The sequence below is a fragment of the Phragmites australis genome, chromosome 18 (genome assembly GCF_958298935.1).
Source record: "Phragmites australis chromosome 18, lpPhrAust1.1, whole genome shotgun sequence".
Taxonomy (NCBI): domain Eukaryota; kingdom Viridiplantae; phylum Streptophyta; class Magnoliopsida; order Poales; family Poaceae; genus Phragmites; species Phragmites australis.
In genome coordinates, this window is record NC_084938.1 from 1,721,296 (window position 1) to 1,789,368 (window position 68,073).

Here is a 68,073-nt window from a genome sequence, read left to right on the forward strand (position 1 = left end):
GGTAGAAAATGCCACAGGGTGAGCACTATGCAGATGCAGATAGCGACTGCATCTGCATGCATTTGCGTGTGCAACTTGCAGTGCTTGCCATTGCTTGTTCCTGCAGTGGGCAGAGCCGCAGAGGGGGAGCACACTCAGATCTTGCAGCAGCCCATCATGCAGGAGATTTGCAGCCACAGATGAGACCATGCAGTAACATCTAAACAGTAGTGGCAAGACTACAAGAATTCATGGTAAGCCACATTGTGCATTTGTGCATGCTATGTGAAATCTCAAAGATTCTCTCTCGTCACAAAACAGTGGGAACTGTTAAGGAATTCATGACTTGATCATTACTCACATCTGCAGGTACTTTGGCATATTGGTGACAACGGAAAATATATACAGCTATGATGATCTACTTGGATCTGCAAACAGTATGGTTCGGTGACTTGCTATGAGTTTCCGCTAGATACTTTTCTCTGAGCTGCTGAATCTTCAAGACTACCGCTTCTTCTCAAAAAACGGAACCAAGAAAGGAAGAAGAAAAAACTGTGTATGAGAAACTATTTCACCAATATTATGAGAACGAACTTCCATCAACAGTAAGGAACACAGATCTAGTTATGCAACATTTTGCTTGATCTCGTTTGTGATTTCCTGGAAAACCCGCAGACGGTTCTGTGGCCTCCATGATCCTGTGCTTCCTGCATTATTTTGCCTGCGATAAGTGGCCTCAGTGTGACTGGAATACGGAGAGTGTTCATTACCACCAAATGGCACATAACCATGGTCATATCCGTCACACTTTGATTTGCAGTCAAGAAAAAGCGCACGCTGAGATGCACTGCTTCTCCATGGTGCTTGCTTGGTTCCTGGAGATTTCTCATTGAGATGAGTTGTGTTAAGCCTTTGGGAAACTCTATTGCTGAATTCTTTTACCTTGTTCTGTCTCCATGTTGGAGCAGTCCTGGTAGGCTCCCAGTTCACGTTGTTATCCATGGACAGTTTGGAGTCACAGAGTCTCCATGAACCTGCTGAGAAACTTTGTAGATGACCACCCATGGCTGGTCTTTGGGGGGTGCTGCTTCCTTGAGAGGATGGTGTTCTATACTCCTGCTCACTTGCATGCTTGCTGCTTTCATTTTGCTCAGTAGTGCCCACACCAATGGTTGACTTGTCATCACCCAATTGCTGTTCATCCTCATCCACTGTGTCAGCCTGCGGTTTATCATCACCCAATTGTTCATCCTCATCCACCATGTCAGCCCATGTTTTTCTAATACCTTTGGTCAAGAGTTTCCCCTCTTGCACAGGATTCTCACTAGCATCTGGGTTTACATTGGAGTTTGGAGGGCATTCAGTTGGAATAGCAGTCTGAATTTGATCATGTATGCTGATTTTTGGTGCCTCTTTAACTAGCCGCTTTCGTAGTTTTTCAAGTATTGACTGAGGTGTAGCAGCATCATTGAACAGTCGAGAAAGATCTTGGTACTCCGTACAGTCTTTATTCCTCTCTCCACCTGCAGTAACCAAAATGTGTGGTTCTTCACGCTTCAACTGAGTTATGGGTGATGGAAGCCGTGAATTGCAATCCTCATGCTTCTCTGCATCTGCGGAAACTGAAATATGTGGTTCATTATATTTCAGTTGAGTCAAAGGAGTAGATAATGTTTGTGGTTGTGGATCTTCAAGCTTCTCCACATCAGCAGCAAGCAGAATCCATGATTCTTTGTATTTCATCTGAGTTATGGGAGAAGGGAGTGATTGCGACTCAAGTTCCCTAAGCATTTCAGTTGCCCGGGAAAGAGACTTCACATGACTTTCATCATCGCAGTTGAAAGGTATAGCTTGGAGAAGGTATTTAGCTTCAGTCAACTTTCCCGTCTTCATCAAGCAGATGGCTAAGTTACACTCCTTGTTGTAGTCAGCTTCTATAGCAAGAGCTTGCCTGTTCCAGGTCAGTAGAAGCGAGTTATTTTTTTCCGTTTTTGAGATACATGATAGATGCACGCACGTTTAGTATTGTGGAGGGTTTATAGGTCCATCCACAACAAGCCATTTGACAAAATCCTATTCATCTGAAATGAAAAAAAAATGAACTCAGAGTTTACCTGTAGAGCATTTCTGCTTCCTCATAATTCTCAGATTGCATATAGGCCCATGCAAGGTTCCCCAACAATCTTTACGATAAACAAGGGATTAAGAATGGTGTTTACAGTCAAATCTCAAATGGCAATATAAAAGATGTGAAGTACCTTGCTTTTTCATCCCTGAGAGAGAGATAGACTACTCTTCCATGAGATTTAGACAGTTTTGTTTTCCACCGGCCAGAAGCGAGCTCCTCATCAACAATTCTCAGCTTCATAGTCAGCATTTCAATCTGCTCTTCTGTCCTACCACATTTCTGGTTCAACATGAAAATTTATTGGGTTTCAGATAATTATACTGGTCACATCTTCGTCCAAAATTCATTTGATAATTGATTATTAGCAAATGACTCATTCGCATTGGACGGTGCACTTTTTAAAATGTGTTCCATATATACCTGTATAACCAGACCTAAAAACTAGGTGAAAGATTCAGCTTATAAAAGTGACTTTTTTTCTTCAAAGATCACAAAGATACCTTGTACAGGTCAAGAAGAATATTGTCAAGGGACTCCTGAGCTTCATAGGGACAACGATCACGGAAGGATCTTATTGCCTCAATGGCCTCTTCAGCCCGATTTGCTTGTTTCAGTACATTGGCCATATCCTTCAGTGCACTCTCAATTCGGTCACCACTGTTTATAGCCGCCCAGAACAATGGAACTGCCTTGTTTGGGTCCTTTTCAATTAACTGAAATGATAGAAACAAGATAATGAAACATAAACCTTGCATATTCAGCTTATGGTTGGTCCTATGTTCAGGAAGGCAAATACAATTTTATTCACAAGTCTGCAAGAGCTCACGAAATAAGGTATCTCTTTGTGAAAATGCAGGTAACATGTAAAAAGTATTTAGCATGTTATGTGTAGAAATAGCAAAACATCAGGGAAAAGGAGCATCCACAATTGAAGGTAAAAACAGATGCCAGAACACATAAAAATCTTGACCTAATAGTTTCAGTGCAAACTTTTGGTACAACAGATTTCTGGTAATAAGATGTCTTGACATGGAGAAGGACCAAAATTTTGGTTTCACTTGTTGATTTTCAGTTAATTTATCCTAACTTTATTCGTGCGGAGTAATTTCCTTCATCATTCGTTCTTTTGTTGCAGCTACCTGGTATCCTGATACAATGGAGGAGGATGTAAAACAACCAAACTATGCTTCAAAGCTACTACATCCGTCTTCCCCAATATGCTACTCTTGAGTTTGCACAGACACACAAGGCTGAGCCAGCTGCACACATGGCAGACCAAATACCATTACAATGCAGCTTACAGGGTAATTATTTGCTGATGAAGGGTTAAAAATGTTTACGGAATTTAGGTTAATACCACATATTTATCCACATTTACGCTAGAGAACTAGCTTTTAATGACATTTCGCATTGTTTGCAGAGGACCGTTGCAGTCTCAACAATTGAGCAGTGTTAGAGCAAATCTAACATTAATGGTAGCCATAATTTGGCAGGCAAGGTAAGGAAGCTAGAATTCATTGTTATCACTGGTAAACAGGGAGAACATGTTAAAGCAAATTTAATTTATTTTCAGATATTATGGTGTCTCGTATATCTCAAATTACACAATCAGAAGGAGAAGCAGAAGCGACCACACATGCATGTGTAAGATAAAAATCCCTTGCTACACACAGTTCTCTTCTTAAAAACAAGTTAGTCCTAGAAGGCTTGGTAGAACTAACATGTTAATGGACTGGGCGAGGCAAGATATTGATCAACGATCATTGTTCCTTGTTCATGAGAAGTGCCTAAACCATTTCATGGTAACAGTTCCCAGTTCCTTGTGTGAGCCGAAGATTACGATTTGCACTAATTGTTGATCTTGCTAGCCATATTTAGTCGCACAATGCTAAAATTCGGACCCTAAGCATGACCGAAATGGTTCCCAACGCATGCCGGCTATGAATTACCTGCGCCTGCTTCGCCCGCACGTACGGCGAATCCAGGGAAGGCGGCGGCCTTGGCGGCCGGGACAAGCACCCACCGGTCGACGGCGGCGTCACGCGAGCGCACCCGCCCCCGCTCGTCGGTGGCGTCACGCGCGTGCAGAAGCAGCCCGCGCTCACGGGCGGCGTGCCGTAGCCCGAGCTTGAGACGCCCGCGGGGGTGGAGGTGCCGGGGCTCCACCTCGGCGGCGCCCCTGCGCCCCTCGGTGACGTCCATGGTGGCAGCCGCCTCCCACCGCTCGGCATCGGTCGCGGGGTTCAACTTACGTCGAACACCTGGCGCGCAACGAGGCGAACACACGATTAGGCCCGGGATTTCCCGCGGGCGGCGGGACCAGTGCGCGCGTCGTCGGAGCGGGATGGGTCACCTCACCTCGGTCAGTCCGAAGGACGCGAAACCGTAGCCTTGCTTGCTCGTGTCGCGGCGGCCACGGCCCGCGAGTTCTCCCGGAGACGAAGCGCGCGCGGTGGGGCGGAGACGAGGCAACCAACGAACCAACCGTCTCCTCCCTTATATAGAGGCTGTTTGGTTGTGGAAATGGATCGAGATCCTCTAACTTCAGCAACATGAATTCAGAGGTATACAGTAAATTGAGTCGGTTGAATAGTATTTTGTGGTTGGTACTGTAGCATAGGTATGACAGCATTTTGTGGTCGGTTACTGTAGCATGGATACTATTTACTAATGCTGTAGCACAATTTTAAATATTGTAGCACTAAATCTGAACTGTTCATCTATAATCTAATAGCTTAAATCCACCTGAAGTCACTGACTTCACTCATATGTGAAGTCAGAGGATATCAATTTGTGACAAATGGGTATAGAGTCTCTATTCTATTTGATGTTAAAATTTAGTTGTCTTTAAAAAATTTAGCCAATCAAAATTTTTCTATAATGTTTCTAATCAAATTTTTATTGTTAAATCATTTGCTAAAATTTTTAACCGACTAAATTTGAATTTAATCTTAAACCAAATACCATTTTAATAATTAAAATTTAACACTACCTAATTTAGCCTAAAACAAACAGTCTCGTACGGCCCGCAACGGTGGAGGACGTTTGAAATTTCGAAGGGGCGCGAGGCGGTCGGCTCTTAGCGCTGACGTGGAGGAGCCGCGGGGCCCGCCTGCTCACGTGGACGTCGCGTCACGGATTCCTCGTTCGCCCGGGCGCACGAATGAATGACTTGGACGTAGTGAGTGCCGCTCATGCGTCTCTTGTGACAGAGCTTGTGTATCAACTGGAGGGGTTATTTCCGGTGTTATTTGCACCCGGACATATATATTGGAATCCAAGGATTCAAGTGTCTAACTCGGCGAAAAAAATTTGAACACATGAAGTATAATTTGGAATCTGATTTGAATTTAATATCTGGTTCGGTAAAAAAAATAGACATACGAATATATTTTGAAATCTCACTCAGATTCGAGGTGTCCAATTAAAAAAAATATGAGTGTCTAGGTAATACTGGTTATTTCAGTTGAGTTGTTATATGTTTTGTTAAAAAAAGGCTAATAGGAAATAAGTTCGCACCCAGAGGCACATCTAGTCGAGAACATCATCGAGATAGTGTTACCTAGATACAGATACGGATATTAAAATCTAACTCGAATTCGAATATCTGATTTGGCAAAGAAAATTTACACGAAATACAAATCACAATCTAATGTCCGAATCAAACTCGAACTCGCGATCTCCAATTCGACAAAAAAAAAAATGAAACACAAATATCCCGATAACAATGCTTTGAGATCGGCTCCATTACATGATAGAGCAAAACTTACCTACGAATAGTGTTTTACTAAAGGATTTACAAATTTGGTCGAGGTCGCATGACTCGGCCCCGCACCAGCACCGGTACATCTGCAGGATATTATCTTTTTTTTATTTTTTATATGATCTGGAGCAGAAATGTAGCACAAATGGCCCTGCAGGAAACAATTCGGGTGCTACAGTGTTTTGGGTCACTGTTCACGTACTGTACCATCTCCAGTCGAATTGGTTCCCAGTGCTACAGTAGCCGCTACAGTACTGCGAGGGAGAAAATAGAACTGCAAATCTGCGGAGTTATTGTAGCACGGAAACACGGTAGCAGTACTGTAGCAACGCTGTTCGCAGAGGCTGTCAGCTGGTCCGGAGGAAGAAACAGTGTTTTGTACTGTAGCAGTACTGTAGCAATATACTGTACCTGTACTGCTCACAGGCCTAATAGCGGGATCGAAAAGAGAAAAACAGAAGTAGAAGGTAGAAAATAGGGTAGCTGTTGGAAATGAAAAATAAGGGATGATGTAATAGTGATAGGGGATACTGTAATAGTGTTTTTGAGGAAGAAAATTTGAGATAGCTGCTGGAGATGACCTTAGGACGTATTCGGTTGTTTGCACGTGCGCCGGCTAACTCTGCGCCTGTTGCTTGGTTGCCCCGACCGGCGCTCTTGCTTACATCCATCCGTGCAAATGCATCTAGCGAGTTTGGCTCCGTGTGAATGCCGGAGGAAGTGGGCGTTTCCGCCGCGCTTCGGTGCAAATCTAGTTGTACTTGTGAATTTATTTATTTAACTCTTGATTTTATTTAGTACAAAAGTGGTTTAAAAGTTTTAAACGTTTTCATAAGTAAACTAGAACTCACTAACAACTCATTTTAATTAGTTTGATCTAAAAAATTTAAGTTAATATTTAATTTAAATTCTCTAAAAGTCATAAAAAATTCACTAATATTCTTATAATATGGTGTACTAATTTATAAAAATATTTACAACCCTAAGTTATTTGATAAAAAAAGTGAATTCTTTATAATACAACATATACTCATACGAACAATCAAACATAATCTATTCTTAACTAAGTTAAACATATACAACTAATCAAATAGACAGTATATCTCTCCAATCTAGCTTAACTCAGCCTGGATGAGATATGCAAGCAGATTGAAACCATTTGGGCAAGCTGGGGCTGCATAGGAATCTGCACAGATGTAGTACATGGTGACTGAACTGACCACCTGGGTGTGAAGAGAGAGAAAATTCAAACACTTGTGACATGAAGATGGTTTCAGAAGATATGAAAGGCCGTGGCATGAAGAATCTGAAAAACGCTTGTGGCATGAATGCATTCAAGTTCATGCCAGGCAGACCAGACTGCACATTGTGCTATTTACAAGGGAGCAGAGCATGAGCAGCAAAGAGAGAATAGAAGTCACAGCCTGTGATTTCTGGGGCAGAGAATTACAGCATAGAACACTTGTGAACATTCTCAGGTTTCACCATGCAGGCAGGGAACAGACAGTTTTATATGGGACAAAACAGGAGCTGCCTGATTGGAAGTTTTACACAGTATTACATAGAGCTAGTAAAAGCAAGATGAAAAACTTGTTACACATGATAGTTGGTGTTCATTCTTCATATCACCTGAACTAGAAACAAGATCAACGAGGGCGATGGCAGCTGCAATGATACCGTAAACCATTGCTTGTCTTGTACTACTTCTGGTTATAAATATAGGTCGTTTTAGCCTCCTCAACTATTCTCTAAATATAAATCATTCTCAAACTTCTATGTATTTTTTTCTCTTTTGTTCCTGTTTTGTCCTTGTTTAATAAATGCTACCACTCCCACAAATGAATGAGTTATCTTTTTCAATGCAGAATAAATGAAAAGCAACAAGTTCATTTGATCTACTTTCTTAATTTTTATGCACAAGTTTAAAATAACCTACATTTGAAATCAGAGGAAGTATAAGCTAGGGGTTTTCTCTTTTTACCCATCGATGTGCCAGGGAACGCATGAACCGAGGGGAATCCGAAACTCTTTGGCTTAAATCTGTTTACTTCGTGCGTGCTCCCTGATGCCATCTTGACAGAGCAATAATGTGCCGACAAGAAATGCCGTCCGGTTCAAACAATTTGCAAGATTTTTTTTCAATCGTTCTCGATGTATTGCAGCTAGCATGTCTAGTTCAAATTTCATCTGACCAACTTTGCAACATATGTTAAACCACACTCATCCCAATCAGCAATCAGTTCAACCTGATAGCTCAAATACTGGAGGAGTAAAACATTTCTTGACTGAAACTCAGTCCAACATTATTTTGGAGCCCAAATTCAGACACTAGCAATTTTCGCCAAGCTGACTCAAACTCTTCCCGAGTTTCAGAAGCGTACACACGTGACTTGAAAGCGTTTATCAACCCAGGGACAACTGGGACCAACAGCCGCGATGCAATTTCATTGGCACATTTCCTTCACCTTTGATTGGCTTGCTAACAATCGAGACCAAAATTGTCCCCTTTCGATGATCGATACTGATTGATTTCAGATGGTCATGGAGGCCAGATCGTGTCCGGAGGATGCGATTCGGCGATGAGACGAATAGTTGATGTCGGTTGCGCGAATTTAGCAGAATGAGATGTTCAAATGTCTGTTGAGCTCGTCATTCACAGGATACTAACATTGTTGTCTATTAGAGCTCCGCTCCAAAGGTGCGTCCTTTTTCCTCTCAATTCGACTAGGGCAAGCACACTTGTCCTTTTTATCTCTCAGGAGCACTGGAAGCCGCAAACTGATGTGGGCCATTCAGTGGCCATCTGGAGGGTCAATTTTCTGTCCACTTGAGGACGTTTAGTGGGTGGGATAAGAGTGGACGATAGATTACATCTATTTTTTTTGGGACGTTTGATCGAAAAATGGATAGACAAGGTCAGTCAGCTTTGAGGAATATTCTTCACCAATGCTGGATAGACTGAGCCACCTTGTCTAATTATGATAGTTAGTAAAAATGATTAGTGATAGCTAATTAATATTTATTATTGTGATATTATAGTTGATCAGTGTAATTGGGTTGATTAGTGTACTATTTGTGTGTCAATTAGACTACATTTAGTGATAATTAGCATATTTTGTTATTAATTAGTAATTACTACGATAAAATTAGTATTGATAAGTGTTAGTACACATTGATTAGTGTATTACTAATAATTATTATTATTTGAAATTAAGCGATATAATTTAGTTAATTATTCTCATCACATTCATCCATGTCCATCTGACAGCATCTCAGCGAGATCCGGCCATGGAGGGTGCAGCTATCGATGTGCTTGAAGTTGAGGGCATGGCGAGATTTGATGGGGGCATCTCAACGCCTCAACCGGAGGACCTTGTCAACGAAGTCAAGGTGGCGGTATGCCGGTGACAGCTCCGTCACGACCACTCTTTAGGGTGGAACGAGGCGGAGGCACGCATCGCTAGCGGTCAGGGTCAATGCAGGTGGCACGAGTGGAGGTGCGAAGGTGGGGGAAGGGAGGGGGACGAAGAGTGGTGGAGGTGGATGGCAGTGCGGGGCCAGGCGCCGCGGCCAACGAGCTCGAGCAAGCAGCAAGGAAGAAGAGCAGAGAAAGAAGAAGGCCAAGGGCATACATGTCTTTTCATGCTCAAAAGTGGCAAAGGAGCATGTTTTCTTCTCTCTCTCGTGACATTTGAGCAAGAGTATTGAGGAGGATGACATTTGGTCATGTGCCATACGGTAGGGTGGCAAAAACTTAAATACCTCGTTTCCAAGACATAGCCAAACAAAGCACGAATAGAAGGATTTCCAAAACATACATAATGTTTGCAGGGAAGGTTGTAACAATACCGTTGTTTACTTCAGTGGTGCCATTGGTGGCGCCTACTATGACGTAGTTGTTTGCTTGTTGTAGAAGATGTAGTTGTACATTGCGTGGTCGGTGTAGACGAAGTAGATGTACAAAACCGCACGCCAACAGACAGAGAAGAGCGTGAGCAGTCGCATGGAGAAGCACTCCCAAAAACCTTATTCGCCTTCTTCCGGTGCAGGATCTCAAAGGTGGGGTTCCAGAGGACTGCTCACCCTAATTCCAGTGCGAGCAAAAACAAGGATGTAGAAGTATATGTAGCAGCAACAAAATAGTGAAATGATGGAGAAAACTTGGAGGCTTAGGTGCTATTTGGTTGCTGCCCTAAGCAATATTTACCTGAGCCTGAGCATGCCAGGCTTCACAAAAATTGTGTTTGGTTGCTACCCTCATTCATTGCATGACTCAGGCGAGAGGCTCAGGCTCAGGTGCTCGAAAACGAGCTCCTGAGAACTCGCTACTCCCTCTAATGCATGCCTGAGTTGTCAAGCTTTGAGCTTCCTCGTGCTCCCACACTACAATAGGCGGCGTGAGGTGAGCTCAGCCACCAGCTCTGCCTCTTCCCTCCCGCTGCGCGACATCAAGAACTCGCTACCATCTCCCGCCTGAAAGTGCATCTAGCCCGTATGTGTGATTTTGGTAATTAATGACAATACCCATGGACTAACAATGGTGTTGAGTTTGTTAGTAGGTTGTTTCATAGGTGATGCATGGATGAGAGATATGCATGAGCTCTAAGTAAATAGGGAGATTGAAAATGCATCAAGATGAATGAGCTCTAGATGATGCTCGGGTAAGTTATGACAATGCCTATGGACTAACAATCATATTAATAATTGCTATTAGGTTATTTCATAGGAAATGTATAAATGATGAAGCATGGATTCTTTGAGAAATACCATGAGTTCAAATAATTGCATCAAAAACCATTGAGATTTTAGTGATGCTCATAAGAAGAAGAAAAAGCTCAATAAGATTAGCAATAAGTTTGAAGGCTAAGTTACTTGTGGAGATCAAGTAACTAAAGGTATGACTTGTCAATAGAGTTTTATAGACTAACCCGTATGCTATGTATTTAAGAATAAGTGGGGTTAGGTTCTATATGAAGATTGACAATATGCATGAAGGCTAATAAGTTACTTGTGGAGATCAAGTAACTTAAGGTATAAATGTTGTCATTTAGGTTTTATGGACTAACCCATGTACTTTGTGCCTGAGAGTGGGTTGGGGTTAGGATTCATAAGAAGGCATAAGTTGAATTGAAATCATATATGCCAAGAGTGAAGAACAAGAGTGGACTCCATATTTGATAAAATGAATTCCTTGAAGATGTCGAATACACAGTGGTTTTCTATGGCAAAACGGTGAAGAGCAAGCAAGACTCGGCTGCGATGGACCATCCGTGGTGAAGGGCAAGCAAATGGCTTGGCGCCGAAGGACTAAGGCGATGGTGAAGAGCGAGTAAAGGATTTGCGCCAATGGACCGTGCAAGGCCATGAGAAGCTATGAGTGATTCGCATCAATCACTTGAGAAATCAAGAATAGATGGAGTGAAGATTTTATGAAAGTTGGCAACCCTCAAAGGTTTGAAAGTAAGAAGCGGTACTTGAAAGTATTCAAAAGGCTCAAATTGATTCAAATGTGTTTTATCTTTGAAATTGAGTCTAGGTATGCCGCACTATTAAGAGGGATGCAACGTGAGCTAATTATCGTATCTCAGTGCTCAAGAGTTCCCAACCAAACCCAAGTGAGAGTTTGTTGTTAAAAGTCCGGAGCGGAAAGAGCGGAAGTGTCCAAAATGGGTTTTGGAGTGTTCCTAATTTGATCCTATGTGTTTTAGATTATGAATTCAGTTGGGATGTGTAGCCCTCTGAATAAGCTTTCTATAGAGTCCAAAATCGTCGAAATCGGACTCCGGGATCAAAAGTTATCGCCGTTTTTCGGAGGTCAACTGTGTTGTGGCCGGAGACTCCGGTGTAGGCCAGATCCTCCAGTACCTGGAAAGGCCGGAGACTCCGGTGAAGTCCGGATACTCCGGTACCTGGAGTGGTCGGAGACTCCGGGAAGTCTCCGGGGCTATTTTCTGTGTTAAGTACCGACCGGAGACTCCGGTGTAGGCCGGATACCGGTAAAAGTCCAGAAAAGTGCATAACGGCTAGTTCTAACACATTCTGTGACCGTTCTGACGTCGTTTTTGGAATTGAGACCGGATACTCCGGTGTTCACCGGATACTCCGGGGTAGGTGTGTCAGAACAGCAACGGCTAGTTCTTTTGAGTGGGCTATTTATACCCTACTCACCCCATCCTTTGGGGCTACTGCAAGGGCATGAAAAGAACATCCTCTAGAGCTAAAAGAACCTCTCCCACTCCATTCTAAGTGTGTGATTTGAGAAGAAAAGTGAGTTGGGTTGAGAGATTGAAAGATTGAGTGCAAGTGAGCTAAATCCATTCTTGAGCACTCGAGTTCATCGGCAAGAAGTTCGATTGCGTTTGTTACTCTTGGAGGTGAAGCCTCCTAGGCGGCGCCGAGGAGCACCCAAGGTTGTGGGTTGCCGCGGAAGTTTGTGAAGGGCTCGATTTCGCCTCCGCGAGGGAAGAAATCAAGAGTGGATCGAGGAAAGCGGTTGAAAGAGACCCGGCTCGTTGGAGCTTCCTCAACGAAGATGTAGAATTTACAGTGATGAATTCGAACTTTGGGAAACAAATCTTTGTGTATCCTCTCTTGTTTCCTTACTTTTAAGTTCTTGCTAAAATCTTTGTGTATATTGTTCGATCTACTTGTTTGTGTGTATTTGAGTGTATGTTCTCCGTGGATCTACTTGGAATCATCTCCAGAAACACACAACATCACTTGGTTTGAGCTAGAACTCTCCACCCATCATTTTTATTCAGTTTCGGGCTCAGTTCTGTACAGAATCCGGAGAATCCAGACTTCACCGGAGTATCCGGACCTGTACAACCCGGAGACTCCTATCTTCACCGGAGTATCCGGCGAACAGTAATTTCAGGCTTATGAACAGTGTTTTCAGACTTTTTCAATTTAAGTTTTATTGCATATCTTTTGCTAGAATTGAATAATTTTAGTCACCTTAGGATTGTAATTTTCACACTTATTTAGGGTGATTGTGCACTAGTTGAGCCTAGCATATTTAGGTTTTTCACTTGTGAAAAATCCGTTAATTTATATTCCGCTGTAAGTTTAGGCCAACGGTAAAAAGGGGACGAATTTTTGTAAAACACCTATTCACCCCCCCTCTAGGCGACATTATTATCCTTTCACCGCCCCCTCCACCAACATGGCCGAGGTGAGCTCGCGATCCATTCCACTCCATCGATCTGATCTCATACCGTATGGTCCTTTCTAGAACCAATGCCTTTGCCTGGCCCACGACGGTGACTGGGTAGAGCGGCCAATACCGCTGGTGGAGGAGACCTGTAAATCCGGCAGTTCTTGCTTTTTCCTCTTTTGAAACAGTAACCACAAATCCGTGAAATTTGCGACACAAACCAAGAATTGGATCAAACTGATCACACCACTATCTTATACATCTCCTAACGAATCCATTTTGGTGGTTGCTAACTGAAAGTGCATCTAGGCCCCTATGTGGGTTTTGGATAATTGATGACAAATGATTAATGAGTTTATTAAAGTTATGAACTTGTTTTAGTCCCATCAAAGAAGTTAAATGACGTTGGCGTCCCTCAAAAGAAAAAGAGAAGCGGTATGTAGTCACTCAATAGATTTAAATTGACTTTGTTTTCGAATTTAAGTATAGGTATGTTATACTATCAAGAGGGATGCATATAGATAGACTTGAAGATATCTCAGTGCTCAAAGTACCCATTTAGACCAAAGAAGAGAGACACAAATCACCTCACGAATACCAAGAAGTTCTAAGTCTTAGTCTATACCCGGAGTCTCCGGCTGACCCGAATACTCCGGATTACCCGGAGTCTCCGAGTTCAGCTCCGGCAGGAGGTGTTCAGTTAGAGCCTTGTGTTTTACCCAAAGTCTCTAGGTTGATCCGGATAATCTGGGATCTATCAGTCATCCAGATCCTCCGTATTGGGTTTTGGACATGGCTCTCGATTACGCGTTAAATTGTCAACCCATGTTGGGTTCCAGATAGGGCTCTCGGTTGAACCCGGATAATTCGGATCAGTAAAAAAACATTGTAATGCCTTTTTTTTAGAAGGTTAAATACCTCTCGTCCTCTCCATTTAAGTGCTACTGTTGTTGAACCAACTTGAGACAAACACATTCATAGCTATTCAATAACCCTCCTAACTCCTCTATTGCATCAAATCTTGCAAGGTTTTGAGAGTTGGGTTGAAAAAGTGAGACTGAGTACTAGTGAATATAAATCTATTGTTTGAGCACTTGAGTTCGTCATCAAGCCGTTGATTCGTGTTCACTGCTCTTGGAGCTCCTAGATGGCTAGACGTTACCTAGAGAACACCTAAGCTTGTGGAGTGCCTCAAAAAGTTTGTGAAGGTCACTCTCGCCTCCACAAGGGAAGAGGAAGCTTTGAGTAAATCCAAACTCGATTTTCATGGTCGCTTGGTGAGGATAAAGATTTAAAGAGACGCGGCTTTTGTGAGAACCTCAGGAGGCGTAGGATCGTTTGATCTGAACTTCGGGAAACAAATTCTTGTCTCCTTTACTTTCTTCTATTCTTTCTTATTCTAGTTGATCTTTTAGAAAAGTTATCCGATCTATATGTTTGCGAGTTTGTAGCTGTAAGTGGTTGATAAAATTATCCTTAAGCTTCCTTTGAAACATGTGGTAATCCTTAGATTTAACTAGACTTGCCTAGTTTTTCTTAGTTTTCGATTTTCTGTTCCATCCGGACTATCCGAGTTAAGCTAGGAACCTCCAGACCCCGAAGTCTCTAGATTAATCCGAAATATCTAGAATATATAATTCACTATGAAATTTTAATTTTCAAAAAATAACTATTCACCCGCTGGGCGTCATAACGTACATTTACTGACACCCCTTCTGCTAAGCCTTGCTGCCGGCGAGCTCCTCGATTTGGTTCGTTCGTGAGATGCTCGGAGGGATAAAGCACTTTTGTGGTCACGTGTTTCTCTTGAGAAAGCGTATTTTCAGGTGCATGTTTTCTTCCCAGGCAGAGAACAGTAGCCAAACAACTCTTTCTATATCATGCCTGATCAAGAAAGCCAGTCATGCCTGAGCATGCATCCTTTTTCCTGGGCAGCAACCAAACAACCCCTTAATTCCTTCATGCGTAGGACTCGTCCTTATATAGGCGCGAGTAGGAAATCTAAATTGCTTCATCTCCTTGTAACTAATGTCCCTTTAACTGTGTGAGAATTAAATGGGGTGACCCATTAATTCCAATAACCCCTTCATCTCCTGAAATTGAATCACTTTACCTCCTGATAACCGACGCATGGGCGTTGGGATTTTGGGGTGACCCATTAATTTCAACACATATTGTCTCTTCAAGCTAGCTTGGTGCAAGGACCATACAGTAGGCGAGGGTTTGGAAAATCACAATTAAGGCTCTTGAGGATGACTACAACATACCAAATGGCGGAGTTCATTATGGGTGTGATTGGTTGCTCTGTAAAGATTTTGTCCGTATAAATCATATATACAGGCTGAACGAAATCATATTTGTTGAAAAGAAAAGTATTTGATTGGTTATATATGTCTGGACAGGCTGAGCTAAGTTTCTGTTTGGTCGACTAAATCTGAGACCACATGAGTGGATGTAAGAGTTGAGACTGTGATTGATTATTTGAATGAAAATAATTTTATAACATTAACAAGTGGATCCACATGTATGAGCGGATGTGGGAGCTTGTATCCGTCAAGACAGGCTGAGTCAGGCTATGGGCGTACATTTGCATCCGTCGAACCAGATTGAAACAGCATATACGAGCAATCGAACACGTTTTCTTTTAGATTATATGCATTCATCATACCATGTTGCTCTCATAAGGGCAACTAATCAAACCCTATGTTATAGGGTCCGCTTGAGCAAGTTCAATTAACGGAGCAGCTTAACACCATCATCTAGAGATGGATATAACATGAATTTTATACTGCAAAGTCAGCATATCTAGCACAATTCCAGGGCTCTTACAATAGATTCAATGCTACCGCAATATGGAGAGTACATTCCGAGGGCAAGCACAAGTTCTTTGCATGACTACTGATTCAATCCAAACTATTAACGGGCTGACAAGCTCGTTTTGCGCAACTGGCCGTGCAATGCGGCCTGCCCCTTGTGTGATCAAGAACCGGAAACGACACTCCACCTTTGTCTACAATGCTACTACGCCAGTGAGGTTTGGGAGCGGGTGTGTGCCTGGACGAATGATGTAGTCGCAGTGCCGGCGGCCAAGACAGTGATGGAATGGTGGAATGCAGCCATGGAACCAATCCCAACAACGCAGCAAAGAACAGTTGCAGCGATCATGATGTATACAACATGTCGTATTTAGAAGGAGCGCAATAGGAGAGTCTTCGATAGCAAATCGCAAATGCCGCTGCAAGTTTTCAAGCAAGTTCAGAAGGACATTGCCCCGTGGAAGCTCGCATGTGAGCAGCCTATTGTATCTTTTCGATCGAGTTTATTCAGTTTTCTATGTAATACACCAAAATGTACATCTTTTGACCTTTCTTTTTCTTAAATAAAAGAGCAATGCTCCCGCTCATGGTTAAAAAAAAATTATAGAGAGAGCGCATAAAAATACAGACAACAACAAAAAGTCTAGAAATTTTAAACTCTTCTCTCGATGAGTCCGAGCTTCAAAACCCAAAGTGTTTGGTCGGCTTTTTCTATCCTTGGCAAAGAAGCCATTTTTCAGTCAGGCTAAACTGCATCACCCATCCTTTTCCATTTGGATGTGTACACTTGCTAACCATGGATTAGTTGGTTGTTAGAAGCTCATGAAGAGAGAGGGCCAAAGATGTTCCCAAACACACACGCCAAAACGTCTTTTTTCCGAATAGAAAAGATTCTCCTCTTCATCGGAGTTTGACTCACCTTCGATCTCGCGCACCCCGAGAAGAGAGGAAGGGAGATAGGGAGATATGGGCGGCTACGAGAACGGCGACTCGCCGGCGGGCGCGGCGGCGGAGGGCGGCGTGATCCTGGGCGTGGATGGCGGCGCCACCAACACTGTCTGCGTCTGCCTTCCGGCCGCAATGCCGCCGCCGGAGTCGCCCGGCGCAGTCCCCGTGCTCTCCCGCGCCGTCGCCGGCTGCTCCAACCGCAACTCCGTCGGAGGTAGCCGCGAAAGGAACGTCTGATTCGGGGCGTGCTTGATGCGTGCCTCGTGTTAAAAATTGGATCTTGGGAATTGATTAGTGGTCTCCCTGTCAATTTTTGGGGATTTCGGTGTCCTTGAATGCCACAAGTGATGCGGGGTTCTCGAGGTTTACAGGAAATACTGGATCTTGGACATTAGGGGAGAGTTCCAGGGAAATAGATGAACTGCTTGGATAATTCTGCTTGTGTGTGTTCAGTTTTTTTATGTGACCTCTTGTTCATGGATTTAAGAAGATTATGTCATTCTGTAGTACATCCTGTTATCATCTCAATTGGCTCCAACTTTTCAATCATTTGATGAAGTTACTGAAGAGATAATACCATTACTTGTGCTAAGCATATTGCCTGTAGAGTAGTTGTGTAATTTTTATTGACGGGGACGGCATTACTTTAAACTCATGTTGAGACCATCTTGCCTTAACTTCCTCTGTGATTTTAAACTAACAGCATGCCCATGTTTAACCAGAATGTATTCACAGATCATATATGTTTTGTAAGTTGCAAGACATTATATAATTGGATCGTGGGAATGTTTTTTGAGTGATACCAAATAAGTTTTCACTGTCATGGTATGTACGGGTAGAATATTGGTATAGTATGGGTAGGATAGTGTATGGCAGAAGTCTTTGCTTAAGACATACTAACCACTTTGTCCTTTATGTATCAGAAAGTGCAGCGTTGGAAACACTAGAGTTGGTCATGACAGAGGCTCTTGCGATGGCCAACACAGATTGTTCAGCTGTCCGTGCAGTTTGTTTAGCTGTATCCGGAGTTAACCATCCTTCAGATCAGCAGAGGATGCTGGAATGGATACGGTATAGTTCTCTCTCCATATTAATAAAAATATATTCCCCCAAAAGGAAACTTTTACATGGTCCATGACAACTACTTGATCTCATTTGATGCCTTCAGAATAGGCTGGTACAAATAGCAAAATACATAGTAAATCTCCATTTTCTTGTTCATTTGCACCACCCCAAATGCTACCAGGCAAAGAAGGAATTAGTCAAAATTCTTCTCTTTTACTGTTAAGTGAACCTTGTTTGATATCCAGAGATCTGTTCCCTGGCCATGCCAAGTTTTATGTTGAAAATGACGCGGTGGCAGCTCTGGCTAGTGGTACAATGGGAAAGCTACATGGTTGTGTGTTGATTGCGGGCACTGGAAGCATTGCTTACGGGGTCACGAAAGATGGAAAAGTAGCGAGAGCAGCTGGTGCCGGGCCTGTTTTGGGCGACTGGGGTAGGTAAGTTCCATTGTTTATGACAATAGGATACTTTAAGTAATCCTAAAGATAAATGCATTATTTAAAGTTGGAACACCATTCTTTGTTTAGGACTTCGGTTGTTAAAATAGATATAAGTTCTTTCAATTTCCCTGTGTACTTTTTCTTCAAAGTTCATATCTGATTTATACCAGATAATACATTAGTTATTTTGTAGAAATTATGAAGTTCTATCTAGTGGAGAAGCCATGGCCATTTTGAGCATGACATAATGGGCTGGGTGTTAACAGCCAGATAAAACATTTAGCCTGTCATGTGCATGATATGATGTTGTATCTTCTGAGAAGTGTGTGCCTATACTTTTTCACACTTCCAAAATCTTGAAATCCTTCGCTAATTGACGGGTGCAGTTTAAAAGATTTGTTCAGTGATTGTGAAACCTGTTATTGTGTGATTCCAATACTGTTTACCTGTGACAAAGGAAAATGTAGGTGACTATATGTGTACATTAATGCAGTGGATATGGCATTGCTGCACAGGCCTTGACAGCAGTAATAAAAGCACACGATGGTCGTGGACCACAGACTACTCTTACAGGAGAGATCCTGAAGAAGCTTGAACTTTCTTCACCAGATGAATTGATTGGGTAAGTTCTCTCACAAGAGCATCATCATTTGCATACAGGTTATATTTCAGTTGTGCATCCTGCAAACTAGAATGATAGCTTAATATGCTCAAAAAGATGCACTGTTGTTGCAGAACATAGATCATTTGTGTCGAAGTATGTCCAGTACTTTCTGTAACAACCATTGTATGGTACAATATGGTTCATCAATGTAAATATAAACCTGACCAGGCTTGCATTGTTTACACAGGCTTTTAGCGTTAGGCATGAATTCTTATCCTTTTTGGGTATAGCTAATGGCTCTTAATTTCTTTTCTCAATTCATCCTGTTGGTGCACCAAGCTTCTTGTATATGATATTCATATTTTTAAGCTCCTAGAAAGATGGTATTTCAGTATTTCATAAGAGAGTAATATCTACTGGAGCTTCCAAAAACATCATGAATAGTGTTCAGTGCTTCAGCTGATAAAACCACTTGACATGGAATCTTGTACTTACTTGTCACCCTTGTATCTGGCACAGGTGGACATACGCAGATCCATCTTGGGCTCGTATTGCAGCACTTGTACCTGTAGTGTTATCTTCAGCTGAAGATGGTGATGAAGTAGCTAACAAAATTTTGTATGATTCAGTGCAAGAATTAGCTGATACTGTTATAGCAGTTGTTCGGCGCCTTAGATTGTGCGGTGAAGGTAATGCTTATGTTGATCATGTAGCATTATTTGCCTTTAATTTTTCCACCAGCTCTATTTTGATTAAGCGAATGGAGAAATTGCATCTGCTACATAGCAGCACTGGTTGGTACTTGGTAGCCGGCTGGGACAAATTGGTCGGAAAGTAGGGAGTACAGTAACTAATTTCCTTCTCAATTGTTTTTTTCGTCCTTTCGGATATATTCCATACATTGATGATAAGGTTTCTTGAGTTTTCGAATAAAAACTAGACCAACTTGGGAGGAACTAGGTGGCTTTTTATTAAGAAGAAATATGCACCCAAATTTGTGTCGAAGAGGACTCGAACTTGGGTGGTCTAAGCGTACATCCACACCGTCAACCAACTGAGCTAGCTCAGTTCCTCATAAGGTTTCTTGAGTTTATATATTATTTCTCTGGGGTCAGGTAGTGAAGTCAAGTCCTTCCCATAAAAGGATGTGATTGTATCTTATTTAGTAAAACAAAGAATGAGCTGGTCTTTTCTCTGCCAAAGGTTCTTCCATCCCAGACTGGCCTTCTGCTGTTTTGCATGTCAGTTATCCTGTTGTAATGTATCATTTGAGGCTGAAGCATGCAGCAAGTGTTTGGTTTTGCTGTGATAAATGGGCATCAGACTTAACATGCTCTTGTGGGGTCCAGTTATGGTCCAAATATTAGATGTTGTGCTCTATTTCTTCTAAGGAGTATACTGGATCCAACCTGAGAATTCTGGCTTTGGTCCCAGATATTCTGCTTAGATTATGTTGCCATTTCCAAATGTGGTGCAGGACACAAGTCGATGTATTGATGTAACATTCTGAACAAAAGTATATGGGCAGGTCCGACCTGTTAACAGGATGCACCAGACATCACGTGCATTTCATTAGATATCTATATTGTTAAGTTGTTACTGATAGGAATAAAGCATTTTTGTATATTCCTGAAGGTGCTTCTTACTCTCTGCAGATGGAAAGGACCAGTTTCCACTTGTTTTAGTTGGAGGAGTCCTGGAAGGAAATAAAAAATGGAACATCAGCGGCGAGGTTGTAAATTCCATTTCCAAGGTCTTCCCTGGTGTCCATCCTATTCGACCTGAGGTTAGTATATGTATATCACTAGTATAACCTGTTGCGAAGTTTATTTCTGAATGCCGTTCTCTCAAGATTCAAACATTCTAAGGGTTTGTACTGTTTGGGATACTATCACTTCTGATCTTGGAAGTCATCAGCTTTTTTCTCAGTAATTTTAGACAATATTCTAAAAGGCATTCAGTGCTAGGCGGGCAGTGATGCCTTTCGTGTAATTGGGGCTAGGCAATCGTCTAGGAGGGTTTGGTGTTCGATTGGGCACCAAGTAGGAGGGTGGCACCTAGCGCCCAGGTGCCCCCTAGGCCCTAGTTGGCTAGGTGGGCGCATTTTAAACCACTGATTTTCGATGTTAAATTTCATCTGTAGGTAACATAGTTGGATTTAATTGTGCAAATGTTTTCATCGCACCAAAGAAGCTATGATCAATAGTTTTGGAAAACAGGGATAGTTCTGTTCCACTATTCAGAAATTGCGCCTCATGAAGCTAAAAAAAGTTTTGTCATGTAATTTCAGGTGGAACCAGCATTGGGTGCTGCCTTACTAGCCTGGAGCCATCATCGCAAAGGGTTGAAACTGGAAAATGGAAGTTGATTCCCAGCATGTGAGGATGTCAATTGTACATGAAGGAGTTGGCCAACCGAAGGATAAATTTGGTCTCAATGGCACATTCATCAGCATCAAGGCTGCTGTTGTGTAAATAATAAATCATGGATGGATGCAAAAGAATAATTCTCTGCATCATAAGGCAGACGAACATATAGTTCTGATGTAAGTAGGTAGCGTGTTGAAAGAATCGTTTGCTAGATTCTAACTCTTAGTGGCATGTATGTGTGCCGTTGCGTTTGGAGGCAAAAACATGCATCATTGTATCTTGGATGATTCATCTTCAAATGTGATTTTCTACTTGTTCAGTTTTCTTGGCCTCTATTAGTTGAAATGTTGATCTGGTGCAACCGAATTTCCAGCATTCGTTTGCTATGTATGATTATGACGAAGGGATGAGCTTGCACAAATTTGCTTCGAATTACTCTCTCTCTCTCTCTCTCTCCATCCATTTCCATTACAAAACGGTAATACAAGAGTTTTTCTGTCAGGCAGAAGATGCAGAGGATACTAAGAAAAAGGCAGCAGACAAGGGGGAGGGAGGCTTAACATGATCCTTGTTTCAGCGCAACCCAACTCGATACAAGTTAGCTGTAACTGATTACGATGGGTGTGTTTGGGTCCTGGACGAGGTTTGTAAAGCTATATCATATAAGCAGGTTAAGAAAAAATAATCTAAATAGAATCATATTTGTTGTAAAGAAGAGTGATTAGTCATATCTGTCTAGATATACTGAGCTAAGTTTCTACTCCTTCTAGTTGCAAATGTAAATTGTTTTAGCCTTCTCAATTATTCTCTAAATATAAGTCATTTTCGAACTTCTATGCATTTTTTTCTCTTTTGTTCCCATCTTGCCCTTGTTTAATAAATGCTACCACTCTCACAAATGAATGAGTTATCTTTTCCAATGCAGGATAAATAAAGAGCAACAAAACGACCTACATTTGCGATCAAAGGGAATATTTGTTTAACTGAATCTGAGACGGTACGAGCAGATATAAGAGTTAAGATTATGATTAATTACCCGTATAAAGATGATTTTATAGTACTGACAAATGAATCAGTCTGCATAAATGGATGTAAAATCTACATCCATCGAGTCAGGCTACAAATGAAGCTCGAATACTCTTAGACCAAAATAATACCGTATATAATACCATATAATTACACCTATCTAGTAACTTAGTTGTCCGTTCGTCCATGCGATGAGGATAAAATGAATTCTGAATAGACTACACTACAACTACAATCATTTCAATGAATTCTGAATAGCCATGCCCGCTTTATGCAACGCATGACTGAAATTCTACCTGGAATTCAGTTTCACAACAGCATATAAGCTTCGTTTGTCATGTCAAATTTCAAAAACTGTCAACAACGCATGGAGGAGAGCAAATCAAAATAAAACCACGTCTTGGAACACATAAATGGCCTATCAGTTTATCATCATAGGCGGTCGGTGTACTACGCGAACCCCATACATTTTCAGCCACCGTTCAAGAAGAAAAGAACACCTGAAAACTCTTCAAACATCCACTCCACTACCACAATTGGTCATCCAAGTAGGTCACTGTTACAACAGATGACAACGCATGGCATCAAAAGCCAAATACAAGAACTAAAAACTACAGTTGGGTCATTTACAAAGTGGTCAAACGCTACCAAGACTACTGCCTATAAAAGGGAGCAAGCCACTCTGCAAAACCTAGTCCTTGAATTGACAAAAGAAGCTAACATACACCTACAAAAGTTATCTTAAAGCGCTAGAAATTGATAAAAGAAGCTAACATACACCTACAGAAGTTATCTTAAAGCGCTAGAAGCACGCTGTCAAGCGGAGAATACCAAGGTTATGGTTAACATTGACCAGCTGATATCAACGGGCAGAAGCATTTTACTTTGCCATGCTAATACGTTTCTTAATCATGTTCAACGTCTCCATAACCTGCGAGGAAGGGGTAATAGTATTAGTAAAGAACAGAAAGATTATAACTCGTAACGGTACAATAGAACAATGCAAATTAGGTGGATTACTTGCTAGTGATTATGGCATATTGGCAATCAACATACCATGGTACACTGATAGACAAGGCATGCACATATCTCTTTCATACCACAAAGCAAATCAATATTAGAGAAACAACTTAACAAGAATTTCATTGAAATTTCTGTTATCTGTGTGACTGTGTTAGGTTACTTAGTTCAGATTTTTGTATTGAAAGATTTAGAAAAAATGATGTGGTAACGATGAAAAATTAAATCCAATGACAACATCCAAATTTTGCAACTAGCAGGTCAAACTAGATAGGATAATAACTGCCACCAGTTTGTTCAATAGAAATAGCCAACAGGTAGTTCCACTGGCCATCACGAAGCAGTTTCTGGCCAAGATATTAGATAAAATATATGTAGGAGAAACAGAAACAGAAAATAAAGGAATCATGAGTCATGACAAAGTATGCTACAACATAGAAACGAAACTTACGCCAGTATAGTGTTGCAGGACTGGAGAATAATGGTCAAGTGCAATATAGATTTTCGCAAGAAAATCTGTTAAGGCCTCAACCTCATCACCAAGTAAATCCACCTGCACACCAAATAAATTTAATTAATTGTGTTTTTTATGCTCCAATTATCCTTACCCTATAAAGTAGCTAAATTGAGAAACTGAACCTCATTCCATCACTTCTTCCCTGCTTTTAGGGAGATATCCAGGTTATAACTTTGTCGCAGTGTGCAGGTTAAGGTTTGAAAAAGGTGAAGCTAAATCATTACTAGTTACAATTCACAAATACATTACCTCGAGTTCAGCTTTCTGAAGATTAGAGCCTCTTGTCTCGGATATCTCTTTGTATCGCAATGCCTTCTTTCTCAAAAGATTGCCTTCTTTCGCAAGGTGCATACATTGTTCTTTTAACAAACAAAACCTGTAAAAGAAAGCCATACTACCCTTTTTATTCACAGAACAATAGATAAATAGGTATATGTATCAAGAACTACAGAGCGAATGTAAGATCAAATAGTATGGTAAGACTGATAAAGACAAAACTAATAACCACTAAATCAGCTCATCTAAAAAATAATTTAAGGACAAGAGCAAATGCAGGCACCTTGATTCACTGTGCTTAACTTTATTAGCAACTATAGTTTGTTGATCTGTAACGAATTTTTCAAAATCTCTCATAGATTCAACAGCATGTTTCATGCATTCTTTGAACTCATTGTCTTTGGAAACGGCAGATGTTAATGTCTTCTCCTTTTCTTCAATGACAGTATGTAGAACTTGATTTTGTTTCTCCAACTCCTTTAGAGAGTCTGAAATGGTTCTAAATCTATCATTCAACTCACTCAAAGTGACATCATTGTGTTGAACATGTTGCTGAGCATGCTCCAACCTGCCCATAATGATATCAAACTCCCTGCTCTTTTCAGATATGTACAAATCTTGCTTTCCCACTTTGTCTCTTAGGAAATCAAGTTCATGGCACAGTGAATCCACACGAGCTTCCATTGCCTCCAATCCAATCTGTGACACAAATTCCTCCTTTTGCCTCACTACTTCAATGAAGGAATCCACAACTAGATTCAGTTTGTCAATGTTCTGTTTCAGTAGAGATTCAGCTTCAGCACAGCCCTCTTCTTCATTGTTCTTTAACAACGAAGAATTAATGTTTGACACTGCTTCCGCAATAGCCTCTTTCTGAATGATTGAGCAAACTTCCTGCTTCATATTAAGCTCCGGCTCATAACCATGCAATCCTATTTTTCTTTCACTAACAAACTCTTTTACGACAATCTTTTCTATCTCTTCTCTAATGAAGGCTGCAATGTTGGCATCTTCAATATCAGCTTCAAGGCTTATAATATGCTTTGCATGATCTGACTCTACAGATGCACCACCTTGTAGCTGCCGGGTATCAGAATCTAATACATTGCTCTTGTCTTGTGGGCAAGGAAATGCATCTGACTTGATGCGAACGATAGTTCTTTTATTCTCCAAGAGGAGCACATCCAACTTCGAGACGACTTCACTAATCTTCTTCCTCATTTGCTCAAGTTCTTTGTTGTTTCGTAAATGCCAAGGGTTAGGTCCTTCATTCCTTAGGAGTTTGCGCTTTAGTTCGAATATCTCTTCGGTCTGCTGTTGCACAGTTGAATCATGCTGTATTTTCATCTGATTCATTGCTTTATTAAAATGGGCTATCACTTCATCCTTATCCATGTGCTTCAGAACTGCCGGGTCACTGAAAACTTCTTGGGAGGCTTTAGAACCATTTTCCTTTGCTATACCATCTCTGGAGGATTGTTCCTTGCCCCTCTGCTTACCCATATCTTCTGAACTTTCAGAGTTATGCTGTGATCCCGAAAGCCCCCATTCAGAATTCAAGAGTGACCTTGAAATGGAATCAAGCTGTTCGCGAAGATAATAGAATTCATCATATCTTTTGTCCCGCCCCTCAGGTAAACTTAAGCTGCTATTTTCTAGTTGCTGCAGCTTCTGGTTCAGCAATGATATCTCTGCATCCTTGACACAGATCTTCTGAGCCACATCTTGTTCTACATCACTCAGAATTCCCTTGATGACAGCACTAGTCACAACTCTTGAAACATGAAGCCCAGTATTTACTTCGTCCCAGAAAGAATCCATATCATCAAGGAACAGAACGTCTTCATTGGAAGAAGGCTCAATCTGAACTGCGGTACTTCCATTGGCATCATCAGGTGACACATCCGTGGTCTCTGCCATGTCTATCTGAGTGTGAGCTTGGAGTTACACCACTGTAAAAATGGAAATACACAAAATGGAATATCCCGATTATAATTAAGATCAGGTCGCTAGTTTTCTCAGCAAATTCATTAAACATTTATTCCTCGGCTGCATACTCACATGTATTAAATAAACCACATCTAATGGTCTTTGAGCAAAATCAGACAAAAAGCTTACAAATTTCTGGTATCAACTAAGAAAAATGCTCAGTTATTAATGGCATGGGGGGAACACCTGAGTAATGCTAACCATGATAGGGCCATGAACTAGGTCCAAAGACTAAGAGCAGGAAAAGGTCAGGTTCAGGTTAGCCAAGCTGAATTAGCCAATTAGGTGAACAAAACAAAATAAGCAACAAACCAACATAACCAAATCGAATACCAATCCCCAAGATTAAGTCCCAATGGAGGTATACACTAACCTATGATGCTCAAACCAATGGGAAGAGATGAAACAAGCCCGAAAAAATTATTAACCGCCACCATCACCAAGGACAGAGCTCTGAGCTCCATCCACTGAATTCATAGACAACAAACGGGCAGCAAAATAAACGGAAAATCCCGAAATTACAACCGTGGAAAGGAGGCAAGAAGATGTTGCGATGATGAATCATGCTGTACCTTTCCTTTCTTGCTTGCCGCAGTAACTGGCGCCGGTGGGACTGGGGAGAAAGCGAAAGTAGCCGCCTTTCTCCTACTGCTCCATCCTTTCTCCCCACCGCCGTTGCGTACTGCGTGCTGCGGTGGTGCTGGGCAGGGCAGCTGGACGCTGATAGTGCCTCCACGCGTTTGCAGCCCGGCCCATCATTTTGGACTGAATGCTCTGACAGCCCAAAAGCACTTCAAATTCGTTTGGCCCGACTGGTCACGCTCCGGCGCGAGCGCGCGGCCATTTTTTTATTTTTTTATTTCGAAAATAAAAATTTGTAAAACTAGAGGTGCGTTTCAAACAAATGCAAAATTAGACTATTGTTGCCCGTTGGAAGGGTGTCATACTTTTAACCGGGGATAGGATAAAAGAAAAAAAATGGTGCCCTTCCAACATATGTAGATTAAAAATAAAAAATATTACGTTATATTACTCTCAAAATTCAAAGTATTATTAAAATAGTCATAAAAATATATATTGTAGAGGATACTATGATCTAGCTCTGAAAAAATTTAAATATGATATATACAATAAAATTTATCTTTTTTTCTCATTGTAAAAGTAATTATTTAAGTTTTTTTTAAGAATAGATTATATATCCTCTGCAACATATTTAAAAAAAAATTATGACTATTTTAATAGTATTTTGAATTTTGAGAGTAATAGGACGTGATGTTTTTTATTTTATAACATGTCGCTTATTGGAAGTCTAAAAATTATTTTCGAAATATAAAAATAAAAAAGCTCACCACACGGCAATGAGACTATTTTTATTAATATATTTTAATTTTTCAATATTTATAAAAATGTATAATTATTTTAATATTACTTATCTAAACTATCGTTACTATAAAAGAACAATCACAAAATGTTACCTATCCAACCCAACAGGCGATACATTGCGTCGACCAGTATAACAACTCTATGATGTGACGTAATAATACCTTCCCCGTTAAAATAGCGACATCTCGACGATTCCGCGACATCTTGTACGTCTTGTCACGGCCTCCATCCAAACAAAAGCACTGCACTGAACGAGGAAAAAAAATAAAGGCAACGAAGGTTTGACCGGTCACAGTTGCTAGGAGTAGTATTAGCAGCTACTCTCACCCTACTGGATATCGATTATCACGCCGACGTAACTTCTTGTCAACCGTCCGTGAGCATGTGACACTTTCTGTCGCTCTCCCATATGTTTATGTTGCTCTTCTAACTGAAAATAATAAAGGTATTGTTTTTGGGTTGAACCACATCTTGATGTGTACGTTATATCGATTAGAGAATTTTTTTATTAAATAACATATTGATATAGATGTCATTATCAGTTAGAGCATTTAATTTCTAGTTATTATATTATGTTTTTTATAAGTTGTCACTCGTTAAATAGACAATATCTTACTATCGTTAGTCTAACAGGTGATAGTAGTTTAGATATACAATATTTTAAAATAGTTATGTATTTTTTTAATATTATATATATATATAATAAATGAAGGGTTTTTTTAAGGCCTTGCGTGGGGACGTCTAATACATCTTAGCCAAAAATCGGGCTGTGTTGTCATGCGCGGAGGCCTTGCGCAGGGCCCGTAGAGTCGTTTGTCACGTCGGGTGCCATGTGATTTAGTAGATTTGTTTTGTACTAATTAAATATTTTAAATTACCATAAATATTGCATATGATATTCGTTTTTAATTCTGTTTGCACAATTATATTTATGACATAAAAAACAACACAACGATATTCATATTGCATATGTTCTAAAGATATTTTTTATACAGCATAAATTGTTACACAATCTTTATATAAGTTACTATCATATATACAATATAAATTGTTACACTATTCCATTAGAAACTTGATTCTTCATGTAAGTTGATACTCATGTTCAACAGCAACAGTGCGCTCTCTTGTTCCCGTGCGTGACGCCCAGTTTGGACACGTGGCAACAGGAGGAGGAGGGGGTCGTGCGATCAATCTACGTGCGACCGGTCGCGGGATATCCCGTTCCGTTTTGTTAACTCTGGAAGTGGAAGACATCTTCCCCTCAAAAAATTTTTTTTTAATGTATTCCATGTTGATGTTCTGAATTCAATGAAACTTGTCATTAACCAAGTTGTTCCTTTTTTGTCAAAGTTTATGAATTTTTTTTGTTTCACTGTGAAGATGAGCAATCCGTGTCACGGATCACCTGAAATCATTTCAGATTTGTGATGAAACAAGGTTGCAAAATTTATTCAGCAGTGCCAAGAAAGACGTTATTTTAGTTGCCAAAGAAGGAACTCACATCCCAAAACTTCACAACCGGTACAAGTTCACATGAAAGCACCTACAGGTCAATGATCAACCACAGGAGAGACCTCGAAGAGAGGCAAAAAGCTGTGACCATTCAGTCTTTCAAGGGAATTACAAGCAGAGATGAACTGATCCGGGCCTGAAACTACAAGTTGCTGGGTAGTTGCATTGTTGCTAAGATTTCCCTCTTCAACTCCTCTCTTTTGATTTTGCCGGTGGTGGTCACTGGAAATGGTCTCCTCCACTGATAATATGACCTTGGTATCTTGAATCTGTTAAAGAGAAAATTGAGCACGATGCTTGTCATAGTCATATTCCACTAGTACCCTTTTTAAACGTAGATAATTCTTTGCCAGCAACCATGATCTCACTGATAAACTAAAATCTACTATCATATTGATTCAAATTTTTGGACCATGTGATATTTGCTTCTTGGTAGCATAGAAACGCATCAGCTTTTCTAGTTCAGGCCTAATCAGAAATGTCTGAGAATTTGACTCCGAAATGTTATGTTCTTGAAGAAGCATTTAAGAAGATCACCTGCTCAAATTTTTCAGCCTGCAATGGTCTTGAAGTATCTGAGCAGATACCTCTTTGCCTTCTCTTTGATGCTCATCCCTTGCATCAACCCACTTCCAGCCATCCCTGATGCTAACACAGGCAATAACTTTCTCCCCAAGACGACTATCCGGTACACCGATTACCACAACTTGAGCTACTCCCGGGTGCTGATAAAGCACCGACTCTACCTGAACAATGTCAGGTGTTATTGTATCAATCATTTTTATAATTAAAGATCGAAGAACACAACAAATTTGCACTAGCTATGGAATAATTACCTCTTCCGGGAAAACATTTTCACCTCCACTTTTGATGCGACCCTTCTGACGGCCCATGAGCCATAGATTACCAGCTTTGTCCATCCATCCAGTGTCGCCGGTGTCAAGCCACCCGTTCCGAACAGAATCCGATGAATCTACCTTGTTGTTCATCCAGTACCCAACCATCGTATGCAAGCCTCTCGTTAAGATGCTCCCAGTTGGTGAAGAACTATTGTTATTATCATTCATGCCAATGCGTATCTCGATGTGAGGTGCTGGTTTGCCAACACAAACGCCCCCACAATAGCTTCCTGGTTGGTTCTTGTGTTCTTGAAGTTTTGGTTTGTTGAGAGCCATGAATGTCAGAGATGAGCATGCCTCAGTCATCCCTGTTGAAAATAAGCTATAAAATTCAGTAGGTACCTTTCCAAAGTGTCTAACTCCGTAGGAATCGGTGAGAAGAGCATCGATAGAAACGTGAAAGAGTTAGCAACATGGTTTTAGTCTTTTAGAGTTCATATTAAGATAAACATTCATCTGTTCAGTAATGTTCCAGTTGTCAGAGATTTTATTGTTCATGAGTATTAAATTGCTCCTCATTATAAGCAATTCTACACAAATCGCAAGTAGGGGAAGTGGAATACAGTGGTAACCGGTAAGAACATATACCATAAGCTGAGAAAATAGCAGCATGAGGAAATAACTGAGAAGCTCCAGTTATCAGGTCATCTGACAATCCGCCGCCACCATTGAGAATCTTAGTCACTGTAATCCCACAGTCTGATATCTTCGCTTTTCTGATTGAGAATACACCTAAAGTTATTTAGTCACAGAAAAATTGTGCATTCCTAAACTTTACTCTAGCACTACCGCGTACCCAGCATAAGACAGTAGATCAGCCATGATCGCAGGAACAGTAATGAAAGAAGTCACTCCATGTTCCCGGATAGCGTCAAAAGCTGATTTGGCATCAAATTTCGGCATCAGAACATGGCAACCTCCTGCCATCAGGATGGCCATGCATGAGGATATCCCTCCGATATGGCACAGAGGGGCTGTATGCAGGTAGACCTGCAGACCAACAAAGGCATTTCAGTTCATACAACTTCTGTTTCTTCTGAAATAAATGAATGAAATTCTATCTACATGACATAAAACTTCCTTTCGTAATTTATCGAAGTTATCAATTACATCTACAAGCCAATGCTATTTTCAGGGGAAAGATGTAGCAGTACTTGGATCCTGAAAGCATACATCATCCTCACCGTAGCCAACAATGGCGATTTTCGCAAGGGACTGTATGATCAAAGATGTATGGCTTATTGCTACACCCTTTGGTCGTCCAGTAGTCCCTGAATCAAAATAGCTTATGGTATCAATTATCAACCCAAGTTTCAGAATATGCATAAAAGGTGCGGGGTAGACTCTGAACTGCAAATAATTGAGCACATATTGAAGTGAAAAATCAGCATACATTTTGGAGGAGGGCTCATTTACCAGATGTGAAGCACATTAAAGCAACATCCCTTGGAGCCGACACGGGCTCTATAGCTGTAGTTCCTCTCACACTCCTCCTGATGTGATCAACAGATACAACTGAAATAGTTGAACACAGAACATTTATAAATCCTAGATGCTGCATTATCTCTGTTAAACTTCATGCTGATCATTCAAACTGAAGCAGGTCTCAGCTCCAGCCAAATCTTACAATTTGCAGCATGGCCGGTACTGCAAGGGCCCCCCAGGATGAGGTAGAGACTAATGGATGAGAAATTCTTGCTCCCCACCAGCTGACGTGCCCACGAGCTGTAACTGTCGTCGAAGATGAACACCGATGGTTGCACGAGCTCCAGCGCCTGTGTTGCCTCGTCAAAGCTCTGGCTCATAAGAAAGATAACATCTTACATTCTTGCGAATCACAACATACACAGGAAACTATGAGCTACTGAAACTGAAAGTGTTGAGTTCCACTGAAACCGACGTGAAAGCGAGAATTGCCAGAGCAAATGATTGAAATTTGAAACCATGGTCTCGCATGGAAGTTTTGAAACCATATATATATATATATTTAGGTCTTATTACGTTCTTGGAAAAAAAATTGATTTTCAGGTCTTGTTGATTCTTCAATCCGAGGTAAGAGGAATCATACCCAACGGTAGTTGAGAGGGGCGACGATTGCTCCGACGTATGTGATGGCCAGGAACAGCTCTATGTACTCAATGCTGCAGATCAGAAAGGACTCCATGGTTTATTTTTTTCGAAAAAAAAAATAAGGAGCCAAAGATGCATCTGACTATGGCCATTTTAATGGAAGAAAGCAGATATTTTTTGTTGTTGTGAGGTGTTGTCATGCTGTTTGGCTTAAAGGGAGCAAGAAATGGAGGAGAGAAAAAAAAATGGACGGAGGCCAGAGCAGACAGACAGGGGAGGCAGGCAGGAGAAGCCAAGAACGAGCCGTGCTCCTACCGCTCCAGCTCCGCACGTACCTGTTGAAGGCGACGACGGCGGCGACGTCGCCCGGACGGACCCCGCGCTCCGCGAGCCCGGCGGCCAGCCTCCGCACCCCGTCAACGAGTTCCGCGCCGGACAGCCGGCGACGGCCGGACAGGGCGACGGTGGCGGTGCCGCGGCAGGCGAGGATCCTGCCGAGGCAGTGCGCGATGTGGCCCTGGCAGCACCGTGCCATCGCCGACGGCGTCTCCCTCCCTCGACCGCACGCAAGCGCCTGGGGCCTAGTATGAAATTCCGACGCGGCTTTCGAGGGCGGCAAGAAGAGTGAAGCTGGCTCGAGACGGCATCGGATAGGACGCAATCCGGGTAAAAGGGATTTGGCTCCCTCAGATAAGATAACAAAATTTCTATTGCTTTGCTGTTTCGCTACTTACTACGCAGAGCGTATAATTTGGCACCAGTTGAGACAGTTGGCGTATAATTCGATTTGTATCATGGAATTACGCGCAATACAAGGTGAATCATCGCCGAAGTCAAATTCAAAATTTAATGCACATAAATAAATATTTAATTTAACCTCGAAATCAGTTCGGACAAACAACTATCATGTCAATAAAATGATGTAAAAAATATCTGACAATATGATTGTCCTCAAATTTTAACAGTACCAACTAAGCAACAATGCGAAGCTATTATCAAAAGAATCAAGTCAATTAGATTTCTAATTACAAATTATGAATTTGGATAGATCAAACCAAAACAAATCGAGATAATCAAAAGATCCATTAAAAATCAACACAAACAACGAAAATAGAAAGCACGAAGAAGGAATGGAATCAACTCATCAATTTACAAAATTTCATCTTCATTACATGGATGAGCTCACAATATATATACATCTCCAAAGCATCACTACAAAATTCTCCACGGAATCCTAACCCTGGATGAGTTTCACCCATTTTTCTAAAAGAAAAACTCATGTTCGGTCCCTCTCAATCTCCTGTGTTGCCTTCGTCGGTTCTGTCGCGCCTCACACAACTACACAAGGCCGGCCGCACACACCCGCCTGCCTGGGCCGAGCTCCTCCCTGGGCCGCTCGCCCGCCTGGCCGTGCGACTCCACGCGCCAGCACGCGACTAGGTCTTGACCGCACGTCTGCCACCGTGGGCCACCGAGCGCCGTCTGGCCCGACCACTCTGATCTGAGCCACGCTACCACCAGCGCCCATCTCCCCAAAACAAATTTTAATACTTTTTTATATTTTCAAAACTACGCATCTATTTAAAAATTATAAGAAATAGGTTATCGTCGTCTGTTTATCGGGCGAGAATAAGATGTTGCCTGATGAACGAGGAGACCTTGTGGGTCTTGATACTCAGAGAATGTCTCGCTCATTCAGCGGACAAGAACTTCATATCACCTACTGAACGGACGACATCATTATATCGTTCATTCACCAGGTGATGTGTTTGTAAATTAATTCAATTTCTGCCATAACAGATATGGTTTGGCAAAAAATATTTGTTGTGTAAATAGTTGTCCAAACAGTTTCACAGAGTGGTTCATTTTTCTTTAATTTATCCTTAATTTTGGTTCGTTGTAATTTTGCCGATATTTTCTTATTTAGTTGATGTAAAATTGCGTGAGAATTTTTTTAGTGAAGTAATGTTGGAAAGATACAAAATTAAATTTGTTGAACAATAGTAGTCATGAAGTACAATTATGATATAATCTGACACATATGTTACATATGTTGATCAACATTATATAGGACATGGAGTTTTTCGTCGCTACACGAAAGAAACCCTAACTATAAAGAGATAATGACAACAAACGTTGACATATACATTATTATGTCTAAAGACTAACCTAATTGGGTATCACTGCTAAACCTAACATACCTTTAAGAAATAAAAATAGTCTGGGTTACAATGGATGTTCCACCAAGTGCACCTAAAATATTTGGCCTTCATGAAGATATCAGGGTCTACCGTCTTAGTGTGATGGGCACTCTCCCGCTTCATTTCTATCTCAGCTTCGCGTGCTTCGGCCGCGACACACTCCTTCACTGTTTTCTTCATGTGCTCCTTCTCTTAACGATTCAGTCGTAGTTCCTTCAGTTGTTGCTCATATTCCCAGTATTCGTAAATTTGCCTCCTCCACCGCATGCTTATGGTGAGCCGTACTGCCAAATGGCTGGGTTGGCTGCGTTGCCGACATACGTGCTGCGGTTGTCGGGTTCAGTATGCCGGTGCATGTCTTCTCACACGAGGTGCTGCACGTGTATGCTGAGCCTGGTCTTTAGACGCATGAGTAGCCACCATCTGTGAAGTGTGTTTGTGTTGAGATATCAGTGTGTATTGTTAGTTATAGAATATTATTAAAAAAAATAGAAGAGAATATAGATGTGTTGTTAGAGCGGTGGAGCAATATGAAAAATAAATCTTTATAGATAGTAATCCATACGAATTTATAGAGAATAAAATACAAATATACTCTTAACACGTAATAAATACATCACAAGAGACATCTGTCTTGTTTCACACATCTGTAGCAATAGTTGTCCTTGAAGATTGTATGGATGTATCACTCCTCTCCTCATTACCAGAAATCCTAGGTGGCAACAGTTGTCCTCGATGCTCGTATGGCTGTATCACTATTAGCCCAATGTCAGAGATATAGGCTCTGCAGTTGATGTAAAACCCAATGTCAGATAAAGCATTTTCAGTGTTAGCTGCAGTAAAATGGTACTCCCTCCTCTAAAAAAAGATGGTACTCCCTCTAGACTCAAATATAAGCCCATTTAATCTTCCTTCTATTGCACCAAATATAAGTTCATGAACACCTTTGATGCACATATTTGCTTCATTCTTTCATGCCTGCCACTACTTAAATACATCCTAATCATTGCAATAAGCTTGCTACAGTCTTAACTCTAAGAGTAAATTTCACAAAATTACATATACTTTGATAAAATTATCATAAAAATACAAATTTAAATAATAGTTTTACAAAACTACATATTTAGTGTTATTTTATTATAAAGCTATATATTTAAGCAATAATTTCACAAAACTATAGATTTAATACCAATTTTATCGTAAAACTACAGATTTTAGAGGAGTTGTTACTATTCCCATTACCATGATGACCGGACCCCGCTTACAGTCTCACAGCAGCTGGCAGCTCATGAAACGGATCGTCCAGGAGTTAATATGACTATAAGCAGAGCTCATTCGTCAGGTTAATACGATAGAATCTATAGTTTTACGATAAAATTAATATTAAATTTATAGTTTTATGAAATTATTGTTTAGATTTATAATTTTGTAATTTATGATAATTTTACGAAAGTATATAATTTCATGAGCTGACAAACTACTGTAAGACTGCGAGAGAGGTCGGTCATCATGGTAACGAGGCTAAAAATAGCTCATCTAAAATCTGTAATTTTACAATAAAATTGATACTAAATCTGTAGCTTTGTGAAATTATTACTTAAATATATAGTTTTACAATAATTTTGCTAAAAATCTAAAGTTTTTTATAAAATTAATACTAAATTTGTAATTTTGTGAAACTATTATTTAAATCTATAGTTTTACAATAAATTTATCAAAATATTTGTAATTTTGCGAAAATTACTTAAACTCTAACCATAACTGACGGGCAATAATATTGAGGACGGAGAAGCATATACAACATGTTAAGTATACCTCAACATCATCTACACGCATAGAACTTGGCGCAGGACATATTTGAAATATGGATATTTTAAAACCTGTTAACTCCATCAGGAATCTGGGAAAAGGAAAGACTCCGGCATTCAAAACAAAGCTGCTTCCTAAATCGTGTAACCGTATTGCCCTTAAATCACCCATCCGTTTGATGTGTGAAGGCAGAGTTTAAAATTATTCACCAGGCAACAACAAAAGTTCCGAGGCAGGAAACAAGCAACGTCGTGCGTTCCTATGCAACACCACAATATTGGATAGCATGAACAGCAAAGACCGACCAGGCGAAAAAGGGGCCGATCCTCCAATGATTTTGCGCTCAAGAGCTTCCACAGCAAAAAAAAACAGACATGCAGAGATAACACAAGTGCTTAACATAACGATAACATTGTCGATTACACACTAAGGCCAGCATAGTTGTTGTCTAGCAAAAAAAAAAAATTGATAAGCTAAATAAGGTAAAAGTACGGTGTCCATGAAGTAAAGCCAAAACTTGCAGCTTGACGATACAAAGCTCGCCTAGTCGAACAGGCTGAAGCCCAAGTCATCATCGGACTCGTCAGCAGGCTCTTCCTTCTCCTCTTCCTTGGGGGCGGCAGCAGAGGCAGCGCTAGAGTCTGCAGCAGCAACCGGGGCAGCAACTGCAAACTTGCTGGGGTCCTGGCAGCGCAACAGCCACAAAGACATGTGAGAAACTTGACGAGCAACCCAGAAACAAGATTTTCTGAAACACCATAGGTTCACTTTGCACAAGTATACATCAAATATAATGCTACAGAATTCAAGGCTAATCCTAATTGTGACGGGCAAAACAGGTAATGGCTAATATAGATGGATAACCTACAATTAGCCATTTTCATACTAGTGTTTCTATGTGCAAGACAAAACAAAGATGGCATGTTGCAGTTCAGTAACACGACATACTTCTCTTCTTGAAAACCAGAAAGCACAACAGAACTATGCACAGGTTCTAGTTTCTCACACAATTTGAATAGGAAAAGTATAAAACAGAAACAAGAGGATTACCTTCAGGTACTCCTTGATCTTGTCAGCATGCGGGTACGAGTAATCCGTCTCCACAGCAACAGCAAGCACGTTCTTGTACCCATTGATGAACATGTGGGGCGCAGCAGCAAGGGTTGGGTATGAAAGCGCAAGGGAAAGAGAGGCGACCATAGAAACACCAGTGGCAAACTTCTCAACCAGGTCTTCCTCAGTCAGGTCGAGCACCTCAGGGCTGAAGACCGACCCACCGTCATAGACATTGGTGATCACAAGACCGTACGAGAACGGGCGGATACCCAACTTGGCAAGCAGGGCGGACTCGGATGAGCCCACCTTGTCACCCTTCTTAATCAGCTCCACAGGGGTGATAATTTCCACAGTACCCTTGTTAATCTTGGTGGGGATGTTAAGCACCTGATGCAAGATAGCGGGTGTGAGAAGTTGTGATTTTGTGCTTAACTGTTACAGAGATGTATTGTCATCCAATACTCACCTGGAAGAAAGAGGTCTGGGAGGGATCCAGGCCAGTGTTACCAGGGGAGACAACGACATCAATAGGGGCGACCAGCCCAACACGAGCAGGAGCCCCAACCTGTTTTATGGCAAGAACATAATCAGAATCGTTCGATATTACAAGAGTAGTGTCCTAGATAAAATACAGATGTTCAAAATAAGCTGTCTGAACAACAATACAGAATAGAATATAGAAAAAAACTACAGCTACATGGAAGTGTTGCAGTTCCTATACTTGAACTGAATATCTTCAAACTTGAAATGAAATAATTAACAACATACAACAAAACTAGGTAAGGAATTACTTCAATACATGAACTAGAATCTGACTAAAGACATGCTCCTACTTGAAATTCAATAAGAAAGAGGTGACAATTCAATATGAATCTAGACCTATCTAGGCATTGATTCACAAACACTATTGCATTAGCAACAACAATTGTATACAGCTTACAAAACAAATGGCTTTTGAGTAACAAAGATTAGCATCTTACAACTAACAAGTTTCAGGATATTATTGTGAATCTAGATCCCCAAAATAATATCCTTACAGCACAAAAACAGAAACAAGCATCCAGCAAAATTCAACACAGGAATCATAGAGCCCAATAGCTCTTTTCACGATTCCCTCACAAACAATAATATAATATGCAATCGTGTAACTTAGTTACAGGCAGACACAGAAGGAATTATAAACATCATAACGTTAAACTATGTGCAGATCATGAAAATAGAAGCTAGCATGCCTTTACTTCAAATTTAATTGCAAATCCCAATGTTACAGCCTGATAGCACGATGTGAATTTAGACAAACCGTGTGGCATTGTTCTACAAGCATTGCACACAAGCGACAGGAATTGCATACAGAACAATCAAATTTTATGCAGTTTCAGTACCATCCAAACCAAATTCATAACAACACAATTCACAATCTACCAAAAAATAGCTGCATTGACAAGTAACCAAGAGATGCAGAATTACAATATACCTTGTACTTGGCGACCTCCTCGCGGACCTCCTTGAGGTCACCCTTGGTGAAGATGAGTCCAACGTTACCCTACAAATCCACAGCACCCAAATAATCACTCGACGGGAACACTAACGACAATACAGCGAGATCAGATTGGCCGAGGGTCCTACCACGAGGAGCGGCATGAGCTCGTAGAAGTCCTTGTTGCCCGTCTTCTCGGCGTGCACCTTGATGCAGCGCCTGATGAGCGTGTTCTTCCCCATGAGCACGACGGAGTCGCCGCGGAGGCCCCTGCGGATCTCCTGGAGCTGCTTGGAGCCGACGTTGTCGGCGACGGCGATGAGCACCTTGGTGTACTCGTCCAGCAGCTGGCACAGCTTGCGGTCGTACGCCTGCTTCTTCTCCGCCTTGGTCCGCTTGATCGCCATTGCTGACAAAAACCCTAGCTAGCTAGAAGGAGCGGAGATCTGTGCGCGGGTGGAGGCGAGGATAAGGAGGAGGACGAGGACCAGGCCCTGGCGGAGGAGTCGCAAGGCGAGGCGGACGGCTGGCGGCGGCGGCGTCGCTTTAACCTAGGGCTTGGAGGGAGCAGGGGCGAGGCTTATATAGAGAAGCCGGGGTGTGAGGGTTTCTACGGAGATGGGCCTGTTGGGTTTCTCGTGGAAATGGTCCTGTTTGGGCTTTTCTTCATTTCTTTCCTCCTCAGCAATGGGCTTTTTTCCCTCTTCTTTTTTTCAGAAAATCAGGATCGCTTACGGAACTCTTCTTTTTTTTTAGTTTACTACTCGTGCGTTATAATACTACTACTACAACAACAACAACAAAGCCTTTCAGTCCCAGACAAGTTAGAGTAGGCTAGAGATGAAACCTATAAGATCTTGTAAGTCTAGTCATGACTCTGGCACTTGGATAGCTAACTTCCACGCACCCCTGTCCATGGCTAGTTCTTTGGTGATATTCCAGTCTTTCAGATCCCTCTTTACAGACTCTTCCCATGTCAAGTTTAGTCTACCTCGACCTTTCTTAACATTATCTACACGCTTTATTCTTCCGCTATGTACAGGCGCTTCTGAGGGCCTGCGTTGTATATGCCTAAACCATCTCAAACGATGTTGGATAAGCTTCTCTTCAATTGGTGCTACACCAACTCTATCACGTATGTCATCATTCCGAACCCGATCCTTTCTTGTGTGGCCACACATCCATCTCAGCATGCGCATCTCTGCTACACTCAACCGTTGGACATGTCGCCTTTTAGTTGGCCAACATTCTGCGCCATACAACATCGCAGGTCTAATTGCCGTCCTATAGAACCTGACTTTTAGCTTCTGTGGTACTCTCTTGTCGCAGAGGACGCCGGAAGCTTGGCGCCACTTCATCCATCCGGCTTTGATTCGATGGCTCACATCTTCATCGATTTCACCATCCTTCTGCAGCATCGACCCCAAATATCGAAAGGTATCCTTCTGAGGTATCACCTGCCCGTCAAGGCAAACCTCATCCTCCTCGTGCCTAGTAGTACTAAAATCGCACCTCATGTACTCAGTTTTAGTTCTACTAAGCCTAAAACCCTTTCGACTCCAAGGTCTGTCTCCACAGCTCCAACTTTCCATTTACCCCCGTCCGACTATCGTCGACTAGCACCACATCGTCTGCAAAGAGCATACACCATGGGATATCACCTTGTATATCCCTTGTGACCTCATCCATCACCAAAGCAAAAAGATAAGGGCTCAAAGCTGACCCTTGGTGTAGTCCTATTCTAATTGGAAAATCATTGGTGTCACCATCGCTTGTCCGAACACTTGTCACAACATTATCGTACATATTCTTGATAAGGGTAATATACTTTGTTGGGACTTTGTGCTTCTCTAAGGTCCACCACATAACATTCCGCGGTATCTTATCGTAGGCCTTCTCTAAGTCAATGAACACCATATGCAAGTCCTTCTTTTGCTCCCTGTATCTCTCCATAAGTTGTCGTACCAAGAAGATAGCTTCCATGGTCGACCTCCCAGGCATGAAACCAAACTGATTTTTGGTCACGCTTGTCATTCTTCGTAAGCGGTGTTCAATGACTTTCTTCCATAGCTTCATCGTATGGCTCATCAGCATAATCCCACGGTAATTAGTACAACTTTGAACATCCCCCTTATTCTTGAAGATTGGTACTAATATACTCCGCCTCCATTCTTCGGGCATCTTGTTTGCCCAAAAAATGAGGTTGAAAAACTTAGTTAGCTATACAATTACTATGTCTCCAAGGCATCTCCACACCTCAATAGGGATACCATCAGGGCCCATTGCCTTGCCTCCTTTTATCCTTTTTAAAGCCTCCTTGACCTTAAACTCCTGAATCCTTCGTACAAAACGCCTGTTGACATCATCAAAGGAGTCGTCCAGCTCAATGAAAGAGCTTTCACCTCCTCCATTGAACAGCTGGTGCGTTATAATAAATATACAAATATTACACACAGTAATAATAAATATAAACTCGAGATATAGAGATATGAATATGCTATAGAAACGCTACCGAACGAATACAGTAGGAGCGATATCGTAGTTTGATTTCAGATAGGATTAAAAAAAAGAGATAGTCCGCTAATTTTCCTTTTAATTTTTTATTTATTTTTATTAATAAAATATGTCTCATATCCATAGCCAGTAATAAGACGAGAAGATTGAAAGACGATGATGGATAATAAAAGTGAGTAAATTATTTAAATTTTAGATGGGAAGAGGGTAAGAATAGAGACAGAACACTTGCTGCGAATTGATAAGAGCCTATGCCAATTCAAGTAGCCTATGTCTTATGGCTGCACCTTGTGAAATGCAGGCCTGGAATCACAAGATTACCAATCCATTTCAGAGAGTCCGAAAGATGTTAATAACTCAGTAAGACTGCATTATCACTCGACAAATGTCAAAAACTTATAACCAGATCGATATTGAGTTCCTCCTGGGTGGATGTATGCAAAAACATCTAGCAAAGTTGACAGACACATCATCGAAACATTATACCGAGTTGCTGATCGGAGAGAGTCTAGGACTTGGGCTGATCATCTATGACAGGTTTTTCTTGCGCCGTCTGAGCTTCAGCTGCGGCGTGTCGCCACTGCCACTGCCAGCCTTCACCACGGCCAGCTTGTCCTCGCTCGCCGCCGCCTCCGTCATTGTCATTGTCGTGGCCGGAGCAGCCTCCTTGGTGCTGCAAATTTGCGGCCTCACGGCGAGGGGGAAGGGGAACCTGCTCTTGCCGGCACTCCGGCTGCGGCCCAGCCGCTCGATGTCCTCCCTCATGGCGGAGCACTCCTTCTCCAGCTCGGCCACCCGCTGCTTCATGCTGTCCATGCCTTCCCGCAGCGTCTGGTTCTCCCTGGCGCCCAGGGGCCAGCCGGCAGCACGGTGGTGCTCGCCGGAGATGGGCAGGCCGAGCTGCCTGGAGCCGCCCTCGAGGGGCTCAGACACCATGAGGCATTCGGCGATGGAGCTCCGCAACTGAAGTTGCTCGAAGAAGAGCACCTGCACGATGACACGGAGCGGGAGCCGCTCGTTCTGGGCCGCGTGGGTGCAGGCCTCCAGGGAGAGCTTCTGGCAGTCCATCACTCGGCAGAGCTCTTCCTTCTCTGATTCCGACAGGTGAGGATGCGTCTACGTACAAAATCAAAGTGAATTATGAACAATTAAACATCAACGAGATCAAATTGACGCAAGAAGATGACACATCAAAATATTACTAATTATATATAGCTAGCTTGACAGCTTCATCGATGCAGATGGAAAACTAGTAGCAGTCAACATGAATGCAAGTATCAGCAATACAAAGCGCTAAGCAATTTTTAGATACATGCAAGCTAAAGCAATGTCCTAGGTACAACGAAAAATGCAATGACAATATCATAATATGACTGGTGATAACATAATAGTTATATATAGTCGATCAATGGGACACACAACAGTATGAGTAAGCACCATCTTGGATTCTTGGTGCCACAAAGCTAATAGATTAATTGAACCTATACAATTAGTTCGACAGAGAAGGGCTTCCGGAACTGTGGAGAGTGAGAACAGCTATCCACCAAATTCTTTTAAAAGCAATGATACTAATATTGAAGGATATGAAAGAACTGAGAAACACATATACATACAGTACATGGATTGAAAACAATAATTAACACGCTTTGTTTCCTCAAGAATGTGAGAATGTTCACATACAAGAGTATTACTGTGTTCACGAAAAGAAAGAGCAGAAATAAAATAGTATACCTTGAGATATATGTCAATAGCACGATAAAGTCCGTCATCTATTGGACGGGCATAATCTGGTATAGCAGCAGCCAAAGACCGGAACTTTGGCAGCTTCAAGTACGCGTCTGGTGCAACTTCAGCTAGGTAACCATCAATCAACTTAGAAACCACAGTAATCGGCATTAAAGATGGTGAAGCTAACATTTGCCCATCTTCACCAAGGCCAGGGGAAGTCCCACCAGTTTCTTGATCCATTGCCAGAAAATGGTCAACAATCCTCTGGACACAGTCCACATCATAGAGTGTTTCTACAGACACAGAGATGTTTGGTATCAAAAGATCCTCCAGAGTGGCCTTGTCAAGCTGCATACCTATCCGCCTCTCCAAGTTGGATACACATGAGGAGCTAGCTTTCAGGATGATTGCTGTGCGCAGAAGGCCAAACAGTAGCTTGCAAGATGTGACGCCCCTTTGAAAAGGTAGCAGTCTATCAATCTCCTCAAGAAGATACTTCTGTTCCTCTTCAGAAGGGATGGCTGTTAAAGTTGTCATTGAAAGACAGTTGCTGACATCACTGATGCTTTTACGCCGATTCAAACCAGGCAAACGCCTTTTGGCATAATGGTTAAGGGATCCAACGATAATGTCCTGACTGATGCCCCGATATTCCATGGCTGAAATGAGCTTTTTGTATAACGGAAGGCTTAAAGATGAGACATCATCGTACCACCAATCTGGGCTGCTATTTCTTGGCCTTGCTCCTGTGCTAATACCATTCCACAAGAGGCTTCCTCCAGGACTCTGCATGGGACCTCCATACTGGGCTACTGGCCAGCCAAATAAATCCGGATCACTACATGATTTAGTTGCAATCGAGTCGACACACCTCTTTACAATTTGCAATCTTTCAGCAATATCAAGGACGTCGTCACAAGTTTGAAGGGCCTTGATCGTGTCTTTCCAGCTCCTGAAGACTGTTTGGGTAAGGAAGTTCTCTGTCTGAGGAATCAAATTCCCCTCGGCCATCTCTTCTGTCATTTTGAGATAATCAGCAGCACAACGAAGGTGTACAACATTGGAGGAAGTCATTTCAAACTTTACACCATAGCAGAACTTAGCAGCTAGTTCAAAAGCCTTGGCTCCCCCAGGAATATCAGATAGATCAATGACACAACTATCTTCTCCCTTATCGATTTTCTCTCTGATACGCCTCTCCAAAAGACCACTCTTTGATAATAGAGGAAACTGCACATATAAGTATGAATTGCATGTTAGTTCGTTTACAGATATGTACGTCTCCTTTTTCCTCTCCAAAGCACAGTAAGTATATTTGGTACCAGAGTTAGCCCCCCAATTCAAAGAAAAGAGTAAACCAGTTGCATAATACCAACGCAAAATGGTGGGAAACAGAGGAACTTGTATGAATCATTCTTGTGAAAACTTTACCATGTGGAGATGGAACGACTGCTCCCCAACTACCACAGTTATATCACTGGGAAGACCAGACGTGCAATACCTGCATAATGAACATACCTATTATCAGTAAGCTTCTCCTTTCAACAACTCAATTTCTAGTAAAAGAACTTCAGATTTTACCAAGATTAGTCGGCTATTTTAGAGAGAGAGAGAGAGAGAGAGAGAGAGAGAGAGAGAGAGAGGGAGAAAAGAACTTCGGATTTTACCAATAGAGGGCTAAAAACATCTAAAAATATGGTTGATCAATTTTTATACATCAGTACAAATATTCTGTTCTAAGTAAGAGATTTGTCCACCGAAAGATAGTCCTTAAAGGCTTAGGCCTTGCACTAGCTACTACAAAAAGTTATCTCAAGTAGCAGACTTGCAGTAGTGTATTTACATACTGCAGGACCAGTATCTGGCACAGAGTGCTCACTATAACTGTGGTGAGAATGCAGCTCGCTAAGGAATAAATTTGGTCATTTAGTGATCACCATGTGTGCCATTAAAAGTATGAACATATACGAGCCCCAAAAGTCAAGGAAAATAATAATGCACATGAAAGGGGACATCTCTGTAAATACTAAATCTAGGACAAGATTTCTCCACTGTACACATCTGATATACCCAGCAATGCCTTCACCCTAATAACTTCCAAAGCAGTACTACAAAATGTAGGCCTCCACAAATAGGTCAAGTTGTGCATAATATAATGCATCGAAATGACAATCTTAGCGTATGTATACTAACAGGCAAAATATAGTACATTAACAGGCTGTCTTTTGCAGATTGGTAGCAAGGCCGTCCAGAAAGGTGTATCAGCTAAAAACAAACTAAAAAGTCGCAGCCTTATAGCTGGCTCCCATTTCTTGATTAGATCCCTCCATCCATCAGAAATTGGTTAGCATATTATAATCAGAGCCCCAGATGAAGCCAACAACAAGAGGTTTGGAAGTGGATGCACCGTTGCTTCTGTATGCATGCATGGCACCTTCCATTATGCCTAATAGCATATATTATAGTAGTCTATGGGGTGGTACTATAATAATTGCATCAACAAGTAAGTCAATTAAGCATAACACAAATTAGAAGGTGAGCCAACTTTTAGAGGGTAGAACTGCCTAAAAATGCATAATTGTGCAGATTAGGCGTGACAAGGCAACATGGTGGGTAAAGCGTGGAGCTGTGCGTACCATTCTTGTCCTTGCTTCCTGAACACATCAGCTCTCGATCCCAGCTTCAGGCAGGCCATCTCGGAGCAGCTGCTTCCAAGGCCAAGGACGATTGAGAGAACACTACATCAATGAGCCGTTCGGTTCCTTCAGATCAAAGGCTGGAAGATTCCAGCTTTTCTGCACGCGCTTGAACCAAACCCTCAAGAAACTTCTTCTTTTTTGAAGAAAAAAACACAACTTTCCCCCACAAAAAGAGACTCAATCCAGTCGAGAGGCCTTGGAGGAGTGAAGAACAGGGATCATCAGAAGGCGACGCTGAAGATCCGCCAGATTACACGGAATAGCCACACGAAGTTGCACATCTACAGGCAAGAGCTCCTGATCCACAAAAACCACTGAAAACTTCGGAAATTTGCACGCAAAAAAGAAACCTTTCGGAAGGGAACGAGAGGGGGAGTAAAACTAGTACCTGAACCCCAGGGATTTCTTCAGACCATCTCCGTCCCAAGAACCCCGTCCCCTTACAAGCCCTCGCCGCCGGCGTTAATTCACCCGCCAAGATCCAAACTTTACGCGGGAAACCAAGAACCCGGCGGCCCCTAAACCCCACTCAGAGTAAGGAGAAGAAGGAAGCCCCTGGAGCCAAGAAGAACCCGTGATGGATGCTGTGGGTGAGGAGAAGAGAATTAGGGGAGGGAGAGCGAGGCCTTCCTTTTGCTTAGGAAGAGGAGAGGATCCCGGATGGGTACTATGAATGGAATGTTCTGGCAGGAGGAGCATCCAAGAACATTCTCTGCTATGGCCGTGGTGTGGTATGGACTTCACGGTTTTCTATGGGGAGAAAGGACAGGGGAGGGGGATGGAATGGAATGGAATGGAAGGAGGGAGGGAGCAGGCGAAGAGGGTGGATCCGCCTGACCCTGAGAGGAATGGGAACAGCGGCAGAGAGGGGCAGGTCAGGTGCGGGTGGGCCCGGTGCCAGCAGGCCCAGTCCACTTTGTCTCTGTCCTCTCTCTTTATTTTGGATTCTCTCCTCTGCGCCTCTTCATCCATTGACAGCCGGACAGCCGGAGAAGATGAAAGCCTTGTTTGGTTTAGGCTTGTCACGTATAAGGTTACTCTGCACCTCTTAATCACGAAGGAATTTTTATTTCTTTCAGTATTTTAATGATTTTTTTCGTTATGAAGGAATTTTTAAGGTTATTTTTTTAGTACGAGATTCTATCTTTTTTTACTTCGTAATTTTTCTCAAAGTAAAATTATTGGAGATAAAAAAAATAAAGAGAATGGAAACGGAGAAACGAATCAGAAAAGAAACGAAATAAATGGAGTATAGTTTGAGATGGTCTAAGGTCATACATTTTATATTTTTAGGTAATGGTTCGATAGATTGTTATAATTATGGTAAGTAACATTTTGGTAGTCCTTTGATTTACATGTTATATATTTAGTTTTTTTACTAGTTTTTTTTACTAATTTTAGTATATTTGTGGTTAAGAATTTATTAATAATGTTTTTATGGCAAGTCACGCTTGACTGAAACATGATAAACTTATGTGTGAACTAAACAGGCGAAGAAGAGACTTGGAGTGATCAGTTGTTGCCTGGTGTTTTGCTGCAGGTATTTCTTGTGGGCCAGCGATTAGGTCTAGATGTCCTCCGCTTTTACAAGTCAACTTGATTCTAAACTTGAAATGTTTGGAATGCACGAGTTTATTGGGATTTTGCAGGAATTTCATAGGAACCGTTCGGTTCCTGTACCAGCCAGGAAATTTCCCTGCATCTTAAGGCCGTTGGAATTAAGGGAAATTGCAGGTTTTCTAAGGACGAAATCCGGTAGAAAAAACAAGGTCTTTCGGATATAATGGAGGAACAGTTTCGCAAAAAAAAAAAAAGGATCTGTTTCATATAGCTTCAGCACTATAAATTTTAAATATAGGATTTTCTAACTCTAAGAATTTACAGAGCTAAAGCTAGGTACATATAGAGGTGAAAACATAGATAATAAATCACGTCTCGTTTTGATCCGTTTCTTATAAATTTCTAGCCGTTTTTAGAATTTCGGGACTTATGCGGAAATGGAACTAGAGTGGTTTTGTTGTTTCTCTAACCGTATTGTTGGTATCCTGTTTTTAATTAGGAATTTTTTATTTTTATAATTGAGATCAAACTTCATATATCACGATGTAGCTTACATGTCAAACCTGACCGATCAGCCCAAACATCACTCGTATTTCAAACCTCACTCAGACCCCCGTGCCCTAGTCTTAGACGGTTGCTGACCTACCGCTGTTGTTCAAGCTCTTGCGTCTGCATCGTCTCTAACTCTAGTCTTTGTGTGACTGTATGTTATGTCGATTACTCAAGTTATGGCATAGTGGCTATTTTTCAGTAGAGACTTATGTCATTACATGATCTATGTATATATGTTATGAATTATTTTTATTAGTGTAAATTAATTATGTATCGTGTCGATGTTTAAAGTTATGGTTCTACAGGTTGTTGGTGTTATCGGTTTGAATTATCAATTTCCGATAGATATCAATGTGTTTTTTTTCAGATTGGTTCGTTTTCAATATCCCAACAGTCCCGAGTCCGTACCTGTTTTCGATTCCATTTTCAAGAGAAAATATAAAAATAAAAAAGTTTGAGAGTTTTTTCGATCGTTTTCATCTTTTTTTCATCCTTAGTATACGAGGTTGTTTAAGTGAGCTATTTTATTTTTATTTTAAATTAAAACTATAGTTTTAACTTATTTTATTTCAACTTGCAACCTCAGAATCCGAAGTAAATCTCTGTGTTGGAGTCTCGCTAAACGAGGCCATAATGGAGGAGCCGGGTTTCATGGGAAGTGCCACTGTAATCATCATAGGAGGTGCCGAGGTGGAGTTACAGTACTTGATACTGATTAAGCTACTGTTACTCGCTGAGTGCACTGATTGATTCGTACCAGTAGCCTTTTGACGCAAAAAGATCTCGACAGGGGCGTGTCGTCGTGTCACTGTGCGCTGCGCCCGAGCCGAGCCGCGCATGATTTGATCAGCTCCCATGCCATGGCATGCAGCCGACAAGTGCCTTTCGCCCTTTCGTTGCCTTGCCTTGTGTCTGAAGGCAAGAAGCTAGAGATTTTACGGTACTAGCCATGCAGTCGCCACCTCGCCGGTGGGTCCGTCGGCGGCCGGAGGTCCAGAGCGACTAGATTGTGACCCCTCCCTCCCCTCTGCCTCGGGCGGTGGTGCCCTCGAGGCCGGCGCGCGACGGACAGATTCCGTTCGGCGCTTCAGCCGGCGGCGGCGACGTGGAGCCCACACCGGCCGGCGAACCGACCTCCTGTGCCACCGCGAAGCTCTCTCTTTTTTTTTCCCGGCGAGCCAGCGGACCTATCGCCGGAGAGACAGTTGTTTATGGGCTCCGGAGAAGAAAATTTTATAAAATCTGATTTTTTAGATAAACATGTTTCTGGTATGATATGTATTTCTTATTCTTTCTTCTCCTAGCTGTCGAATCAATAAAAAAACTATATAAATTAGGATCTCGCAAGAATCTTTTACGTAGTCACGCATGGAGTCGTCGAGTTGACCTCAGGCCGGCCGGCGTCGCAACTCGCATGGCGTCCCGCGCCAGGGCAGCTGCCTGCGGAGTCCTGACCGATGGGTCGTGGAACCTTTCACGTCGGCACGTTGCCAAAACTCGACGTGCAGTGACCTTTTTTCTTAACTATTTGTTTGGGACATTGAGAATGTGGGATGACCATCATCACAACCCATCTAAAACTACAATACATTTCCATCGTTCAACCCAATGCAGGTGCTTAGCGAAACAAAACTGCTTTCCCTTGCCACACAGGACATCAGGTTACTTTTTTTTTTTAACTTCATCTGATCCAAATAAAAGTCCATTAGAATATTAACATAGTTTCCAATATGATACTTTTGCTAGTAATTTTTATAAAGATATATCATTTCAAATAATAAGAGTTATATATTACAAAATTACTTTTCATGATAAATCTAGTTACATGAGACGTATGTTGTCAATATATATGATGTTTCAACTATTGATGGTTAAAATGATAAATGTTTAACTTAGGATAAACCAAAATACACTTGTATTTAGGATCAGAGGTAGTAGTATCCTACAAACACATAGCCACATAAAAGACTACGGGTTGCTCTGGATGTTGGTCATTAACCTACAATCTAGTATGTCTTATGTTTGGCATATCAAGCATTAACTTGATGTTGTAGCAAAAACCGCTTGCTCAATGTATTACTACCTCTATTTTTGAATAGATGTTATTTTAAAATATGTGTAATTAAAAATTTAAAACCTTAACTATTAATAAACACAAAATGATTAGGATTCGACCTATGCAAATGATATGAGTGGATCCGCACAAAAAACGTTTTCATCTGATCATATATTTAACAAATTTAATTCACTAAGAAATAAATTATAAAAAAATATCAAATATGTGTATTAAAAACCGTGTCAATATCCTGAACAACTAGTAAAAAAAAGCAAAAGGTAATATAATCTCTCTTTTTTTTTGTTTTGAAAATTATGGTCATGAACTTCGGAGTCACGACTAACATTGGCAAATATGTTGCGTTAATTGCTGTTGTGACATGTCATGCAGGGCACCAAAAACCTCCTTTCGACTAAGGCTCTGTTAGAATTGGGTAGGATGAATTTAATTGGACCACGATCCAAATCGAAAGCCAAACTAAATTGCTCCCTAATTCAATTTATGTGTTTGTTTGTCAACAGAATTTTGAGATGGAAATACATGTCATCTCCTCTTCCTCTCTGCTACACACATCTTCTTTTCTTGGCAACCTTGCTCCAAGCCTCGCACTCCCCAACAACCCCCATGCCGTATGCCTTGCCACGATGTCCCAACTCCCTTGCCATGGAGCTCGCCGGGCATGGAGCCCATTGCATCTTCTCCACGGCACTCGTGGATCTCGCCAACCATGGAGCTCGGAGCCATGTAGTAGCGTTGGGACGGTGACCGTGGAGCTTGATGGTGGTGGCAGCCGCCGCCAACCATGGAGCTTGGTACCGTGAAGCCCTGGGACAACGGCTGTGGAGCTCAACGACGTCATCGGGCTGCCATGGATCCGTCGCCCATGGAGCCCAGCTCCGATGATCGTGGAGCCCGTGAACTGTGGTAGCCTCGCTATGATTCGAACCTTAGCCGGTCCAAATTGTGAGGCTCCCATCTTAGTTGATACCATGTCGCGGAAATCAATCTCCGATCACAAACTGAATTGACAAAACACAATCCTAATTCCTCAATTCCTGATTCAATGTTCTGAGAACCGAATGGGAAAAAAAAAATCCTGAGACTGGTCTCATGCATTTTGGATCTGAACCAGATACATAGCATGACAGGTAAATATCACCATAAAACTTATGGTAGAGGCAAAGTAAATCATACTATATTTGGTTATAAATACTTATCACTTTGGTCAAGATTCAATCAAATTTTTAAATTTTTTACTATTAATAATTTTCAAAATATTTAGTTTGTAAACATAACAATCATAGGTGTATGTTTGTTATATTTTTATTAGATATTATAATCATATTTTAATATAAAATAATGGTTATAGTTGCATATCAAAGATCATGAAAAATTAAAAACGACAAATATTTATAACTAGGAGAGTACATGATGAAATAAATAAAAAAATAAATTATTACATATCACGCTTAAAATACATGAGGCCTAAAGATTTATATGAAGAGATTATTAGGCTATCTTCAGCAGGATTGCTTTCTACTGCTACAGTGTCATAAAACCCTGTAGCCCCAACATTTGCCGATTGGGGAGGCCAGTTTCGCTCTTCAGCAGGAACTGTATCAGGCAATACAGTGAAGTGGAGAGAGAAACACGTCCTCCAAATTTGCAGTCTCTTTCTCGTCCCTTTAACATTATTAGATGATGACTATGGACTCGAAAGAAAGATGAGAGAAATGAAATATAGAAGATATGATAGTTATTGGAAATAAAAAAATAAAATATGTTGTAATAATATTAGTGAATGCTATAATAGTATTATAATAAATAAATTTTTAAAGTATATGTTGGACATGTGCTTAGGCTAGTCCTAACGGCTTCCCTTCGGGGACTAAAATTTCGTCGTGAAGGAATTTTCGTTTCCTTCAGCACTCCAATGGTATCCTTTTACGACGGAATTCCTAGGTTATTCTCTTTAGCACGGGATTATCTCTCCTTTCTCTTCACAATTTCTCTCGAAAAAAGCTGTTAGAGATAAGAAAAAATAAAGAAAATAAGAATAGGAATGGAAATCATAAAAAGAAAAAAACGAAGAGAATATGGTTAGAGATGGTATGGAAAAAGATGGTTCCAAACTTGACCAATTAAATTACTCATTCCTGGCCCCACCTCCGTTCCACTTCCATTTCCTCCTCCGCCCCGCCAGGCCGTACGCCCCCCGCACGCGCACGGCGCATCCAGCACCCCGACCCCCACGCCGCCGTGCGCCAGATCCGCCCCACTACTCCTCCCCCGCCCCCGCCCCGCTCTGTCGTCATCGGAGAGGGGCTGAGGGGGGCCTCCGAGGGCAATGGCGCGCCGGGTGCGGCCGTCGCACCTGGTGCTGGCGGCAGGGGCGGCCTACCTCCTCCTCATCTCCCTCAAGTTCCGCCGGGTCCTCGACCTCGCCGCCGCCGACCTCGCCGACCCCGCCGCCTTCTCCTCCCCCTCCTCCTCCGACCACCTGCCCCCCTCCAACACCACCGCCACCGCCTCCCCGTTCCCCGTCCAGCCCTTCTGGCACCGCTACGACCGCGTCTCCCTCCCCGACCTCGCCGCGCGCAACCGCTCCGCGCTCGACCGCATGGCCGACGACGCCTGGGCGCTCGGCCTCACCGCCTGGGAGGAGGCCGCCGCCTTCACGGGGGACCCCTGGGAGCTCGCCGCCTCCGCGTCCCACGCGTCCCGCGCCTCCACTGACAAGTGCCCCTCGGCCATCTCCATGCGCGCGCGCGGCCGGGTCGTCTTCCTGCCCTGCGGCCTCGCAGCGGGCTCCTCCGTCACCGTCGTCGGCACGCCCAGGGCCGCGCACAAGGAGTACGTGCCGCAGCTCGCGCGGATGCGGCAGGGGGACGGTACCGTGTTCGTCTCGCAGTTCATGGTCGAGCTGCAGGGGCTGCGCGCAGTGGATGGCGAGGACCCGCCCAGGATACTGCACCTTAACCCGAGGCTCAAGGGGGACTGGAGCCAGCACCCCATCATTGAGCACAATACCTGCTACAGGATGCAGTGGAGCGCCGCGCAGCGCTGTGATGGTTCGCCACCGGAGGACAACGAGGATAAAGGTATGATTTGCTGTTATTTTTGTTAGTATTCATCAACTCTAGATGGGATCTTCAAATGTTATTGGTAATGTGGTTTGAATAATAGCATCTCTGCTGGTGACTGGATACAACTCTAAGGAAAATGAGATAACTTGCATTACCATTTTAGGATTAGCGGCATCACCAGCCCAATGCCATGCTTCTGTTAGAAACTTAAGCATGCAAAAACTACTATTGAAACATCACAACAGTTTCTAACTCACAGAACATGTAGTGTTTATTTGGAAATTTTGAGTCACAGTTTTATTACCATTGTGGCATTGTTCTTTTCCTGCAGTACATTCCCAGTAATATGAGGATGAGATGACGCTGTTATAATTTGAGTATTTGACTGTTGTTTGGTGTTTGTTTCTTTTGAAAAATTTATGTCTCAATTAACTGTTATTGAGACCTGCATTCATGGCTAATTGGCTACTATGAAAGGTCGCGTTGCATATAGGGTTAACAGCAAATTAGCAATAGGATATTCATATCCGCACAATTTTTACCTCACGTTCCTATTAGTTGTTCCTCAACCAACTGTTGTTATCACTGCCTTTTTCTTCAAACTGTTTAACTATATGAAGATTGATTCAAATTTCAAACTGTCATCATTTATTCACTTTGAAGCATTAACATCTCCTTTCCCTGACGAGAGAAAAACTGCAAAAATGTTAGCTTTCTGTGGTTCAGTAACACTATGTTCTTTCGCCCTCAGGCTAACATTTTTGGCTAAAACCTACAATTTCATATTTTTCGACAGTCGATGGGTTCCCCAAATGTGAGAAATGGATACGTAATGATATTGTTGACACAAAGGAGTCCAAGACAACTTCGTGGTTGAAGAGGTTCATAGGGCGTGCAAAGAAACCTGCAATGACATGGCCATTCCCCTTTGTAGAGGAGAGGCTATTTGTTTTGACTATACAAGCTGGAGTTGAAGGTTTCCACATTTATGTTGGTGGTCGACATGTGACATCTTTTCCTTATCGACCAGTATGTTCTTTAGACATGTTCATCTGCTGTTCTTTTTTCTGTTAGATATTTAAATAAACACTTAGGGGTACCAGGTGTTCATTTTCAGGGGTTCACTCTTGAAGATGCAACAGGATTGTTTGTTAAGGGCGATGTAGATGTACATTCAGTTTATGGCACTGCTCTTCCTATGTCTCATCCTAGCTTTTCTCTTCAACAAGTCCTTGAGATGTCAGAAAAGTGGAGGTCTCAGCCACTACCAAAACATCATGTTTCCCTTTTCATTGGGATACTGTCTGCATCAAATCATTTCGCCGAGCGCATGGCTGTGAGGAAAACATGGATGCAGACTCCAGAGATCAGGTCTTCTGAAGCAGTAGCTCGATTCTTTGTTGCACTGGTAAGCAAATTATCCATCCGAATAGATGATATTTGCAGTTAAACTTAAGTCCTTCCGTGATAACAGAAGGGACAAAACTTCAAGATGTCTATATTTGTGCTTAAGTATGTAAGCCTCTCATTGGGACATTGCAATTGATTATAATTAGTCTGGGCTGAAAAAGCTATACAACTAACACAGTGTAGGGGCCTTGTTATTTATGTGACTGGTTCTGCCTGAGGTCTTGTTTTGAATGGCAGTTCTGAAAAAACGTACTTCAATGTCAAAAAGCACATTCGGAAAAGTATTTGGAAGAAAAAGACTTGGTTTTCCATTGTACAGTCTTATTATTCGTCAAGCAAACTAACTATTAACATTTGGCACCGAATTCCCTCTTTTCTAATAAAATTATCATGTGCTCCAAGCCTCCAATAATGGGAGATATTGGTGTCATTATAAGAGAAATTGCAAATGCGCTTTAGGAAATAAATGCTAGCTGCTTATTCATGAGAAACTCTGGTTGCAGAATTCAAGGAAAGAGGTCAATGTAATGCTGAAGAAAGAAGCGGAATACTTTGGAGACATTGTCATTTTGCCATTTATAGATCGCTATGAGCTGGTAGTTCTTAAGACAATCGCTATTTGCGAGTATGGGGTGAGTCACTCTTGCTGTTATCATATTTTTGCTCTTGTGCTTATTGCATTTGTATTGTTTGTCAATGTCAACTAAAGTGAACTTGTGATGGCTTGTGATCTATTTCTATCAGTACATATCTGTGTGCCCAGTAATGGGCTTATTGCTGTTAAGAGTTAACTGTCTGTTTGAGAGGATGGACTTATGCCTGTTTGGTGTCAGCAAAAACTTCTTGTGAACCCGTCTTGTACCTTTTCTTTTGCCCAGGAAGCTTAAGCATGAGCACCTCTTCATGCACTTGTTTGTGGTTCTTTTGATAAGTCACTTCTAGGACAAGTTAAGCCCTCCAAAATAGGCTTAAGGACTATGGAGTTCATTAAAGTCATGATACCAATAATAAGCACTGTGTCAACTAATCATGAACCTGATGTCTGTTACTCTTACCACCTTGCAGGTCGAGAACTTGACTGCTGCAAACATCATGAAATGCGATGATGATACATTTGTGAGGGTAGATGTGGTTCTCAGACACATCAAGTTGAACATTGGTGGCAAACCATTATACATGGGGAACCTTAACCTATTGCATAGACCACTGAGAACTGGAAAATGGGCAGTTACAGATGAGGTAATGTCCTCATTTTTGTTCCTGTTACCTACCAATAATTACTGCAGGAGTGGCCGCACAAACTAATGAAACTCAATTTCCGATTTTTATCAATCTAGTGTCCGCACAATTCCTTGAATTTTAGTCTTTATTATATTGCTTATTTGAATCTTCCTTTTTTCCCTAACTGAGGGAAATAATCATCCAAGTTTTGAACTGTGATTTCCTACATGTTTAAACGTTGAACTCACTCTAGGCTATGGTTCAAACTTCAAACCCAGAATGACTTTTCTTATTAAGTTAATCTTTTCATCGTGCAAGTTGCAGCCCATTTGTTTGTCCTTATACCTACCAATAATTACTGCAGGAGTGGCCTGAAGATATCTATCCGCCTTATGCAAACGGACCAGGTTATGTAATTTCTGGTGACATAGCAAAATTCATCGTGTCTCAGCATGCCAACCAGAGTTTAAGAGTGAGTTTTGTGTTGATGCCTGCTACAGATTATTTTTTACATAAACGTTTTATTCTGATGTACCAATCGACCCATTTTTTGGGTGATGCCTTGCAGCTATTCAAGATGGAAGATGTAAGTATGGGTCTGTGGGTTGAAAAATTCAATTCAACGAAACCTGTCCAGTATTCTCACAGCTGGAAGTTCTGCCAGTACGGTTGCCTGGAGAACTACTACACTGCCCATTATCAGTCACCCAGGCAGATGCTGTGCTTGTGGGATAAGTTGATCCGCGGTCGAGCATCCTGCTGTAACTACAGATAGCGAAGCGAAAGATCACTCGATGTTGGCATCCCTCCCTCACATCCCAGCCGGTTAGTTTGGTTGGCTGGTGTTAATCCTTTTTTACATGAATCATGGGATGGATGGCGTAGGTGTTGTTGCTCCTCCATTGTAGCTCAGTTTGAGTTCGCATGGCTGTGAGGTTGGAACTTGAAGATTAGGAAGTTCCAACCCGTTTGGTTTAGTGCATTTACCTGATTTGCATTGGTCATCTTGTGGCATTGGCATCCGTCCTGATTCTTGTAATTGATCCCAATTTTGATGTGGTAGGTCAGATTAGAATGTTCAGATGTACTCCCTCCATTCAAGAATGTAAGACATATTTTGTTTCGAAAAAGTCAATCTTAAGGTTATAAGTTCTGACCGTCAATTAGTCCAATTATATGTACGTTTAATATGCAAACATTGTTTCAATAAATTTGTATTTCAAAATACTTTTAATATGATGTTGATTTTATAGCAATTGATAACATATTTTAAGAAAAACTAACTGTTAAAGTTTACTTTTGATGATTTTTAAAAATAAATACGACTTTTATTCAGGGAGTATGTCTCACTTCTCATGACTAGACGAAATGTTGCCTCTTTGCCCTGTCTCCTGATGCTAAAATCATCATCATGGCTTTCTTTCAATCTCTTCTGTCTTAATTTTATAATCTTATCACGCGTTTGAAACACAAGAGCTTTAATGAAATAGGCTCAAAATAGTAAAGTAAATTTCAATGGGATTTTTTTAAGGAACTGTTTAATTCTTGAAAAGTTCGATATACTACTAACTTCAGTCATAAAAGAGTGTTAATTTTTTTTTTTGCAACCAGTCAATATATTTAAACTTTGACCATCAATGTACTCTCAGTCCATCGATATAAGGCGTATTTTGATTTAAAAAAGTCAAAATTTGTAAATTTTGATCAACAATTAGTCAAAATATATGCATATTTAGTGTATAAAAGTTGTATTAATAGGTTTGTATTCGAAGTACTTTTAATATGATACTGATTTTATAGCAATTGATAATATATTATAAGATAAATTAAATGTCCAAATATATTTTTGAAGACTTTTTTGTTTATAGCTATATTTTGTGTAATTGAATATCGTATCAAAATATCCCTTACATTAATGGATGGAGGGAGTATAATTCAATGGAACTTTTGAAAATGGTATTTCTATATTTTGTGTTGAGAAACAATTTCACAATATTGCAATTTTGCTACTCGCTCCTTTATTTTTTTGCAAAACGGATTTGGGAATGTCTTTCTAAGTATATTTTGACCACTAATTTCTCTTACAATATATTATAAATTTATACGAAATTAATATATTATTAAATGATATATGATATACGAACCTACTGATACATCTTTTGTACACTAAACATGGACATAATTTAACAAATTGTTAGTTAAAATTTACGAAGTTTGATTTTTTAAAATCCTAATAGGTCCGAGGGAGTATATTTATCATGTATTTTACACTAGCAATTTAATGTGTTGGTGAACGCGTTTATGTCCAAAATAACACTCTTTTTCAAAAGTAGACGTTTTTTTTTTCAAAGTCGAATGTGGGCACGAGACAAACGGAGAAATTAAATGAGTGCATGAAAATTCTCAAAATAAAAACATCAGCTTCAGTGGTCGAGCCTCCCCCAGGCAGTGGCACCGGCGGTGGGTGGCAATGGCCGCGCTGCGGCTACCAAGAGCCCCGGCCACGGCCGCCCTCGGCTGCGTCCCGCACAGACTCCGAACCCCGGAGCAAACCCCGCCGCGGCATCCCAACACGGCCCACCTCAACGCGCTGCTCACGGCCTACGGCCGCCGCGGCCGCATCCGGGACGCTCAGCAGCTGTTCGACAGGATGCTGCGCCGCGACGTCATCTCCTGGACCGCTCTCCTCACCGCCTACGCCGACGGCAGCGACCTCGTCTCCGCGCGCCTCGTCTTCGACGACATGCCCCGCCGCAACACCGTCTCCTGGAACGCGCTGCTCTCCGTCTACCTCCGCGCGGGGAGGCCCGCGGCCGCGCAAGCCCTCTTCGCGAAGATGCCGGCCAAGAACGCCGTGTCCTACGGCGCAATCATCTCGGGGCTCGCCATGGCTGGGATGCTGCGCGAGGTCCAGGCGGTGCATGGGGAGATGCCGCTGCAGTGGAGGGACCCGGTGGGGTCGAACGCTATGATGGCTGGGCACTTGAGGGCTGGGGAGCTTGGCATGGCGTTGTGGGTGTTCGAGGGAATGGCGGTGAGGGACGTCATCTCCTGGAGCACGATGGTCGATGGGCTCTGTAAGTACGGGATCGTGTCAGATGCGAGGAGGTTGTTCGAGGCAATGCCGGAGCGGAATGTGGTGTCTTGGACCTCGATGATTCGGGGATACATAAAACGTGGGATGTGCAGAGATGGTCTGTTGCTGTTCCTGGACATGAGAAGGGAAGATGTTCAGGTTAATACGACGACACTCTCAGTTGTGCTAGATGCTTGTGCTGAAGCCTGTCTTGTCGGAGAAGGAATTCAGATTCACAGCTTGATTATAACAATGGGGTTTGAAATGGATGTTTTCTTGGGTGATTCGATAATCATAATGTATTCTCGGTTGGGTTGGATGGTCGATGCTAGAAGGGTGTTTGCTTGCATGAAGCAGAAGGACATAGTATCATGGAACTCTTTGGTCACGGGGTATGTTCAGAATAACATGATTGAAGAGGCACATGTGCTGTTCAAGTTGATGCCCGAGAGGGATGCTGTTTCTTGGACATCGATGATTGTTGGGCTTGCTAATAGAGGTTGGATGAGAGAATCTGTTGAACTTTTCGAGCAAATGCCTGGAAAAGACGAGGTCTCTTGGACTGCAGTTATTTCTAGTTATATTGCGAATGGAGACTGCGTAAGTGCTGTGAAGTGGTTCTGTCGCATGTCACGGGATGGGTGCAAACCTAATACAGTAGCTTTTGGTTGTTTGCTGAGTGCTTTGGCTAGCCTGGAAATGTTGAGTCAGGGAATGCAAGCTCATGCTTATGCAATCAACATGGGATGGGTACTTGACTCAGCTGTTCACACTTCTTTGGTGACAATGTATGCAAAATGTGGAAGGTTGGCTGAGGCTCATCATATTTTCTCAAGCATTAGCAATCCAAGCCTTATTGCCACTAATTCTATGATTACAGCATTTGCGCAACATGGCTTGGCTGAAGATGCGCTCAAACTTTTTGACAGAATGCAAAATGGTGGCCAAAAGCCTAACCATGTGACATTTTTGGGAATCCTGACTGCGTGTGCACGTGCTGGTTTAATCCAACAAGGTCATGACTACTTTGAATCAATGGGAGCAATCTATGCCATTGAACCAAACCCTGACCACTACACATGTATGGTTGACCTTTTAGGTCGTGCAGGCTTCCTTGCTGAAGCACTGGAAATGATTAAATCGATGCCCCAGAAGGATTATCCTGATGCATGGGCAGCTTTGCTAAGCTCAAGTAGCCTCCAATTTAATCTTGCTTTTGCAAAAATAGCAGCACAAAAGCTTCTTGAGATGGATCCTTACAATGCAGCAGCTTACACAGTTCTGTCAAACATGCTTTCTTCAGCAGGGATGAAGGATGATGAGGAAATGCTAAAAGTTGCACAGTTATCCAACATGGCTAGTAAAAGTCCCGCATATAGCCTTATTATACAGGATAAAACTACAGAGCACTTCTAGTCCTAGGTAACTGGTATGTTGTGATACATATTGAACTAACTTTTTCCTTGGCATTTTTCAGTGGTCTGTATTGCACCAGTCATGTCAAGATCATGTCATTTTTTTATATAATGTTAGTTGAGATGTTTAACCATATAGAACAACACAAGAATCATGACTAGTCCAATACTGTAACCAATCCTCTTCAACTTCAGTGACTCAATTTACTTTATATCTCATCAGAAAGCATGATGGGATCCCATAAATAGGTCGACATTTGCAATTCGACTTTTATTGCCATCTGTTTGTGAACTATGGATCCATTTCTTCTCTCCATCCTCTTATGCTCATGGATCTTTGTTGTAGTGTATTGGAAAAGGCTGAATAGCATGAGGCTAAGGCTTCCACCTGGACCTCCAACATGGCCAATCTTTGGGAATCTTCTCCAGTTGAGCTCTCTTCCTCACAAGGACTTTGCTCGATTTTGCACCAAATATGGTCCCCTTGTCTATCTTCGCCTAGGAACCATCGATGCCATCACCACTGATGATCCTGAAGTCATCCGTGAAATACTCATCCGGCAAGATGAGGTCTTTGCTTCACGACCTCGGACACTGGCTGCTGTTCATCTTGCCTATGGGTGTGGTGATGTGGCTCTTGCCCCGCTGGGGCCAAACTGGAAAAGGATGAGGAGAGTTTGCATGGAGCACTTGCTGACGACCAAGCGGCTTGAGTCTTTCGCTGCTCACCGAGCTCAGGAGGCTGAGCACCTCTGCCAGTTTGTATGGGCTAAAGCTCAGTCAGGGAAGCCCGTGAATCTCAGAGAGGTTCTTGGTGCCTTTTCTATGAACAACGTGACAAGGATGTTGCTGGGGAAGCAATACTTTGGGCTGCAGTCGGCAGGCCCTGGTGAAGCAATGGAGTTCATGCACATCACCCATGAGCTGTTCTTCCTTCTAGGCCTGATCTATCTTGGAGACTACTTGCCGGCTTGGAGGTGGCTTGATCCATACGGGTGCGAGAAGAAGATGAGGGAGGTTGAGAAGAAGGTGGACGACTTCCACCAGAAGATAATAGATGAACACAGGAGGGCGAGGGAGGCCAAGAAGAGTGCCCCAATCGATTATGACGATAGCAAAGAGGAGATGGATTTCGTTGATGTGCTGCTATCTTTGCCTGGTGAGAATGGGAAGGAGCACATGGATGATGTGGAGATCAAAGCTTTGATGCAGGTACGCTTACTATTACAGGCCCTCAAATTCATTTCCTTTAATCTAGTTACGAGTTATGTTTTTTTTTCTTGGTTTAAGAAAATTATAGCCTGGGCTGTGTTTGTGCTGTGTCACCATTACATGTGCTATTCTTAAAACTGAAAGAGGTAGAATGCTATTTGTCGTGCCATTATATTTGCAACAAACTAGCCACGAAATATTCTTTTGGCAACACTGAGGGTATTTACTGAAACAATTCATCCCGTCTTGATAATTAGCGCTTTTTCCCCAGAGGGAAGACTGTTTATTTTCACAGCAGAGTTCGGAATTTCATTAGTATTCTAAGTTGTCTCCTGTACTGTATAAAAACTCTGTTATTTCCAGTGTGAACCATCTTAGTTTAGGTCTGTTACTGTTCCTTGGGATTGCAATGGACATCACAGTTCTTGCCCTGTCCTTAAAAAAAAAAGAAAAATGGGGAAAATAAATTCTGTGGGTAAATTGGGTGTGGACAGACAGACAAGAAGCTGCAAAAATCACGTGCATATCAATTCTGATTATTCGATACAACTTATGCTTCAGTATTAGAAACATAGTATATATCAAATTGATCCGGCAGAACTCATGTAATTCCACTGTAAATGAATAAAATCCATGTCACTTGATCGCAGGACATGATCGCTGCTGCTACGGACACTTCATCGGTGACCAACGAGTGGGTGATGGCCGAGGTGATCAAGAACCCGCGCGTCCTCCGCCGGATCCAGGAGGAGCTGGACGCCGTGGTCGGCCGCGACCGCATGGTCACCGAGTTGGACCTCGCCCACCTTCCCTACCTCCGGTGCGTCGTCCGGGAATCCTTCCGGATGCACCCGGCGGGCCCGTTCCTGATCCCGCACGAGTCCCTGAAGCCGACGACGATCATGGGCTACCACATCCCAGCGCGGACGCGCGTGTTCATCAACACGCACGCGCTGGGCCGGAACCCGCGCATCTGGGACGACGTCGATGAGTTCCGGCCGGAGAGGCACCTGCCGGCTGACGGCACCGGCGGCCGGGTGGAGATCAGCCACCTGCCCGACTTCAAGATCCTGCCGTTCAGCGCCGGGAAGCGCAAGTGCCCAGGCGCGCCGCTGGGCGTGGTGCTGGTGCTCATGGCGCTCGCCAGGCTCTTCCACTGCTTCAACTGGTCCCCGCCGGACGGCCTCCGCCCCGAGGACATCGACACCGAGGAGGTCTATGGGATGACCATGCCCAAAGCCAAGCCGCTCGTCGTCCGCGCCACGCCACGCCTGCCGCCGCAGATGTACGGCTCGTGCAGTGCTGCTCGCCACGGCGGCAAGCAAATGTAAGCGCGATGGTGATTAAGCTTTGGTCGCCATGGCTCGTAATAAGAGAGCTAGTGCTGTGCTTGATTAGTCAGAGAGAACTGATTCAACATACTGCACTGTACACACACACACACACACACACACCCCACAAAACGATGAATGAAATTCCTTAATTTGCGACTGATACTGTTAAGATCAGTCACATCTTGATCATGCTTCATCTGTATATAAATTTGTTCCTTTGATCAATTTCATCTGAGTAAAAACACCAGCCTGGCATGATAGCTGCCGACGACGCATCAAACTGCTGTTGACAAGGCTGCCGTGGCCTTCATGCACGGCATTGCTAAAACCTATCCATCTGCCATTGTTGTTGCCATCTGATCCGAATTTTGGCATACCAATGCATCACTTGCACCTGTCATTTATGAGCTTAGCATCAGCACCAAGAAAAAGCTGAACCGCCTCGCCGACCCAGACCCCTATATAAACCCAGAAATTCCAAGAAGACGAAGAAGAAGAGCAACAGCAACAAGGCAAGCTTGCTAGAGATCGATGAAGCGTAGCGCAGTTGCGGCTGCCGTGGTGGTGGCGCTGGCCGCCGTGGTGTTCCTTCTGGCCGCCGCGAGGCCGGGCCAGGGCGCGGTGACCTGCGCCGACGTGGACGCCGACCTGCGGCCGTGCGTCGGGTACGTGACGGGCAAGGAGGCAGCCCCGCCGGCGGAGTGCTGCGCCGGCGTGAAGAGCATCAGGGCGATGCCGTCCGGCACGGCGGAGCGGCGGCTCGCCTGCGAGTGCGTGAAGCAGGCGGCGGCGCGGTACAAGGGGCTCGACACCGACGCCATCCGCGACCTCCCCGCGGCGTGCGGCTCGCAGCTGCCGTTCCCGCTCCGCCTGGACTTCGACTGCAGCACGTACGTATATAACCGCGCGCTCTATATATGTAATCTGCATGCAACCAATGCAATTTAGTATATGTTTGGTTGGTAGAATCAACACATACATGCACCGGTAGTATTTGGTTCGTTAAATCGTAATATTCTATTCAGATCAGATGATTCAGATTCTTAAAATATATCGAGAAGATACTATACAGAGCTTTGCGGCAAAATCAGCCAAACTACGTATACACATTTGTCAACTGCGCTAATCACCTATATTTAGTGATGATTAGTGACTATTAGCGGTTATTAAAAATTTTTAGTTAAACATTAGTTATAATTAGATGTTATTAATCATAACTAATTATTGTAGTTATTTAGTGATGATTATTGACAACTTAAGTTATGATTAACTAGAATCAGTGATGATTAGTATTAATTATAATAGTTTGTTGATAATAATAAATATAAAATTATTATTTCTATAAAATAATTAAGCAACTAAATACGTTTCCGTACCATCCTATACATCTAACCAAACACATTCACGTACTATCCTATATAACTAACTAAACAACTTATTTATACCGTCTCATCTAAGATCCTCCCGTTCACCTAGGACCATCTCATCATAATCAACTTGGTTCAAACAATCGAACACACCTGAACATATATATGCTAACTTCATAGGTATTAGTTCTCATAAATCTAGCTCTCGAATGTACAAGACCAGGTCTCATATATAGAATAATTTTCCATATTAGTTTGCCTTTTACTAATTTTGTATTCGTTTTGGTTTGTGACTTAATTTCCGTTGCAGCATTCCATGAACATTCATGCAAAGAGGCCATCCCGAAAATGGAGAAATGGAGAGGAGAGTAAATAAGAGTGAACGTGTTGCTCTTGTAAATGCCTCCATCTACTTGTAAGGGCCTTGCTTTGCATGCTAGTTTTATCTAATTAATACATCGTAATAAAAGAAATAAATCATCGTGATATAAATCAGAAGGTACTCTACTCTAGATGCCATCCGGCGTCATGTGTAACTTGATCAACATCAGTAGTTCGACCAATTCAACAAGATAGTGAGAGAAGAATCCCATAAAGCACACAAACACAGTGAGTGTGCAATAAACAAACACAACTCATTACCACAATGAACAAAATGCACTAGCTGTTCCTAGGCTTGAATATCAATGTTGCGAGGATAGATATATGTGCGAAATTAACGAGTGACCAAAGAAAACCTACAATACGCGCGCTCCCAAAGCTCGAATATCTATGTGCACACATGCCACTAGATAGGGATATCAATTCTACCTATGGAGTGGAGTGGACACGGATCTTTGATTTTGTCCACGAGCACAGTAGCTTGGGTATTCGTGAAGTCACGGGTCAGATGCAGGTATTATAATCTATTTATAGATACCCATGGATATACCTATGAAACACACCAAACGGACCAGCCCAATTACAGTAGAGAGAGGTGATCTTTTTCTTCTCAAGCTAAAACTCTTTCCCCACCTATTGAAATCCTGACTTTGAGGAGCAAAGTATAGGCGTCCAATCTTGAGTTAGGCCATCTTGTGCTCCAGCTCTGGTGCTGAATAGTTCTTCTTAGGAAGCTAAAGAGAGGGGCCTTCTAAGGTGGCTAACTGCAGGGCTGGTTTGATTGAGTTGAGAATTTTTCAAAAACTGCTTTTAAAAGTTAATGTTGAAAAGCTGCTTATAGAAAAGCTACTTTTTGAATTAGTTTTTTTTATACATATGACATGTATAATATATGTAGTACCTTAAGAATATCATTCCTCATAAGCTACAAAAGCTCTTATAGAGCAGCTTCTGGCTTCTAGTAGTAGCTTTCGGCAGCTTTTGCAACCAAATAGAAGTGGACTGTTTGGTTCAGCTTTCTACTTCCGAGTAGCAAAAGCCAGTCGAAATTGAACCAAACAGGACATGAACATTAAAGCATGGTGTTAGATTGCGATGTTCACCGATCTACAACTGACTAGGTCTGGTTCTCCCTTAAGACCCAGCCTCCTCAAATATTCCTGCTAGTGCTCATAGATATAGGATCGTGACTCGTTGGTTGCTGTATGCAGTGTTGCTGCGCTCTTGTACTCCTCCTATAAATATGTGTACACCATGAATGAATATACACCAATTCAATCCTACACACTTTCATGGTATTAGTTGCCTCCTTCCTGGAGCTGACCTTCCATCCTCATCAGCACTGGCGAAGCCTCTTCTGCTACCTCCGGCACAGCCACTGTACCTGCCATTGATTCCACAACACCTCATGTACCAGTTCTCGTGCCCATCAATGCAGCGCCCTCCTCTTCCTCCACCCAATCCCTTTCTCAGGCCATCCACACCATTAACATCAAGTCTCTTCTGCCATTCACTTTAGACATTTGGGCCAACAACTATTATCGTTGGCGCTCTCTCTTTCTCATCGTCCTCAGACGCTATGTGCTCTAATCCCACATTTTTGATGTTGATCCTCGCCATGATGATCCAGACTGGGTGCGCGAGAACCTCACAGTCCTCATGTGGATTTATGCAACCATCTCCGAGGAGCTCTTGGATTTGGTTCTGCGGCAGTCGGTGATGGCTTTTGGCGTTTGGTCCCATATCCAGTCCATTTTCTCTGGGAACAAGCCAAGTCGTGTTGTTCATCTTGAAGCCGAACTCTATGGCCTTTGCCAGGGCGATCTCACCATCGTCGCATATTGTCACAAGCTTCAGTCACTTGCCACTGCCTTTGCTGATACTTTTTGAATGAACTTATCATAAGTAGGAGTTTGTCAACACAATCTGCTCTAGCTTGCATAGTGTCACGTCCTAAAAAGTTAATCACACAATTAGGTGAGCTTAATCATCATCACATGTGAATCTGCATGTTTGCCTGTTAAAAGGGGGTTTAACATGTCTCAAAATACCTTAAAGATGGTTTTGAGGCACTTAGAGAAACCCTAGGTATGTTGGAAGCGAAGAAATATAGCGAGAGGGGACACTTAGACAATTTTAGCACAAAACCCTCCTCACGGTCTGGTTGGGGATACCGTGGTCTAACCGCCAGGTGTCCAACCACGTGGGCTTGCCATGTGTGTTCCCACGGTCTGACCGGAGCCCCGCACGATCTAACCACTAGAACATAGCAGAGGCGCAACTTAAGGTCTCAACTGGCCTCTCCCTCCCTCCTTTCTCTCATTTCACTCTCTCTCTCTCTCTCTCTCTCTCTCTCTCTCTCTCTCTCTCTCTCTCACCTCAAAACCCTCGAGAGAGTGAGATTTTGTCGTTCATCGCATTCCAAGGTCGGAGATCGGAGGTGGGAACTTTCTCAAGCTTCCCGAAGGGCTTCACCAATCTCTTTCCCCCTTCCCCTCGCTGAAAAGCGGTTCTTCACCGTTTATCTCCCTCCGTGAGCTTCATTGCTGCTCTGGAAGCTGGATCCAAAACTCGAGGCAATCTTGAATGTCACGTCCCAAATCCTTAATCACGCAATTAAGCATAATCATGCTTTTTAAGCATTATGTTTAATTTTGCGTAATTGTAATTCGGAATACTAATGCACTTCGTTAAAAGTCAATTGGATGAGAGAAAAGAAATTCGGGAGGAAAAAGAATGAAATTCGCAGTCAAAACAGACCCTTTTCTCTAAAATGTGGGCTCCACATGTGGGCCAACCACCCCTCCCTCTCCCTCACGTGCAGCCACCTGCTCCCACCCCATCTCTCTCGTGCCCTCACTCCCACCATGCAACACAGCTGCTGCTACCCCCTTTCTCCCTCTTAAGCTCTCTCTCTTCCACCCCCAAATCCGAGCTCAAGAGAAGGAGTGGAGGTAAACATGTGGTACCATTGCGATCACGAGCTCATAAGCTATCCATTCCTCCAATCGTTTTTGTTTTCCCAAAGGATTCGAGCCGATTTTATTGTCGTTTGGTGTTCTTGGTTGAAGCTCAAGGAACACCAGAGTTCTTCAATTTCCCACAGTTTCCTCCTTCTCCCGGCGGTCCCCAATGTTGGCAAAGCACCTTGGGTAAGTCCTCTAGGCTTCCCCTGGCTTGGATACGCATTTAATTGGTCAAAAATCCAAATTTGGAGCTAGGTGGTGAAGTTTGGATTTTTTTTTTGCTTTAGACCTAATTTGAGGATTTGGATGAATTTGAGTTAGGAATTGAGTTTCTAGGTTGGGTAGTGAGTTATATGACCCTTGAATTAGCTCTAAGATGTTTCCTTTTGGTATGGAGAAGTTCGCAAATCATTTTGGCCAAGTTTTCCCCCTCTCAAACTGGCTGTTCTGGAGCCACTCAGAGAATCCGGGTTAACCCAGAGGTCTGGGCGACTCCCAGCCAGAAAATAATAGAGGAACCCTCCCGGAGGGTCATTTGGAGACTCTGGTACCCGGAGTATCCGGGTTGACTGTTCATCAGCTTTTTTTTTTTGGCTGATAACTTGTAAAATTTATAGTAAATTCTCCGTAGCTCAAAAAATTTTGAAACAAATTTTGTTGGTTTCATAATAACCTCCTCTACCCGTTAAAAATATCCCTAGCCATTAAATAGTTAATTAAATTTCTGAGATGAATTAATTAGGTTAAAGCTTCTTTAATTCGCCACTAATTCTTTACAAGTCCAAAATGAATGAAACCATTTTTGCTAGTCTCCTTATGATTTGTTCTATCTAGAAAAATTGTTTCCCTGCATTATGTAGCATATTTTGGGGCATTTCATTATATGCGTCTTGTGGCATGCATTGTTGCATTTCATTCGTGTTTATCATTGCACGTGTTATGTTTCATAGAGCACGCTGATCCACCGATCTCGAAGGCCGAGGACGATCCTGA

General features: G+C 42.3%; 10 protein-coding genes across 15 annotated transcripts; 5 read left to right on the forward strand and 5 right to left on the reverse strand.

Moving 5' to 3' along the window:
- Positions 1-309: 309 nt before the first annotated feature.
- Positions 310-4,599, reverse strand: LOC133899561 (uncharacterized). The gene is made up of 6 exons (XM_062340559.1): positions 4,466-4,599; positions 4,057-4,368; positions 2,608-2,820; positions 2,238-2,386; positions 2,094-2,162; positions 310-1,930 (listed from the first exon to the last, which is right to left on the reverse strand). Exons 2-6 carry the CDS (start codon positions 4,336-4,338, stop codon positions 604-606), a joined length of 2,040 nt encoding a protein of 679 aa, XP_062196543.1. The 5' UTR covers positions 4,339-4,368; positions 4,466-4,599; the 3' UTR covers positions 310-603.
- Positions 4,600-16,619: 12,020 nt separating this feature from the next.
- LOC133899271 (uncharacterized) lies at positions 16,620-21,591 on the forward strand. The gene is made up of 7 exons (XM_062340250.1): positions 16,620-17,004; positions 17,714-17,861; positions 18,101-18,292; positions 18,789-18,917; positions 19,419-19,588; positions 20,555-20,685; positions 21,190-21,591. The coding sequence occupies exons 1-7, from the start codon at positions 16,809-16,811 to the stop codon at positions 21,265-21,267; spliced, it is 1,044 nt and encodes a 347-aa protein (XP_062196234.1). The 5' UTR covers positions 16,620-16,808; the 3' UTR covers positions 21,268-21,591.
- Positions 21,592-22,676: 1,085 nt separating this feature from the next.
- Positions 22,677-26,790, reverse strand: LOC133899232 (WPP domain-associated protein-like). 5 transcript variants are annotated; one of them, XR_009906333.1, is made up of 6 exons: positions 26,470-26,637; positions 24,391-26,059; positions 24,081-24,207; positions 23,954-23,973; positions 23,766-23,867; positions 22,677-23,225 (listed from the first exon to the last, which is right to left on the reverse strand). XR_009906333.1 is itself a non-coding variant. In XM_062340208.1 (5 exons), the coding sequence occupies exons 2-5, from the start codon at positions 26,025-26,027 to the stop codon at positions 23,175-23,177; spliced, it is 1,917 nt and encodes a 638-aa protein (XP_062196192.1). In that variant the 5' UTR covers positions 26,028-26,059; positions 26,669-26,790; the 3' UTR covers positions 22,677-23,174. The 5 variants fall into 5 exon arrangements, 3 of the variants coding, with proteins under 3 accessions (XP_062196192.1, XP_062196193.1, XP_062196191.1); XR_009906332.1 differs by lacking the exon at positions 23,954-23,973 and having other exon boundaries at positions 22,677-23,021; positions 23,075-23,225; positions 26,470-26,636; XM_062340208.1 differs by lacking the exons at positions 23,954-23,973; positions 26,470-26,637 and adding an exon at positions 26,669-26,790.
- A 2,147-nt stretch (positions 26,791-28,937) lies between these two features.
- LOC133899621 (2-succinylbenzoate--CoA ligase, chloroplastic/peroxisomal) lies at positions 28,938-32,623 on the reverse strand. The gene is made up of 10 exons (XM_062340633.1): positions 32,296-32,623; positions 31,959-32,031; positions 31,518-31,686; positions 31,307-31,405; positions 31,064-31,161; positions 30,687-30,880; positions 30,479-30,606; positions 29,828-30,198; positions 29,529-29,737; positions 28,938-29,260 (listed from the first exon to the last, which is right to left on the reverse strand). Exons 1-10 carry the CDS (start codon positions 32,493-32,495, stop codon positions 29,134-29,136), a joined length of 1,668 nt encoding a protein of 555 aa, XP_062196617.1. The 5' UTR covers positions 32,496-32,623; the 3' UTR covers positions 28,938-29,133.
- Positions 32,624-36,353: 3,730 nt separating this feature from the next.
- On the reverse strand, positions 36,354-39,062 carry LOC133899060 (large ribosomal subunit protein uL10-like). Its single transcript, XM_062339974.1, has 5 exons — positions 38,653-39,062; positions 38,501-38,569; positions 37,493-37,591; positions 37,021-37,413; positions 36,354-36,654 (listed from the first exon to the last, which is right to left on the reverse strand). The coding sequence occupies exons 1-5, from the start codon at positions 38,908-38,910 to the stop codon at positions 36,514-36,516; spliced, it is 960 nt and encodes a 319-aa protein (XP_062195958.1). The 5' UTR covers positions 38,911-39,062; the 3' UTR covers positions 36,354-36,513.
- A 2,302-nt stretch (positions 39,063-41,364) lies between these two features.
- On the reverse strand, positions 41,365-46,287 carry LOC133898864 (BTB/POZ domain-containing protein At1g30440-like). Its single transcript, XM_062339657.1, has 5 exons — positions 45,833-46,287; positions 45,382-45,741; positions 44,177-44,246; positions 42,749-43,975; positions 41,365-42,133 (listed from the first exon to the last, which is right to left on the reverse strand). Exons 2-5 carry the CDS (start codon positions 45,438-45,440, stop codon positions 41,546-41,548), a joined length of 1,944 nt encoding a protein of 647 aa, XP_062195641.1. The 5' UTR covers positions 45,441-45,741; positions 45,833-46,287; the 3' UTR covers positions 41,365-41,545.
- Positions 46,288-51,781: 5,494 nt separating this feature from the next.
- On the forward strand, positions 51,782-56,508 carry LOC133899700 (hydroxyproline O-galactosyltransferase GALT2-like). The gene is made up of 7 exons (XM_062340739.1): positions 51,782-52,713; positions 53,495-53,727; positions 53,816-54,106; positions 54,612-54,740; positions 55,174-55,347; positions 55,694-55,801; positions 55,898-56,508. Exons 1-7 carry the CDS (start codon positions 51,960-51,962, stop codon positions 56,102-56,104), a joined length of 1,896 nt encoding a protein of 631 aa, XP_062196723.1. The 5' UTR covers positions 51,782-51,959; the 3' UTR covers positions 56,105-56,508.
- A 1,207-nt stretch (positions 56,509-57,715) lies between these two features.
- Positions 57,716-60,306, forward strand: LOC133899592 (pentatricopeptide repeat-containing protein At1g53600, mitochondrial-like). 2 transcript variants are annotated; one of them, XM_062340597.1, is made up of 2 exons: positions 57,716-59,834; positions 60,167-60,306. In XM_062340597.1, exon 1 carries the CDS (start codon positions 57,800-57,802, stop codon positions 59,819-59,821), a length of 2,022 nt encoding a protein of 673 aa, XP_062196581.1. In that variant the 5' UTR covers positions 57,716-57,799; the 3' UTR covers positions 59,822-59,834; positions 60,167-60,306. The 2 variants fall into 2 exon arrangements, with proteins under 2 accessions (XP_062196581.1, XP_062196582.1); XM_062340598.1 differs by having other exon boundaries at positions 57,716-59,827; positions 60,167-60,298.
- Positions 59,833-62,496, forward strand: LOC133899594 (cytochrome P450 703A2). The gene is made up of 2 exons (XM_062340599.1): positions 59,833-61,032; positions 61,683-62,496. Exons 1-2 carry the CDS (start codon positions 60,115-60,117, stop codon positions 62,361-62,363), a joined length of 1,599 nt encoding a protein of 532 aa, XP_062196583.1. The 5' UTR covers positions 59,833-60,114; the 3' UTR covers positions 62,364-62,496.
- A 196-nt stretch (positions 62,497-62,692) lies between these two features.
- Positions 62,693-66,004, forward strand: LOC133899422 (non-specific lipid-transfer protein 1-like). Its single transcript, XM_062340410.1, has 2 exons — positions 62,693-63,285; positions 65,745-66,004. Exons 1-2 carry the CDS (start codon positions 62,898-62,900, stop codon positions 66,002-66,004), a joined length of 648 nt encoding a protein of 215 aa, XP_062196394.1. The 5' UTR covers positions 62,693-62,897.
- The last annotated feature ends 2,069 nt before the right edge of the window (positions 66,005-68,073 follow it).

Bases quoted from the DNA above. Each gene is read 5' to 3' on its own strand.
- LOC133898864 (XM_062339657.1), bottom strand. From the start codon at position 45,440: ATGGCCTGCCTGAAGCTGGGATCGAGAGCTGATGTGTTCAGGAAGCAA. The intron at 44,247-45,381 runs GTACGCACAGCT...TTCATTATGCAG, and splicing joins AGGAAGCAAGGACAAGAATG to GTATTGCACGTCTGGTCTTC. The intron at 42,134-42,748 runs GTATACTATTTT...TTTTGTACGTAG, and splicing joins CTATTGACATATATCTCAAG to ACGCATCCTCACCTGTCGGA.
- LOC133899621 (XM_062340633.1), bottom strand. From the start codon at position 32,495: ATGGCACGGTGCTGCCAGGGCCACATCGCGCACTGCCTCGGCAGGATC. The intron at 31,162-31,306 runs GTAAATGAGCCC...ATTTTGATTCAG, and splicing joins TTTAATGTGCTTCACATCTG to GGACTACTGGACGACCAAAG. The intron at 29,261-29,528 runs GTGATCTTCTTA...TCTCTTTAACAG, and splicing joins AGGCTGAAAAATTTGAGCAG to ATTCAAGATACCAAGGTCAT.
- LOC133899561 (XM_062340559.1), bottom strand. From the start codon at position 4,338: ATGCCGAGCGGTGGGAGGCGGCTGCCACCATGGACGTCACCGAGGGGC. The intron at 2,387-2,607 runs GTATCTTTGTGA...ATGTTGAACCAG, and splicing joins TTCTTCTTGACCTGTACAAG to AAATGTGGTAGGACAGAAGA. The intron at 1,931-2,093 runs GTAAACTCTGAG...GACCTGGAACAG, and splicing joins GAAGCAGAAATGCTCTACAG to GCAAGCTCTTGCTATAGAAG.
- LOC133899232 (XM_062340208.1), bottom strand. From the start codon at position 26,027: ATGGCAGAGACCACGGATGTGTCACCTGATGATGCCAATGGAAGTACC. The intron at 24,208-24,390 runs GTGCCTGCATTT...TTTCTTTTACAG, and splicing joins GTTAAGCACAGTGAATCAAG to GTTTTGTTTGTTAAAAGAAC. The intron at 23,226-23,765 runs GTAAGTTTCGTT...CCTTCCTCGCAG, and splicing joins TCCTGCAACACTATACTGGC to GTTATGGAGACGTTGAACAT.
- LOC133899700 (XM_062340739.1), top strand. From the start codon at position 51,960: ATGGCGCGCCGGGTGCGGCCGTCGCACCTGGTGCTGGCGGCAGGGGCG. The intron at 53,728-53,815 runs GTATGTTCTTTA...GTTCATTTTCAG, and splicing joins CATCTTTTCCTTATCGACCA to GGGTTCACTCTTGAAGATGC. The intron at 55,802-55,897 runs GTGAGTTTTGTG...GATGCCTTGCAG, and splicing joins ATGCCAACCAGAGTTTAAGA to CTATTCAAGATGGAAGATGT.
- LOC133899592 (XM_062340597.1), top strand. From the start codon at position 57,800: ATGGCCGCGCTGCGGCTACCAAGAGCCCCGGCCACGGCCGCCCTCGGC.
- LOC133899594 (XM_062340599.1), top strand. From the start codon at position 60,115: ATGGATCCATTTCTTCTCTCCATCCTCTTATGCTCATGGATCTTTGTT. The intron at 61,033-61,682 runs GTACGCTTACTA...ACTTGATCGCAG, and splicing joins AGATCAAAGCTTTGATGCAG to GACATGATCGCTGCTGCTAC.
- LOC133899422 (XM_062340410.1), top strand. From the start codon at position 62,898: ATGAAGCGTAGCGCAGTTGCGGCTGCCGTGGTGGTGGCGCTGGCCGCC. The intron at 63,286-65,744 runs GTAATCTGCATG...ATGATGATCCAG, and splicing joins TAACCGCGCGCTCTATATAT to ACTGGGTGCGCGAGAACCTC.
- LOC133899271 (XM_062340250.1), top strand. From the start codon at position 16,809: ATGGGCGGCTACGAGAACGGCGACTCGCCGGCGGGCGCGGCGGCGGAG. The intron at 18,293-18,788 runs GTAAGTTCCATT...ACATTAATGCAG, and splicing joins GTTTTGGGCGACTGGGGTAG to TGGATATGGCATTGCTGCAC. The intron at 18,918-19,418 runs GTAAGTTCTCTC...TATCTGGCACAG, and splicing joins TCACCAGATGAATTGATTGG to GTGGACATACGCAGATCCAT.
- LOC133899060 (XM_062339974.1), bottom strand. From the start codon at position 38,910: ATGGCGATCAAGCGGACCAAGGCGGAGAAGAAGCAGGCGTACGACCGC. The intron at 37,414-37,492 runs GTGAGTATTGGA...ATCTTGCATCAG, and splicing joins CCCAGACCTCTTTCTTCCAG to GTGCTTAACATCCCCACCAA. The intron at 36,655-37,020 runs GTAATCCTCTTG...TTGCGCTGCCAG, and splicing joins AGATCAAGGAGTACCTGAAG to GACCCCAGCAAGTTTGCAGT.